Source organism: Thunnus maccoyii, chromosome 17 (assembly GCF_910596095.1).
Source record: "Thunnus maccoyii chromosome 17, fThuMac1.1, whole genome shotgun sequence".
NCBI classification, from domain to species: Eukaryota; Metazoa; Chordata; class Actinopteri; order Scombriformes; family Scombridae; genus Thunnus; species Thunnus maccoyii.
Window position 1 is genome coordinate 2,717,908 of NC_056549.1, and position 72,089 is coordinate 2,789,996.

The 72,089-nt window shown below is 37.6% G+C and overlaps 3 protein-coding genes and 2 long non-coding RNA genes across 6 annotated transcripts in view; 1 reads left to right on the forward strand and 4 right to left on the reverse strand.

Annotated features, from left to right (window-relative positions):
* The window catches only part of LOC121881972, a 4,065-nt gene extending 3,740 nt beyond the window's left edge, over positions 1–325 (reverse strand). Inside the window, exon 1 of the long non-coding RNA XR_006091977.1 lies at positions 1–325. This exon is cut by the window's left edge and continues 248 nt beyond it. This is a non-coding gene — a long non-coding RNA (uncharacterized LOC121881972).
* Positions 326–17,978: 17,653 nt separating this feature from the next.
* plg (plasminogen) lies at positions 17,979–36,655 on the forward strand. The gene is made up of 19 exons (XM_042389812.1): positions 17,979–18,064; positions 21,595–21,730; positions 22,221–22,327; positions 22,705–22,819; positions 22,912–23,051; positions 24,681–24,801; positions 24,914–25,032; positions 26,196–26,358; positions 26,819–26,943; positions 27,356–27,515; positions 27,859–28,040; positions 28,125–28,273; positions 28,426–28,519; positions 30,366–30,480; positions 31,351–31,425; positions 31,514–31,654; positions 33,727–33,833; positions 34,522–34,667; positions 35,928–36,655. Exons 1-19 carry the CDS (start codon positions 18,016–18,018, stop codon positions 36,087–36,089), a joined length of 2,406 nt encoding a protein of 801 aa, XP_042245746.1. The 5' UTR covers positions 17,979–18,015; the 3' UTR covers positions 36,090–36,655.
* Positions 30,675–39,793, reverse strand: LOC121881962. Of its 2 annotated transcripts, none has more exons than XR_006091966.1 (5): positions 39,192–39,793; positions 35,190–35,314; positions 34,425–34,560; positions 31,328–31,417; positions 30,675–30,937 (listed from the first exon to the last, which is right to left on the reverse strand). It is a non-coding gene; the product is annotated as an uncharacterized LOC121881962 (long non-coding RNA). The 2 variants fall into 2 exon arrangements; XR_006091967.1 differs by lacking the exon at positions 39,192–39,793 and adding an exon at positions 37,909–38,174.
* Positions 39,794–43,941: 4,148 nt separating this feature from the next.
* On the reverse strand, positions 43,942–54,919 carry slc22a2 (solute carrier family 22 member 2). The gene is made up of 11 exons (XM_042389813.1): positions 53,502–54,919; positions 51,801–51,904; positions 50,186–50,340; positions 49,867–50,035; positions 48,725–48,839; positions 48,043–48,143; positions 46,627–46,841; positions 46,002–46,110; positions 45,308–45,420; positions 44,471–44,570; positions 43,942–44,285 (listed from the first exon to the last, which is right to left on the reverse strand). Exons 1-11 carry the CDS (start codon positions 53,901–53,903, stop codon positions 44,192–44,194), a joined length of 1,677 nt encoding a protein of 558 aa, XP_042245747.1. The 5' UTR covers positions 53,904–54,919; the 3' UTR covers positions 43,942–44,191.
* Positions 54,920–60,202: 5,283 nt separating this feature from the next.
* igf2r (insulin-like growth factor 2 receptor) overlaps positions 60,203–72,089 on the reverse strand; it is a 53,589-nt gene continuing 41,702 nt past the window's right edge. Inside the window, exons 36-51 of the mRNA XM_042389635.1 lie at positions 70,021–70,102; positions 69,789–69,922; positions 68,549–68,698; positions 68,309–68,467; positions 67,983–68,193; positions 67,580–67,732; positions 66,109–66,343; positions 65,302–65,438; positions 64,983–65,100; positions 63,931–64,077; positions 63,651–63,835; positions 62,318–62,504; positions 62,074–62,223; positions 61,394–61,463; positions 60,907–61,191; positions 60,203–60,812 (exon numbers count right to left, since the gene is read on the reverse strand). Of these exons, the coding sequence (XP_042245569.1) occupies positions 60,654–60,812; positions 60,907–61,191; positions 61,394–61,463; positions 62,074–62,223; positions 62,318–62,504; positions 63,651–63,835; positions 63,931–64,077; positions 64,983–65,100; positions 65,302–65,438; positions 66,109–66,343; positions 67,580–67,732; positions 67,983–68,193; positions 68,309–68,467; positions 68,549–68,698; positions 69,789–69,922; positions 70,021–70,102 (2,562 nt within the window). The 3' untranslated portion in view covers positions 60,203–60,653. The remainder of the gene's footprint in view (positions 60,813–60,906; positions 61,192–61,393; positions 61,464–62,073; positions 62,224–62,317; positions 62,505–63,650; positions 63,836–63,930; positions 64,078–64,982; positions 65,101–65,301; positions 65,439–66,108; positions 66,344–67,579; positions 67,733–67,982; positions 68,194–68,308; positions 68,468–68,548; positions 68,699–69,788; positions 69,923–70,020; positions 70,103–72,089) is intronic.

Below are 72,089 nucleotides of genomic sequence, written 5' to 3' on the forward strand. Positions count from 1 at the left end.
GAGGATCAAAAAATCAGCAGCAGAACCAGAAATATGGTCTTTTTTTATTACACACATTCTTCTTGTCAAAATCTGGCTCCTACATTACTCACAACACAGCTTGACTGCTGACAGTTTGGTGGGAGGTTTGGGTGTGTTATGCTAGTAGCGGCTAATGTAGCCTGGAGCTGCTAGCCGCTACAGAGATCTTGTAACCTCACTTCATTTTAACTCCGCACATCCAGATTTTTTTTCCACATTTTCAAACTTTTTCATCGCCTTCGTCTTCAGCCTCGACCGACACAGACTGAAGTGACTCGAGGGAATTTATCGGACTTTGCGTACCTCCCCCGAGGGCCACAAAAGGCTTTATACAACTTTTTTCTTTTCAACATATGCAGTAGTACTTTGTAAGACCTGTAAATATGTGTGTAATGTGTGAAATCAGTGGAGTTACCCTTTAATCGCTCCTGTTTCCCTGAAGACAACTGAACGTGTCATAAAACATGTCACTTGGAAGTCATGCCAAGCCTTCATGTGATCAAAGTGAACATGAATGTGCCAACTATGCAATGCAACTCATTTTTCTCTGCGCTCCATGCCATCGCCTAATGCTTAATGCTGCATAAAGGCTAGAGGATCTCAACCTCTGACTGTGAAAGAACCGATAAATCCCAAAATGCTAGATGCATCTCAATTAACTCAACTGATCTTTCCTCGCTCCTCGATCCTCGTTTGACCCAGAAATCGTTGCCTGTACTGGTCTCAAACTCCCAAGTTTTGAATAAAACCAGTGTTTCCTAAGTGGGATGATAATGTCAAGGATAAAAAGGCAAGTTTATTTGTACAACACATTTCAAAGTGCTTCTCATAGAACATAAAAGGCATCAAGACAGAACATAAAAGCAACACAAGGCAGTATAAAAAGACATTTTAAAAAGTACTAAATTGAAAATCAAAAAAGCTAAAAATAGAATAAGACAGATAAAGCAGGAGAATAAAAGTTACAGTGCAGTGTAAGATATTAACCCTCAAATTTGGTTTAATAAAAGGCAGCAAACAGAAAAGTCTTCAGCTGTGATTTAAAAGAACTGAGAGTTGCAGCAGACCTACAGATTTCTGGGAGTTTGTTCAGATATGCGGAGCATAAAAACTGAACGCTGTTTCTCCATGTTTAGTGTTTACTCTGGGAACAGAAAGCAGACCTGATCCCGACCACCTGAGAGGTCTGGATGCTTCATAACGTAGCAGCAGATCACAAATGTATTTTGACCCTAAACCATTCAGTACTTTATATAGATTATACACTTTCTTAGTCTTAGTGAGGACTCGAGCAGCAGCGTCTGAATCAGCTGCAGCTGTCTGATTGATTTTTTTAGGGAGACCTGAGAACACACCGTTACAGTAGTCGAGTCTACTGAAGGACAAGTTTTTCCAGATCCTGCTGAAACATTTAAAATATTTTCAGATCACAAGCTAATCAACTGTCTTTTCTTTTGGAAGGTATAGTTTTGTAGTTTTTTTTTTTCATCTGTTCATTCATGGTGTCTACATAATCACTCTGTTGTTGTTCTGTTTATAACAAAACTAAACTAAAACATCACCCATCAGTTTTTGTGCAACAATGCATCTAACCAAACCAATACAAAATGTTAAGAAGAGAAAAATGTAAAATCTTCCTCTGAATTCTTCGATTAGTGATAGACAGCAGCAACACCGACCTCAAAATGTTTTCTCTCAAGTTCATCTCCACATAAAAGCAACCAGCAGGTCATCTCCCAGCTCAGCTGTCTGTTTATTTCTCAGAGGCAGTGAAAGCTCGGCCTCTGCTGCGCCTGAACCTCTGCCAACATTACATTGACAAGTCTTATCTGGGACGATAGATGGATCCCATCAATTGCTATAATTTTATTTTTAAGAAGACAGACGCCCTGTCTGCTGCGCCGCTCCGACTGCCAGGTTATTTTCTGAACTGAGAGAACATAACGCAGATACAGATACAAGCCAAACTGTTGAGTCCACCGCTGCTCTGAGGAATGTGTGTGTGTGTGTGTGTGTGTGTGTGGAGGAGAATCTCCAGAGTCTTCTACAATACTCAGATTAAGTATCACCTCTTTCAAACATCAACAGCGCCTCACACACTGAAACCACACACACTTGAACAGAGATCTCTCCGTGCGTCAGTCTGGACCTCCGGACTACTGGGAGGTAACACTAAACAAACACAGACTTACCTGGACAGGTAACCTGAGAGGAGAACCACCTTGAACCCCCTTCCTCCATAACCCTCCACCCCCCTACCATCACCCCACTTCCTGTCCCACAAGCATTAGCAAGCACCACTGGGCCTCAGGGTGTGTGTGTGTGTGTGTGTGTGTGTGTGTGTGTGTGTGTGTGTGTGTGTGTGTGTGTGTGTGTGTGTGAGTGCTCTTAATGGAGGACCTAACAGGTAGAGAATAGGAGGAGAAGGCAAGGAGGGGATGAAGAGTGATTGGTGAGGTGTGAAGACGAGCAAATCTGGTTGGACAGATGATCTATGGCCACAGTGAAAAAGAAAAAAAAAAGTTTAGAAAAGGGGAATTTAGAAGGATTTGGTCTCTCTTTTGTCAGGAGTATTTTTTAACTTAGATGGGGGCAGCAGTAGCCTAAAGGTTAGAGATCAGAGGATCATTGGTTCAAATCCTGCAAATCCCACAACATGCAAGGAATGTTTGAGCAAAGAATTAAAGAACTTTAATCTTTAAGGAAATCACAGCTGCTCTAGATTGTATGCTACAATTAAATAGCAAAATATGTTGTGTTCCTTTATATGCACATTAGTCCTGTTGGATCTATTCTTTGTGTGCAAAGCAGTTAAGCATTCCTCACTGTATTGGACTCAAGAAGGTTTGTGCGGCACCTCTTGGCCGTGACAAAGCAAACTGAGAGTCCGAGTAAAGTAACCTGATACCTTCAGTCTTAAAACACTGCAACAGTTGAAGTTGCAGCAGGAAGTCAGTTTAAAGTAATGTTCCGTTTTTATATCTGTTAGTTTTGGTTTATTGAACTGAAGCAGAATGTAAGATCTGAAACTCTGGACGGAGAGGACGGGAGCTTTCACCCTGACTGCTTTCTTTACTGACTGTTTTTAAAGGATAAGGCTGCTGATTTTTGATACTTTTCTTTACTGTCAACAAACCTCATATGCAGAGCCAAACCAAGAATGAACTGCTCTATTAACTAAAGTATTGTGTGTGATATATCTTATTCCTCTGTGCCATTGACCTCCGTTGTTGCCCAAAAACTATTTAAAACGTGTCACACTGCTGCTCTGGTTGACATGTTCCTTCATTATGAAGAGTTTGGTCACGTTAGTTTGTTTAGAAACGGCTCCAAAGACTAATAACAGCGATCACGTTTTCAGTCTCCGGAGAGTAGTTCTGTGTAAGGCAGACGCCACTGAGCATGTGAAATGTGGTTCCTTTGACAGTGCCTTGCTAGCTTGTTGTGCAACATATCACAACCTTCTGCGGTCAGCTTTATGGAGCAACCGAGTTTTTAGTGAAAAAGCTCAAATAAACCCACTTTACACTGACTGATCACTCAGCAATAAACAGCAGAAACACAAAGTAAGCGGCTATAACTTGAGTATGTAGTGGAGCATTCAGCAGTGAATATTGGACTTAGATTCAACAGGTGGCCTGATGATGCTAATGTTTCCCCATATCTGCTGGATGTGTAAATAAGCAATTGCATGCTAATAACTATGAAGTCCAACTGAAATTAAATTGCAACATATCTGCTCTGTAAATCACTTGTCTTGTTTTCTCCTTTAAGAAAAAATCAGAAACCAAAGGGGAGAAATTTGTGTTTATTAAGTATACATTAATAAATATATTACATATATATTTTTCATGGTGGTGTGCCCTGGTTTTACATTATTTTGATTAAATATGATTAAAAATGGATCTGCTTACATAGCTGGAGTCCTTATTTCAATACAGGAAATCAGATCTTTTAATAAAACAATAACGTGTCATTCTCGCATAAGCAGACGGTCGCACTGAGCCTGATAGCATCCGGCTACACAACACAAGAGCCACAGACTGAACAACAACCAACATTAGCTTTCCTGCTAAAGTCTCCTTCTTATCTAACTTACAAACATGAACACACGTCTTATCCTTAGCTTGTTGAATGAGCCACCAAACAAACATTCACGCGTGAAAAGTGCTCCGCTAACGTCAGTTAGCAGCTAGATAGCTACATGCCCCCCAAGCTGGCTGCATTTCTGATAAAGACCTTTTTTTTCTTCATTCAAGTAATACAAAACTATTAACTACATATTTTAAAAGCATGTTGACATTATTTTGACTGCAGAGAGGGATGATTAAATGTTAGTTTAGTTCAGTTGGACTTTACAAGGTGATTATGTGTCAGTGTTGTGTTTTGTTTCTGATGCTCTCAAGTGCCCGAAAACATCAGTTTTTGTGGATTTAAATTATGTAAAAAACAAACATTGCCAAGCTGAAGCTCCTTAGAAGTTAACATTTTTGAGAAAAAAAGATATTTGCCTGACTACAGCAAAATTAATCTCTAATGATAATGTTAAATATTGATAAACCCTAACCCTAACCCTAAGAGAGTAAGTAAGAGAAATAAGTGAAGTAAACAGCAATAAAATTAATAATATTTTCCAACGAAATGTAGAAAAGTATAAAGTAGTAGTATAAAGAAGTCTCCTAAAATGGAAATGCTCAAATAAAGATCTAGAACATTGAAAATGCACCTAAGTAAAAAGTACAAAAGGAAGCTGAAACTGTGCAGTTGATGCTTTTATCATTCAAGACAATTATTTTGCTATGTGAAGAACAAACTGACTTCATTCTGCCTCCCATCAACCCAAACCTGAAGCCTGAAGTTGCATGTTGAGCTTCAGCCTCTGAGTCCCTGCGTGTGGACTGTGGGAGAACAGGTGGGCATAGTTTCTGTCAAACAGAGAGAGATTGATGGAGTGGGTTAGAGCGCTGGCCGGGGTATTCTCTTACAGTAATGGCAGAGACAGAGACAGCTGGACTCAGTACATTGGACTCTGTGTGTGCATGTGTGCATATCTCCTGAAACAACAGATAGAAGATATGATGCCATGAGGAGACAGAATACTGTGCGTCAATTTTACATTTTTGGGCTTTTATTAAATGTCAGAAACAGTCAATGATTTATTTTGAATTTGTTCTGGTGAATTACTTCATTGTGAAATATATATATATATATTTCACTGTGCCATAAAAAAACGAGCAGGAAGTGTACACAGATATCCAGCAGTGGAATGTAACTTAAGTACTTAAGTACAATACTTTTAAGTACAATACTATTTGTTATGTATGTGTTGTCATAGATTAGATGGAAATTACTGCTCAATACTTTTGCTTTATTTGTTTGTTTGTTCTTAAAATTTGGGGATTTATCTGTATTTTCAAAAGGTAAATGAGAAAATTAGAGCCCCCAAAGCTTGTCCACAAAAAAAAAAGTTTTAAATATACAGTCTTTTGGGACTGATAGGGGTCTGTGGTAAATATGATCATTAAAAGTTTTTTTCTAAAGTCAAAAATGAATTTACAAACAGTAAACCAATCATTACAACATCATCGACATCTAGAATGAACAGATACCACATGAGACATAAAACATTTACACAGACAGTACAAAATGGTATATAAAAAAATTAAATAGATTAGATTAAGCAGAATAGAACAGAATAACCATTACATAAATAAATCATAAATAAAAAAGATTGACTAAGCAATTGTTAGAGTTTAAGATGTTCTATTGGTCAGATCGTTTTCTAGTAATACACAGAGCTCTTTGGCACAATTGGATTTCATTCATTTTAGGAAGTTAAGATAGAGTTGAGTTTCAGTATAGCAGCAGGTGAAGATGGATGGGGTCTTGACAGATTTAGCCTTATGAATAAAGAATTTGGCTAAAATTAGTAAAACATTGACCAGTAGGTCCAATTTTTTGTCTTCTAACTGACACACGGACACCAAAAAAAATGCTATTATGATCTGTAACAGGTAGTGCTGTGGTTAACTATTCCATGAACTGTTTCCAGAACTGGGTATGAGAGCATGAAACAAAGCATGCTTTGTTGTTTCACCTTTACAGAAAACACATTCATTACTCTCAAAGCCGAATCTTAATCTTAAAAATTCACTGGAAGGGTAGAAATCATCCATTACTTTGCAGTGAATTTTGTTTGTTTTGGTTGGAACTGAGTATTTGAAGAGCTTCGTTCTCAGTTTAGCTTCTGTTGGCTGGTCAAAAATATTCAAAATATTATTTCTACCAAACTGTGCAGGGTATAAATCGTTTGTTCCTTGTGAATTTATTTGAACACCTTTCATCAAGAAAAAAAGGTGTGGGGAGATGAGATGGGGACTGGGAGTACAATGATATATTTCTTGCTAGGATAAGGGATGTATTGAGTATGGTACTGATGAGAGATTTACATTCTTTGAGGTTTTTCATATAAGAAACCTGACTGAGTTTCACTGACAATTTGAGAAATAACTTTTTTTGAGACAAATTGTGTATATATGTGCTAATAGCTTATAGTCATTGTTTAACAGTGTGATAGGTCTTGGATTATGAATGACTTTGAGATTTTCACCTGGTTTTGGAATTAACACTTTGACCCCTTGCTTTATACTTGTTGGAAAATTATGCTCACCAAGAGCCTCAATCAACCCCTTATACAGAGAGTCCTTAAAGGGGACTGAACGCTAATTTTTCAACACTGTTTTCTACTTTCAGCCCGAGCCAACGTTGACGGATTTCTTTATATGGTTGTCTGCTCCATACACAGCAAACAAGTTCACTGCTCTGCTCCCCCTAACATTATGGTGTTTCTCCATTATTGGGGAGGTAGTCACGCCGAGCCATGATTCCATTACCTAGCGCAGCAAAGTAAAATAAGTAGTTTACCTGTTGGGGGTGTGCTAGTCGTCTGCAGCTCTTCATCAAACATCATCATCACTGTGGCTGTTTCTGCTTGTACTATTCCTTCCTGCATTATTTCTAACTGATCTGCCAAACAAATAGCTCCAAATATATCCATATCTTTTTATTTTTATTTTATTTTTTAGTGCTGCCATTATTTAGTTGTTCAAAAGCTTTTATTTTGAAGCAGTAAAGCAGGAAATGTTGGGTTTGCATCAGTGGTAACTTTACAGGACTCCAATACGTGCTGCCCCTCGGAAGCTTCCAGAAAGCTGGCCAATCACAACAGAGTTGCTCATCAGGAGGGGCGTCTTAAAGAGACAGGAGCTAAAACGGCCTGTTTCAGACAGAGGCTGAACTGAGGGACTGAATAAAGGGTTAGTATAAGATAAATAAGGAGTTTTTTGAACTGTGAATAAAAGCTACTCTAGTGGAGTCCAAAAATAAAAAAATTGAGTCAGAAATAGGTCTTCTTTAATTTCACATCAAAAATGTTTGTAAAAGTTTGCTGTCAGACCATCAGAGCCTTTGGATGTGTCCAAGTGTGAATGATTGAGTGCATTAACTCTTCAAGCGTTATTTCTGTATTGCAAGTATTTTTGAACACTTGATCAATTGTTGGAATCTGATCTTTAATCAGTTGAAAAACGTTTAACAGTCATGTTCAGAGTATGACGTTCTATACAAATGATTACAGAAGGGGAAGATTTCATCAGAAAATGTTTTGGGATTAGAGCATTTCTTCTTTTTCAATCAATAATGTTTGGATGGCATTTCTCTCTAAATGGCTTTTCTTTGCAAAAATAGGAAGTGTTTTGTTCTCCTTCTATCCATTTAGCCTTTGATCAGATATAAGGACCCTTAGCTTTGCGGACAAAGATGGCACCAAGCTTGTCATGTAATTCAATAATTTTCTGTTCATCCTCTGTGGGATTACTTTTATTATAGTGTGTGTTCAACTCCAACTCCTTTTCTAACCTTATATTTAAAGAATTCCCATTTGTTTACATTTGATTGAATTTCAGGGTCATTTAAAAGACTCCTCCGGCATGGCTCTCATGTTCTGGCAGTAATTTTCATCCTTCAACAGACTTGAGTTCAATTTCCAAAAAACTTTATTTCTGCTTGTATTAATTGGCTTCAGCTACACATGTATTAGACTGTGGTCTGTTGAAGGGGCAACATCCATTGATAAATCAAAGACAGATTGTGATAAATTATGTTGAAGTAACCAATAATCAATTCTAGACTTACATGTTCTGTCTGGTTCAAGTATTGTAATACCTCAGGGTTCTTGACTCTCAATATATCCTCTAAACTCAGTGTGTCCTAAAGTCCATGATGGTGTTGTTAAAGTGTCCTCCATTCATCTGGGGTCATACTATAGTGTTCCTTGTTCTGTGGGATGTTATTATAACCATAAAGATTGCAAAAATGAATCCCCTATATTCACATTTTCCAAAGTTTTCGCTTTGTCTTTGCAGTTCTTGATTTCTTTGAAGTTGAAATCCAAACTCTTTTCCAGATTGGCAATTGTAAGGGTGTTCTCATTCAGCCAGGAGTTGAAGCTTTCTACCATGGAAGTAAGATTTTTCACAGCCTCGAAAATGGCGGCTTTGGATACATCTTCCTCGACAACGAAGTCACAAGAGAGAGAATCATCATCTCGTTTTCTCCTTCTGTTGGGAACAGGGATCTTTGTTGGTGTTTGGAGGCCCAGTTTCTTGCCCAAGATGCACACTTTAGTCTCCAATACATTTGACAAGTACATAATTAATACTGATTGATCAATGCATTAGCAGCATTTTATGGTTTATGGTAGCTTCTCAAGGTGGAGCCAGTTTGAACTGCTTTGTGAGGGTCACAAGATAAATCTGAGGGATCTTGAGATGAGAGATTGGGTAGAAAAGAAGAAAAAACATAGTTCTATGACATAAATGTGGATTAATTTTTTAGAACTTTTCTTTAATCATTGTATTTTTATGAAATATTGGAGAGTTTTACCTCTTCGGGCCTAAAATTTTTTAACATTAAATGTTATTTGAAACCATGTGAAGGGAAATGTCTCTTTGGTGGAACTGCAAACAACTCGTAGACACCTGAAACATGACAAAGAGACACAAATACAAACCATAAGCCGAAATGTTTGGGAACCACTGGTTTAATTTTTAACAACGCAGTGTAATTTATACGCTCATCATTATGTTACTACATATAAAATTTCATTCTGAAACTTAGCTAGTAACCAAAACCGTCAAATAAATGTAGCGGAGTAAAAAGTACAATATTTCCCTCTGAAATATCAAGTAGCATAAAATGAAAATACTCATGTAAAGTTCAAGTATCTTAAAAATATACTTAAGTACAGTACTTGAGCAAATGTACTTACATTCCACCACTGTCTATTGCATTAAAACAAGCATGAATTTGCAATAGCTACAACCACATATGCACATGCATCCACACGTTCATGCGTTAACACACACAAAACCTCACAAACACTTGACCTCTCTGCTAAATTTCAGCCTCAAAGGGCGAAAACTGTGGCTGCCAAAGGGTGGGGAAAGTTTTGTGGACCAACCAACAGAGTGAGCTACAGAGCTCTAAAAACAGGACTTTACTTTTCTTTTTGTCTAATTAAGCCTTTTTTCTCAAATATTTGAAGCTATAAAACAGAAAACCTCTTGTTTCTCTTGTATGACAATCAACACTGACAACTTCCAAGGCAGGTAAAGAGGTTTCTATAACAAGCATTCACCCAAAGAGGGAACATTTTCATTTTCAGTCACCAGGACAAAAGGATGCCTCTCTTATCTGATAATAAGAAGGGTATGTTTGACACAATGATGCTAACCTGCTTAGCATTGTAATTGATTTTTTTTACCCAGTAGCCAAAGCAGAGAAGACATGAACCAGATGTGGGATGTGGAGGGTCAAAAGCACGGTTTCACTCTGTTTTTCACATCCATGTGCAACAGTTGTAAAATCCATGCCTACACAGAGCATAAAATACCTGTACTGTGTGTAGTTTTAGAATTGTGTGTTTAATCACACATCCTTCAAAACCACAGTGCTGTACAATGGTCCAGTCAAGGGCAAGTCACTTAAGCAATGCTTTAATCAAAGGAAAATGCATTGAATTTAATGAACAATGTTTAAAGAAAAAAAGTGTTCCATTGTGGGTTCTAATGCACCATCTTTCTGCGTCCATCTGCCAGGACCTTCTGTCCCATGAGGCTGTAATTGAAAATACACAAAGAATGAGGTTTAGAGGGAGCAATAAATAAGGTTTTTCTTGTCCATAATACAAAATGACCATGATATGATACTGGGGCTCGATCGGGTTCTTGGTCACTAGAGAAACTCAAATTGATTACTTGGTCAGGTGGTGAGATTTCATGTTCTCAGACAAGCAGATGATAATGGATTATTTTTATAATTATTATGATGATTAATCATATTTAAATTAGACTTTTCCACCATGAGAGAGAGCCCAGCACATTGCAACTTAAGTAAAAATAAAAGCAAATAAGGTTGAAAGATGATTTCCACCTCCTTGACAACACACTCAGCAGAGGCAACCGTTCTGTCCTCTCTGTCGTCCATTAATTCCTGATAACGGACACCTCGTCAGGCACTATCTCTTACTTAAACTTCGCTTAAATTTTAGGTAGTTGTAGTAGGGCAACTGCTGACTTAAGACTTGGAAGTTTTTATTTTTATTTCAGTTACACGTCAGATTTATTGTGATTTCAAAGGATATTTTGTGGCCTTGACATTTTTTTTTTATAATTTCAATTCTTTATAAAATACATAATCGATAATGGCAAGGTGTCCATTATCAGGAATTAATGGATGATGGGGAGGCCTCCGTGGAATCTATTAATTCCTGTTAATGGACACCTTGAAGGGCATTATCCCGTTTATACCCTGGTCACTTGCCAAAGAAAAAAAATTAAGACCATCCCTGATAACACCTGAGGGTTTAGCTAATACCTGGAACAAGTATTATCATCCAATAAGGTTCTTATGCAATGGAAACCTTCACTACTCCAGTAAATAGGACGAACCTTAGATACGACTTGGCAACGGGAGATATTTCTAGTCCACTCAGCTCATAGAAGCCTTTGGCTCAGCTATGAGCCAGAAAGCTAACATTATGCTAGCAAGATTCAAAGTCAATAACATTGCATATGGTTGACAGTATATTTAACAACAAGACTAGCCAGCTATCCAGCCGTGTCATTGTCCTAAAATTAATATCAAGATTTTCACGAACAGATAATGAGCCATGTGTCCTGTCAGCCGCAGCCTGAAGTAGCGAGTTGATCAGCGAATATGATGTGAGATGATCACTTTAAAGTATCAGTGAGTTCAGAGGAGCAGTGTACTTCTTGCAGCTTGTGTGTTACAGTCGCCATCCTGTGGTGTTCAGAGGATGAGGCACTGACGGTATTAATTGCCGATTTCGTTGTTTGTTTTTTTTTTGTGTTGATCTCATCTTTTTCATCTTGTCTTTTGTCATCTATTTGATTTAATTCTCCTGGTTTTAACTCCTGGTGCCATTTCTCCCTTTTCTTTTCAGTTTCTCTTTCTTCTGCTGCTTCCCAGTCATCAAAGTTGTCATAGCCTCCAAATAGGTTAAAAGAAATGTTGAAGTCACTCATTGTTGTAATTAGATGTTAGCTTGTTAACGTGTTGCAATAAATGGAGTCTTTGACTGCGTCCCTGTTGCTATGGTTATTCATATTAGCCAGTGCATTAATTAAGAACAGACAGTTTCACTGGAACTACTTAGTAGGTGTCCATTATCAGGAATTAATGGACACCCTGCAGCCAATCAGAATTGAATATTCACCCAGACCATAGTAGAATAAGCTTCTTCTTCTTTTTTTTTTTTTTTACAGTTTTTATTTCCACCTAATGTGTTGCCAACATAAATTGATTCACATGTTGTCAATAGTGTTCAGACTTTGAGCAATGCTAATGTAGTTTTCATCTTAGGTAATGAACAAGAAAAAAGAGAACAAATAATGAATAATGATGAATAAAACTAAAGTACTTCAGAGCAGTATTTATTTGTGGTCACCAGTTAATCTTGTCCATCTGCAGTCTTTGTCACTAAAACTAATAATACACTGATTGAATGTTGAGTTTATTTTGTCTGACCTGTATTTTAAAGGGATAGTCTCCAGTAATCTGTTTTTCAAGGAAACTCTGGGCAACATAAGATAAATCACAACATCCACAGAAGGTAAGAGTAAAGAAAAAGGGACAGAAACACAAAAGACATTTAAACACATTAAAACATACACCCAGCAGTAATATACTGTGCACAAGAATTAAGTAAAATTAGATTTTTTTATTGTTTGGTCACACAAAGAAGACTGACATGAAACCCTGAGTGATTTTGCTGCAGAAAGCAACCATTGTTCTCCTTTTTAAGAAGAGAGGGACGTTTCTAAATTGAGGTCTGACAGTGGGGTATTGATTGAACAGTGAACCTTGGACACTGCAGAGCCCACACCTCTTGCTCTTGGTTGTGTGAAGTATTGTTGTGGTTCCACTTTATGGAGGAGACTGACCTTCAACTTGCAGGAACGTAGAACAAAACCAATACACACAGTCTCTCAGTGAAACAATGAGATGTGTTATTATGGCTGCAAGTAAGAGCTTCACGGAAAAATGGAGGATTATTTCTCATAACATCCCTCTGTTTTTATTTAGAAAAGGGGATAAGGAGAGGTGAAATAAAAAATGCTATTAAAATTGGAGTCCTTTAAAATCAATTGAAGGATTTTACATTCAGTGAAATGATGTAGTCTGAGTTTAGAGACCCTTGAACTGAACCGATGACCCGGTTCACACCTGGTATTAACATGAATCTCGGGTGATCCGATCATAAGTGGACAGCTCTAAGTACGTCTGTTCACACCTGGCATTAGAATGCGTCTCCACATGCGTCTCGAGTGCTCTTTATGCGAATAAACATGTACATCATTTCCGTTTGTAAAGACCAAATGCACTTCCTGTGCCTAATCTGCGGGAAATTAAAAGAAGAAGAAGTTTGCAAAGACCTTGATGAACCGGCAACATCAAAACTCTTCTGCCCAAATGGAAATCAGACGGCATGTTTCATGTGTACACCATCCACAAGAATCCATTCTGCCTGTTGTTGTGGCTTCTTCTTCTTGTTTCGTACTTTAATATAACGCTGTTGTACTTCTGCTTACACAGAGGACGTCAGTTGAGTAGGCGGTCCTTCATTATGGCTCAGGACACATTTCCATATACACTGCTGAAAAAATGTGGCCATATGCAGCCCAGACCACCTCCAAATGTTGTCTGAGTGATCTCAGTGTGTCCTCAATGTGTCTTGGGTGCATTCACACCTGTACTTAGGGCTGTCCGCTTGTGATCAGCTCAACCAAGATGCATTTTAATGCCAGGTGTGAACAGGGTCTATGTTTGCAGTCCATTTCGAACAGGGTGGCCAAAGGTAGAGCCACAGATTCAAGCAACGGGGTTCACACACAAGTACTGAACATCTAAATACATCATTTTATAGCCTCATTTTTTGCTTTAGGCAACAATTTTTCAAATTAATTTAGCACTCAATTTATATATCACACTGAAGTCAGAGGGAGGAGGTCGAGGTGGATGGCAGACACGCAAGACCAAGACATTGGGGTTCGCATCATTAGTTCCATGTGTGGTTAGATTTAGGCAACAAAAGCACTTTGGTTACAGTTAGTTAAAGATCATGGTTTCACTTAAATGTTAAGCTTCAAGTCACTGAAAATTTTATCTAATAAATAAATAAAACAGATAAATTAACAACATTTTTTCATTATGTTGAGAACGTATTTGCTGTAGCAATTAAGTCGTATATGGATATAATTTATAGGTGAGAGGGCTGCATCTGCCATGTGCCTGTTTTATAAGAAATGATCGGTTCATTGTAAGTTTTATTATTTATTTAAGTTATTATTTATTATAACTTTGCAGATCCCTCAACTATACAGAGGGTTTTAGTGTCTTTCAGCTCATTGTTTTGGTCCAGCAACTTCACTGTTTTAGTTCAGTCTCAGCTCCACTTTCATCAACTTCAAATAAAAAGTTTAATATTTAGAGAAATATGTTTATTCACTTTCTTGCCAAAAGTTAGTGTCTATGCTGGTAGGAAGATTTTTGTACTTTTTGTAGATTTTTGGTATCAGTGGTATCAATCTTCTCTTTTAACTCTCAGTAAGGAAAAGGCATAATGCCTGCTGCTAGTTTCCAGCTGCAGCAGGCATTGAAGGTATCATGTGGAGTTTTCTTGTAAACAAACAGTTATGTTTCATTCACTTCACTCTTAACAAAGAGCACTGTTAGTATTCTTGAGGTTAAACAAACATGTTGAATGCTTTGTTTCTATCCATGTTAGCTAGTTACAGTCTTCTTTTCCAGCCTTTTGCTGGCACATTCTTGTCATATTACCACCATCTGTTTATTAGCAACTTCAATGACATACAAACACAAACAATCATCAAAACATTGCTCCATAGTGCTATTAGTGGTCAAAAACTCAACAGCGTACCTTTAACCTATTTAGCTTTAAAGGATCTCTGTTTAGTCTCCTTTTTCTCAGTTTTGCTGATATTCTGCAAAAATCTGTTTTCTCCAAATTGTCAACTTCTCAGAACGTACAAAATAAATAAAAAAAACAGACTTGTTTCAGCTTGAAAACAAAGTTAATTTTTGACACCATATAAACCTGCGGAGACTGATGTTTTGGCAATTTGGGGGCAGCAGAAAGAGGCTGTAAACACAACACTGACATATCATCAGCTTTTAAGTTGATATGTTGAGCAAACAGTTGCTTATTTCCAACATCCAGCAGTTACGGAACAACATTATCATTCATTTGGAGTCGTGTTTCTGTCCACCTGGTGAATGTAAGTCCAATATTCACTCTCTTTTAGCTCTGTTTTTGCTCTCTACCAACTCCTGAGGGAAATATCTGGCTCTTTAGCTGCTAAATGCTCCACTATGTTCACCAGCTAGTCTACAGCTAACTGTGTCGGCCCAAAACGACGCTATGAGACGCTGAGAGTGAACCAAAACAGTAAAGTTGCAGCCAGACAGATAAACAATGAGCTGAAACTCACTATAAAACTCCGTAAAGCTGAGAGGAGCTGCAGAGTCACTGATAATTCTCTGTAGGTTCATCACTACAAGCGAAATCTCTGACAGTAAACACTGTCATTTCATACACTGTTTTTATAAAAATATTGATTACAGATGCTTTAAAGATATCTTTAACTTCCATATTTAAAAGCTCTTCTGGTTGAAACAGGATATTGGATCATTTAAAAGGGGCAGCTGTGTAGAAAATGTAGATGTGCCACCACTGACCATACTAACAAGTTTCAAAGCTTATTTTGCAGTTTATATCATTTTACATCCCATAAAGGACAACGATGTAATGTTTTTAAACAGAACTAATTTAAGTATAAACCATGATTTTTGTTTGCATAGTAGTAACATTGATAGTTCTCTTGAATCCCTTGAACCATCTGTCTCATCAGAATTACTCAAACTGTATCATGTTGTATGATAGCCATTCATTACTTTGGCCTATTAAACATGAATCATGCACCAACACTGAACAGTTTAGTGTAATTGGGAATATCATCATCAATAGCTCCTTTATAGTTCCAATCCTTGACACTTCCTTATTGACTTATCAACAGTTGTGCTTCTGTTAACTCAGGTGAAGTTGGAGAGGTGATGAAAAGATTTTAGGTTGGTGATCAACAGCAACCTCTGCAGGCCATTGTTGGGTATTACATGGATTGGCTTTTTTTTTTTTTTCTTTTTTTTTTTTTTGAGATTTAGTTGAAAGAATCCAAGCCGAAGCACTGTAGTTTTAATTAATTGCTGCAGAAAGACAAAACATAACAGGAGATTTAACAGAGACAGACAAGACAGAAGACACATCCTGAGAGAAGTTTCACATTACAAAGACTCAGACGGAGGAGAAACGTATAACAGATGTGGAACTAAACCGGCTAAAGACCCACCTTTGTACAGTTGTGTGTCAGTCCTGTTAATTATTAGTAAAATGATAACATTGTTAGATTTTAGTCTGTTACAGTTATTTATCTACTTATTTTATGTGGTTGTAAATGTTTCTTTACCTTTTAGAATTGATATTTAAAGCTTTAATCCTATGAACCTGAACATGGTCTTCATTCAAGTCAAGTGAAGTCAGTTTTTATTTATGAAACCCATTATCACAAAACTCAAATTTGCCTCAGGGGGCTTTACAACCTGTACAGCATATAACATCATCAACCCCCTTATATTAGCAGATATAAGTGTTTATTAATGTATTTCTCAACACCCATAAATGGTCTATAAACAGATAATGAACGACAATATAGTAAAACACAGTTGTAATAATATAAAATATGTCTTCATAGGGGAAATTCTAATTGTTGATAAATACTGCTCATTAATAAACACTTAATGTCATTATATCTGCTTATAACTCCATTATAGTGTGTCATGAACCATTAATTGACTGTATATGTACAGCTTATAAATGCTAAATAGGGAAACTTATAGAAAAGTGTTTTACTTAAAAAAGTGTTAAACTTATAGTTAAGTTTTTTTTAAAAAATGATTTCTGTTTTGATTTTATCCCTGTATCTCAGTTTATAGTGTTTGTTTTGAGTAAAGCACTTTTTAAACATTGATTGTGTAAACTTTATTATTATTATTATCATTGTTATTATTATTATTATTATTATTATTATTATTATTATTATTATTATTATCATCATCATCAAAAGTCATGGAGTAGAAGTATGTAGTACAGTAGCATATAGTGGAAGTACTCAAGTAAAGTGCAAATACCTCAAACTTGTGCATAAGTACATTACTTGAGTAAATACACGTAGTTACACTCAACCATTCAGTGACACATTGTAATGTAATTTATATTAGTTAGTATTTACATTAGTAGAACTACATATTATCAGCAAAATGTACTTAAAGTAAAAGTGTTCATTATGTAGAAATAATTACTATTTAACATTTGCTTTATTATTTTTACATGAGGACCTTTGTAGCTGTTTTTTTTGATAAGTGCAATATTAATAAAACTCACAATTTCACTTACAACTGCCCTTAAAATTGGTGTTTTTTTATAATTAAAAAGACAGTGACACCATTTTCCAGCACTGAACAGTGGTTACTCAGTCCTACCACACACTGATCAGTCTAAAGTAGGTTGTTTTGTAATCATATGTTTGCAGATGAGGACATTGGTCCCTTTTAGCTGAAGATTAACTATATATATTGATCTACTTTGATCTAGATCACACAGTCTTCATCAGCAGAATGAATCAAATCTATCACACATTATGATACATTATCATCACATATACTGCACACACAAACATCATCATTAAACAAGCCTCTCATTATGCAATAATTTATCTGTGTTATAATGAAACCATCACACAGGACATACAGGAACACTGAGGATGGACATTTTCTGGTGAAGTGATGAAGACAAAGAATGTTGATAAGAAAACACAAAAGGTCACATGATATGAAAGGGGGTCAAAACTCGGGAGCAGTCTCCTAAAATCTACTGTATCTGCAGAAGTGCAACAGTGAGAAGCCTGTGGGAGCATCTCAGTATAGATAAAAAGCCTTCAAGTTTTCTTCCCGCTCTCCGACTGACAGTGTTTCATAACTGGAAGAAGGTAGGAGTTAAAAAAAAAAAGGTTAAGTAGGCAATCTTTAATAATATTCAACACATACAGTAACTGAAAGGATGGACTGCGGTGATACTGCGATGCAACACAGTGTTCCCAAATTTCCCATAAACAAGGTTTTTGACCTGTCGCTCTTTTACCGTCCTTGTTGAGCCAATGATTGACTAATGATTGAGCTGTCCTATTTTTCTTCCCGACTTGCTGAAAGGAGCCTAATAATATACCGGGAGCCACCTCTGTGCGTTAGTCGACTATGAGCTGTTAGTGTAAGGGCCTCACCATGGACCTGTACAAAGCAGCTTTCCTCCTGGGAGCCCTGATCTGCACTGGTAAGATACAAAGGCCTCTTATGATGATAAATGTGAATAATTCTGTATGTATATCATTGCCATAAAATTTTTAAAAAAGTGCGACAGACATTCTGCTTCACTGTGAGAGTATCAGGACAACCCTGTCCAAGGTGATTAAATATGTCAGTTAAATGTTATTTTTATTATTAGTTTATTACACAAAACATTTTCTTTTTGAGTCACAGACTGAAAAGCAGTTTTTAGGAAACACAGTGGAACTGGAGACTACCGACTACCAAAAATAAACTACAGTAAGAAACAACCATCATAGCAAAATGTTAACTTATTTCTCCTGAAAACATTATAAGTTTTGTAATTAATGTCATCTGAAAAAAAACAGATTATTATTATTTTAGGAAAGTTACAGGTAATTTGTATATTTTGTAACAAAAGTATATACTTTTCTTTAATACAAATTGCAGCTTTTATCCCAAGTACAATCTTTCCACAAAGCCTTCAGATAGTGCGTGATACTTTAAATTAGGCAAACAAAACATAAACATAAACTCAATTAAAGCTGTAAGCAGCGTTGGTCGGGACCTCACACTCTGGCCCGTCGGGATCAGATCATTTTGCTTTTTAAAAATGAGGGATATTTCTTACAAGTGTGGTGTACTTTTATTTTGAAAGTTTGATTGACATGTGTACTGTCAGCTATGTAGAGACAATAAGTAACTGCAGCTGGACACAGAAAAATACTCATATATTTGAATGCAGAGTGTGAGTGAACCCACACCTTTTTGAACATTTACTGCTTCCACATAGTTTTAGATACAAACTTCATTTGGACTTTAAATGAGACACGAGACTTTGACCTACAAATCTTGAATTTACATGCTTTTTTCTATCTTTTATCGTTTTTGAGAAATTAGTGTGCGTTTTAAAGTCTTTTCTTGCTCCTCCTGTGATTTTATAATGAGTGTGTATTGCGGAATGTTTCACAGAACTGAGGGAGTGACATCACCAGGAGCAGTTGGAGAGGAGGATTTTAGAGAACACTTTTTGTGAAATATCCTCATAAATCCCTTTACTTTGGCCAAAACCTACATTAAAAATAATATTTTAGTAGGGAATTTCATTGCGATTCCACTGACACAGCTTTGAAAGTGGTCAGACTTATAGTTTAGACATCAGAGACATCTCTGTTTGACACAAAGTCCATGCTCATAGATTGCCTCCCCATTGGTTTACATTGTAAGGGTGATGTGGCACTGCAACTTTCAGGGCTTATAAATCCAAACCGTTCAAGTTATTACAAAGTTTTTGACAAATTTTTTTCAGCACAGTGTCATAAGTCATGTATTAAATTCGGAAACCGATACCGTTAACACCCTCGGAGGAGATAGCGTTTGTTCGGGGTCCAAAATTGGAGCAAAGTCTTACTTTGAAAGTCTGATTGTGGACTTCCTGTTGGATTTAGGCCAGGGGTGTCAGTGTATGATTTGTGGGTCTTGATGAGACGAATAATTGAGTTTTTGTTTGATCTCTCTACGACATTCCTACAGGCTGTGGCGGCCATTTTGGTTACATAGGTGGTACTAGAGAGCACATTTTGGCACTTAATTTTTACATTTTATCAAATTTTCACCACACCTGATGTGTGTGCCAAATTTCGTGAGTTTTTGAGCATGTTTAGGGGGTCAAATTTAGGGTTTGAGTGGCGTAATAAAAAAGAAAGAAAGAAAGAAAGAAACAAACAAACAAATAAACAAACAAAAAAACAAACAAACACACGAAAAACAATAGGCTCCTCGCTCTTTTGGGCTCGGTCCCTAATAAACAGTTCAGTATTGAATAGTACTGAAACAGTATTGAAACTGCAAAGACGGAAATTGGTTCGTTTGACCAGGGTCCCCAAGGACCTCAAAGCACTAATTAAAACATAAACAGAGAACAATAATATTAAGTCATCAGGAACAAATTGATTGACAAAGTCATGAAAAATTGGAAAATAGTGTTTCTACAAACTCTCTTTTTGCATTTCTATATGTGTTTCTTCTTCTTAAGCTTAAGAAGGTTCATAAGATGGATTTTACAGTCATCTTAGCCTTAAGATGCTTTTGGGAAATGAGGCCCTGATTCGCTGTCACCACTTTTTTTAGGGTGGTTTTCAGCCCCAGCAGGCAGCTCTTTTTCAATGAAAAAGCTCAAAAAGCTCAAAGGTTCGCTACCTGACCAGCAACAAACAGCAAACACACAGTTAGCCGTAGACTAATTGGTGAACATAGTGCAGCATTTAGCAGCCAGAGCAAAGAGCCAGATATTTCCCTAAAGACTTGGTGGAGACCAAAAACAGAGCTAAAAGCAGAGAGAATATTGGACTTAAACGTGACTCAAAATGTCATGCTTGGCTCGTTCTTGCTGTCGTTTCGCTTGAGTCACCTCTCAATTTCAGGGCCTTGTATCAAATCTATCCATGAAATCTCCAACCTTTTTTATGCTTGGCTGTTGATTCATGGAAAGGGATTCTGTTTTGTGTGCCATAGCAGTCATTTTTACCAAGTTTAGACCAACAACATAACCTTCAACCTTCAACCGTCTCCTCAAACTCTACATACAGCACAGTTTTCCCTTCTTCTATCCTGTTTTTGTTCTTTATAGCTCTGACTCACCTCTCAATGGACAGCTCAGGGTTGCAATGCAAAACATTCAAGTCAAGCCAAATTGGTCAACATTTGTTTCCCAGAACACTGTTACATCACTGCTACAAATTAGGCCAAACAATATCTCACTGTTACTCATTCCCCATGTGTGCGGTGTCTCAATAATACATCTCACATTCATATAATTTTGTCATTTTAAAAAAGCATCAGTTTTTTTCAGAGTGTCAATCCAATTGTGATTTTAAATCTGAAGACTATAAATGTTTAATTTATCTCATGCAGCATTTAACGAGGAAATTGGCTTTTTAGTGACATTGTTATAAATAATTCAGCCTTTTATTTAGTTAATTCAAGCTGATTTTTCATACAGCTGTAAAGTATATATGTATACTGTAAACATGAGTATGTTAGTGTGTATGTATGAACAGTGTTTATGCCAATTTGCAGGTTTTCATTTACTTTCCTTTTCAACCCTTTATTTATTTTTAAAATATTGAATGTTCTGTCAATAATTAGATGATCTATCCAGTCCAGTACACATTTAACCTCCCACTTCTTTTCTCATATAATTTCTTTAAACATTTTTGTTAATTGGTTAGTTAATTATTTTTGACTTGATTATTTCCATTAATTACTTCAGACTTTGCTGGATCACCTTAACTTAATAATTTCCAGATTTACTGTATATGTTGAATGACTTATTTTCTTCTTTCTTCTTTACAATTCATCCTTTATTTTACATGATTTGCAACGTAATTATTTTGTTTATTTGAAAAGTTTTACCTCATACTTAAAACTTGAAACCCAGACGTGAGCTTGTATGACATTTATTCATGCTGTGAATGATAATTAATATGCTGTACTATATATTTGACAGTTAATAAATGTTTTTGTCTCTGATTCCAGTCAGCAGTACTGAGGTGGACGGCTATGCCAAAACTGAAGGAGCGTGGATCCTCTCGCTGAACAAAAGAATGTACTCTGTAAACGCTGTGGCTGAGTGTGCCACCAAATGTGACACTGAAACATCCTTCACATGCAGGTACGTTCACACTTACCAACTATCTATTATTTATTTTCATTTCCAATTAATCTCTTATTTTTTAGATTAATTGATTCATTGTTTTGTCAATATACATCAGTAAATAGTGAAAAACACAGTTTTCATTCCCCATAAATAACAATTTATATATATATATATATATATATATATATATATATATATATATATATATATATATATATGAATAGAGAAAAGTAGAAAATTATTACATTTTAGTTTGCTTGAACCAGCAAATATTTGAGTTTTTTCATTGATAAATGACTTAAACAGGTACTTGATAATATAAATGGTTGCTGATTATATTAAAGTAGCCATAGCATGCTTTTCATGATTTTCTGTAATTTAAATACTGTTATGGTGTTGTATGTTGATGTTAAACATGGTCAAAGTACCAAAACTTGAGGTAAACGTATTTGAAATGCAACCTGAAAGTCAAAATTCAGGGCATTAACCCGGTTTTTTTTCACAGGGCTTTCATGTATGTTGAAAAGGACCAGGAGTGTTGGACGGCAGCAGCAAACTCTAAATCAGAGATGGTCTTGCGCAGGAGCAGCACAGCTTTATATGAAAAACAATGCAAGTCCTTTTGTCTTTTCCAAAGACTGAAGCTTGTTTTATTGTATTTTGGTGGCCTTTCTTTTTGTCCGACAAATTTTGATACATACCAAAATGTCAACAAAAGAGCATATTAAATTATTATATGATATTCTTTACCCTTATTATACTGTGGTTAATGTTTAGCCTTTGTTGCATGTTCAGTATTATTTGGACTGTGTCACACAGATTAAACACAACTGTTGAAATGTCACTTCAGTCGAATCAGATAAATGATTCACTCAAAGATTTGTCTAGCAGATAATAATACATTTTTGCTGTGCACTATATATCTCAAAAAGCATTCCAGTTAAACAGCAAGTTGATTCTGATGAAGTTCTTGGTTTTGTCTTGTCCAGTATATCTCCTGGAGTGTGTGAATGGAATAGGAACAGATTACAGGGGAACAAAGGCCAGAACAAAATCAGGAAAGATATGTCAGAAATGGGAAGCAAAACAACCACACAGGCCCAAGTATGTATTCAGACATTGTCAATTCATTTTATATATAACATCATACCTCTTTACATCACTTCATATAATTTTTCTGCATGTGTCTGCTGTAGCATTACACCACAGAGCCATCCCCGAGCAGACCTGGAGTCCAACTTCTGCAGAAACCCTGATGGAGACAGCGGGGGACCCTGGTGTTACACCACTGACGCCAGTACCCGCTGGGAGCACTGCGACGTGCCCAGCTGCACTGGTAACATTCACATATTACACTTTCTTTAGAGGTTGAATCAGCTATAATCACTATTTTTATACAATAACAATAAATCAAATCACAGTGTGTAATGAATTGGTTGTGGCTCGTAGTGATGAACCTACAGAGAATTATCAGTGACTCTGCAGCTCCTCTCGGCTTTACGGAGTTTTATAGTGAGTTTCAGCTCATTGTTTATCTGTCCGGCTGCGACTTTACTGTTCTGGTTCACTCTCAGCGCTCTCATAGCGTCGTTTTGGGCCGCAGCAGGCAGCTGTTTTCAGAGAAAAAGCTGTAAAAAGCCGCTGTACACTACCTGCTCAGCACCAAACGGCAAACAGACACAGTTAGCTGTAGACTAGCTGGTGAACATAGTGGAGCATTTAGCAGCTAAAGAGCCAGATATTTCCCTCAGGAGTTGGTAGAGAGCAAAAACAGAGCTAAAAGAGAGTGAATATTGGACTTACATTCACCAGGTGGACAGAAACACAACTCCACATGAATGATAATGTTGCTCCGTAACTGCTGGATGTGGAAATAAGCAACTGTTTGTTAACAAGTTCAACATATCAGCTTTGAAGGTGATGATATGTCAGTGTTGTGTTCACAACTTGTTTCATTTAATGCAGCTTTAAGTGTCCAAAATGTAAAATATAGGCACTATATAGTGTCCACAAAATCTCAGGCTCTCCCTTATGTCTTTGGGTGTTTTGGGGTAGTTTTTTCTTTTCTTGCTAATAGAAAAGGAAATTACAAATCACTCTGCTGATTCAAATTGTTTAGTTCAGTTGAAAGATTTGTAGTCCCTGACTGTGCAGGATTTTGCACTTTTCTCTAAACTAAGTGACAGCATCGCTGTTCAAATGCACTTCAGTAGTACATCATATTGTAAGGTTAATAGACCAGCAACCAACTATTAGTGAGAGTTATGGCATGATGATTGTTTCTGTGGCTTCCCTGTCGTCCAATTAGCTTTAAAGAAGAAATAACGTACTGTGAATCACGGCTTAGCTGACAGCAGTGCTCTCAATCAACCGTCAGGAGTGAGTCGAAATGATGGTTCAGTATAGTTGTCAGTTCAGTTTGAAGATTTGATGTTAGAGATTCATTCACATGTGTGCTGAACAACTCTACTTCTTGGAGAGCTTGACGTTGGTAGGAAACTGCTGCTGTAGGCCTTCAAAACCCAACATAACACTGATTGAAACATTTGATAAAACCTCTCTACAGTCTGCGATATTCCAGAAATCCCATAACTAGTGGGAAACTTGTAAAACAAGAGCATAATTCAGACAATTTAATGCAATCCAGTAACTGCCCTGCAATAAATACTACACTGGGAAAGCTTATCTGTTAACCCAGATGTATTTTTCTTAAGTTTAAGTGAGCAAAGTTGTTTTGTTAGATGGTGTTTCTATTTTTTCCCTTGCACGAAACAGGAACATTGTGTTATTCTCTGCACATATGACATATATGTGAAGCATTTCTGTAAATATACAGCACACAACAACACATTCTAGCCACACATTTGCAAATATATCCATACCTACTGCGCACACGTGAAGTAAACGGACATGCAGACCAATACAACAGAGAGACAGTGTAATGTTTGCGCTTGTTGCTTTACAGAGGAGTGTATACACTGCAGTGGTGAGGACTACAGAGGAAAAATCTCCACCACTGAAAGCGGCTTCACCTGTCAGCGCTGGGACTCCCAGAAACCTCACAACCACGGCTACATCCCCTCCGTGTGAGACTACAAAACAGCACATTCATTCATAAAACAACCACAAGCAGGATTTCAGGAAGCTAAACATTGTTCTTAAAGATATATTTAAATGTTCTCTTGATTCTTTCTCTAGTCTTACAGAGAAGTATCTTGAGGAGAATTACTGCAGGAACCCCGATGGAGAAGCCCGACCATGGTGCTTCACCACCAGCCCATCCAAACGATGGGAAATCTGCTCCATACCCCGCTGCAGTAGGTCCTCCTGTTTCGATACAATGACTTTTGTTCTGATTGTTTTATTTTTGTTTGATTTGATTGACTTGTTCGGGTTGTGTATGCTGAACACTGGGGCAGAAAGTTGGTATATTTGTGTTTAACATCAAAATTATTGATAAAATACAAAAAAGAAGGGGGTAGGACGTGATAAGTATTCACTTCTTCCTACTCCTTTTTTTGAGAGTTTAATGTATATATTTGCTGTTTATTGGTTATTCTTGTTTTGTTTTCTTACATTTACTTTTTTTAACATGTTCGAATTAAAATATAATCTATATGTAATAATTTCCTTTACTTCTCCTCCATCCTGGCAGTGTAATAACTCATTCCTGCCCAAGCTTCAACCGCTGTGAGCACAACCTTTATAATTATGAGGAAATTTAACTAATCTAACAGATTTTTAGAATCATAGAAAAAGTCTACAAACAAAAGGTGTGGGTTTAATCCCTCATGTGATTATACCTGCCCTTGAGCAAGATTTGTACCATCATCAAAAAATTAATTTAGGTCTTTTCTTATAAATAGTATCATTTATTATGTGTTACATCAGTGGATTGTGCTGCAGGAAGCTGTTCGGTCTCAGTCAGAAACGTCAAACCTGTAATAAACAATCACTACGGCAGCTACAGAAGCTCATCAATTAATTGGTTATTTAATCATTTTAAATTTTTTTGTCTTTCTGCCACTTATCTGGGTCCAAGGCACGTTAACTGATTAATTAGATTACTAGAATGTATTGTTATATATGTACTGACAGAATTGTTATATCATGTACTCAATAAAAAAAACTAAATTGCATTTTATGTGATATTAAAAATGTCTTCAATTTAATTTTGTAAACACTGCAGAAACCCTGCAGTAGATCAATTACAATACATCAATACATTATAATAAACATGTAAGACTGAGGTCCAAAATGATAGTAAAAAAACCCCAAAACAAACAGTTGCCCTGTTTGCAGGTCATGTCAACCACAAATCTTACAAAAATATCCACTCTTTACAAAAATCCTTAGCAAAATACACCTATTTTTCTTCTTTCTCATTAAAATTTGTCAGTATATAAAACACTGGTGCTGCTTGACATGTTCTTATCGTCATTCCTACAACAATCTTCTGTATCTCTTCTTCTATCCTCAGCATCAGAGCCTCCCACCGTCGTTCCAGAGCTGACCTGCGCCACCGGTGGAGGCAGCGCGTACCGAGGCACGGTCTCTGTCACAGAGTCTGGCAAAACATGCCAGGTCTGGTCTGCTCAAACGCCACACAAACACAACCGCACTCCCGACAACTACCCCTGCAAGTAAGAGCTACTGTGACAGAAAAAATATTTTCGAGAATAGTGGGACTTGTTCATTTTACATATGACAGAGGGAGAGTGGGGAGGGTTTCAGACACACAGGGGGAATTGAAATTGGAACATGTAGCTGCTAGAGTTGTTGGAGACCAAACCAGAGCTAAAAGGAAAATGAATATTGGACTAAAATTCATCAAGTGGCCATAAACACGACTCCATGTCTACAGGATGTGTACATAGGCCACTGTTTGCTGACATATTAGCCGTAACAACTTTTTAAAGCAAAATATTGTCGGGGGTTGTGTGGGTGTGTCAGCTTTTTGTGGACTTCTTCTGCCCCCAAGTGGCCAAAAAAATAAACTAATGCAGCTTTAATTTACAGAAAGGCAACTTTGATGTAAATTTTGTAGTCTTTTTATATTATGATTTATTTCTTTATAATTAATGATTATCATTTATTTGTCAGAGGCCTGGATAGCAACTACTGCCGTAACCCTGACAACGAGATGATGCCCTGGTGTTACACCACTGACCCTCATACTCGATGGGAGTACTGCAGGGTGCCGAGCTGTGGGGATGCACCTGGACCAGGTACTGTGTAACACTGGTCACTGATGATGATGTCTGCTTTAAAAACAAAGTTGCACTTAAGTTGCACTTGTAAGGTACCATAAAATGATTTATATACTTGTTCAGCTGTGCTTGCTAAACTGAACATACACTTTGAAGAGAGAGAAAACTTGCAATAGAAGGGTGTGTATGAAAGATAAATACTAGCTTACGTAGTGATGAAATTGAATGAACAAATGAGAAATAGATTCCTTGCCCTCTTACAACGATGATTGTGGTGATGGTTTTAGGTTTTAGAGTAAGAGAGGAAGACACAGCAACCAGGTCTTGAGTTTGAAATAATAATTTATAGATCTCTAAATCGATCTCCTACCTCTGCGTCATATGAAAATGAATCAGTGAAACAAATCTGATTCTTTGTCTCCTGCTGCAGGTGAGGCAGTGATTCCCCCAGAGGAGGAAGACTGTTACGAGGGGGACGGAACGACTTACCGTGGAATAACATCGGAGACCATCAGTGGAAAGAAATGTCAAGCCTGGAGCGCCATGACTCCTCATAGCCATCGAAAAACTCCACAGGTTTTCCCCTCAGCGTGAGTGAGTTAGTGTTTACTTTATATTAACTACTATTACTATTATTAGTCTGAAGTTAATAACCAGTTAAGCCAAGTTTGAGACCCAACAAAAGGTTTGAAAATGTTTGGTCACAACAAGCCTACCATTACATCTGGTTACTCAATCTCCAATTCTCCACTACTTAGTCAGAGGCAAATCCTACCCCTGATGGCATTTGAAATTTTGTTTACAAAAGATGAACACACAAAAAACAGCTGAGATCTGAGTTCCTTTCCTGATTTGATTTTACAAGTTAAAAACAGAACCTTGTAGTTTATTGGTACCTGCTGTCTTCAAGTTTCAGGTCTTCTCTTTCAACAGAGACCTCAGGAGGAATCTGTGCAGGAACCCTGATGGAGACCGAGCTCCCTGGTGTTACACTATGGACCCCGGAGTCCGCTGGGAGTACTGCAACTTGGAGAAATGCCCTCCTGCTGCAGTACCCACCCAATCTACTAAACCCGAGGTCCCCTCCAGTGCCACCCAGACCCCACCAGAGAAAGGTAACTCTTCTAACTTTTAAAATCTAGTTTTGGACCTTTGATTCGTCCTTTATTCACTGTCTTGTTTCTCGGTTGCTGTGTTAGACTGTAAGGTCGGGAGTGGAGCTACATACCGCGGCCCAACCTCCATCACCATACTGGGCGTGACCTGCCAGGCCTGGAGTGCTCAGAGCCCTCACCAACACAATAGTTTCACCCCACGAACTCACCCCGACAAGGGTCTGGATGGCAATGTAAGTGTGTGTGTTCCTGTATGAACCATTTTGAGTTGTCGACTTTTGGTATGAAGACATTTCTTTCTTGATTTTATTAACAATTATAAAGTTGGCAAAGCCATAATAGTATTTTCTACTTTATCAGTTTTCTCTGTGTTTTTCATTGTCAGCAATGCAGAAACCCAGACAGCGATGTGAATGGACCGTGGTGCTACACTACTGACACGAGCAAGAAGTGGGATTACTGTCAGATCCCTGACTGTGGTATGTAAACTCTATTTGAATGTGGGACACTACACGATAAAAAGCTTACATAATATAAAGCTAACATGCTAAATGTCTTGGACAATGTCATAGGATATGGTCAACTTACAACTTACGCAGCATGCAACTTGCTCTGCTGTTTTGGTGGACCGTTTTTGTTCACACAGCCCAAAGCGGAGCTCTTTGCTGGTGTTACGGGTTCGGATAACAGCTCTTTATATTGTTACATTTTACTGTGGTGTAGTGTTTTTTCTTCAGTTTATTAGGGCGTCATCAGCTCCTTTGAAGGAATTCCTCTTTGGGCAACGCCTCCCAACAGCCCACCTGTGTTTGTGCCCCAGTCTTCCCTGTCCTCAGCTGGTTCTTCCTTTTTTCGTCACTGGTTCCAGCCACCAATCACCAGCCTACCCAACCCATCACTCAAGATGATAAAAGCCACTTCAGGCAAATGCCGGGGCAGCTGTGATTTAACCTGAGCAGTCTGTGTCTCCCTGTTGTAATGTTAACTTAGGTCTTTTGGTGTGTGAAATAATGTTAATTCAATTGAGACACTAGTTTAGTGGCTTCGGGATCTGGGCACTAGGCTTACTTTGTTTTTTTATTTTCTTACATCCTTTATTTCGGCACCACATGCAGGTAATTTGACTGTCTAGTGAACACTAGGACTTATGGGTGGCTGCTAACGCGTGTTTAAGTTTGACAGGTAAGATTAGTGTAGCCACTTCAGGTTTTATTTCATTTCTTTCAGCTGCTTCCAGCTGTAGTGAGCCAGTAGGGATCTGTTGGGTTAGGAAGCATATTTTGTTGTTTGTTTTATGATTTGGCGCCACCCGCAGCCCTTCCCCTTGGCTCCATTTTCTGTTGGTTACTCTCATTTATCTATTGAGCTGAAAGCTTGTACTTTTGTAACTTTTCTTAGTGTCAGTCCGCCAAATAAATGGCAGTGCTTGCCTGACTAAATCGGCAGTGTGTTGCTTCCCTTATTGGATGTCACCACTCCAAGGCAACATGGTGGAAAGCCTAGTCCTTGCTGTATATAGGTTATCCTTGCCTTTCTGACCCACCAGCAGACAGCTATGTTGACTAAAAAGCTTGGTTTGTGTGACTTGGTTGTTATAAGTGAAATGGTCCAATAATGATTTCAAGTATTTATGTGATCATGAGTGGCAAAGCCCCTCAGTAGTGAGAACTGTTAGAGGGAAGTGATTGAAAAATGTCACGTTACATTATAATAAAGTCTAAACCATTTAACTACATTCAAATGGTGGTTTTGTCTAAATAAAACCACAATGTTGTGAACTTTCTATTTGAACTGATGGTTTGGTTCAGCAGAGTCTTAAAAAATCCAACATGTCGATGATCGGATAGCTGGCAGATCCAACGACCACTAGGGGGCACTAGTCCATTATTGTCCTTGATTCAGCTTCCATTCAGCTCCCAGTTGACATTGTTTTAAGTTGTGCACATGGCATTAGACTCAACACAGTGAGGCTGACAATCTGCTGAGCCTGACATGTGCCAAACTGGCCGCTGTACAGAGGCTAAACTGTGTTTATTTAACATTCATTTCCTCTAGCACCACCCTCTGGGCAAACTCTACATTTTTTCCCAACTAATGCTAATCATTTTTTTGTCCATCAAACAATTTTGGTTTCTCGTTTGTCCTGAGAATTAGCTCCATAGATAGCAAGGCTGTAAACTTTTAGTGCTGTTAACCAGTTTGTCCACACCTTGTATGGGCACTTTACTTGACCAGATTCTAGAAAAGACGAAGCCAATCATCCAGTAACAGCTTCATCATTTGTTGTGGTGTTTGTGTTTCACTTCGACTGAATTTTCTTTGCAGCAGGAATGAAGTGCGGAACGCCAGTCATCAAACCAAAGCGCTGTTTTGGTCGTATTGTGGGAGGCTGCGTGTCTAAACCTCACTCGTGGCCCTGGCAAATCAGCCTTCGGACCAAGTGAGTAGAACAACTCCAAAATGATATCGCTACTTACTGAATTGTAAAATATGATTGAAAGGTTTAAGTGATATTGGGTTTTTAAAGAGCAATCCCATTTTTTATGTGCAAGCAAGTTTGATATTGATAAGAGTGTTGTGTTCAGATATTGAGAAATCAAAATTGATTTTAATCCACAAAATAAAGCCCACGTCTTACCACTGAGTATGACTCTCTTTTATTATCAGTGTCAAGATTAAAGTCAGGATTATGTACCAACATTACAGAGAATAGTGAAAAGATCACATTAAAAATGATCTGCATTTTGCTATTAAGACTAATTACAATGATTATGTTTTTCTTCAAGAATTGTACTTTTTAGTGAAGGTGAAGAACAATCAGGAGACACTAAAACTCTTTATTGAAATCCAGACTTGTAAAATTGTTGCAGCTCTCAAAGGGAGGTTGATCCACCGGTCTGTTTAATGGTGGAAACACTCTGTTTTACATTACTGCCTTTAAGTGAAGAAAACAGCATAAAAAGGTACTGTACATTGATATGTGCAATATCGAAAATATGTAAAGAAAATCACATATTTTCCAGACTAGTTTTCTGTAGTTTCGGACATAGAGAAACCTACTATTAGCATGGACACTGGCTGATATCACTTTTTTTATGTACAATACCAGTCAAAAGTTTGGACACACCTTCCTATTCACTTGAATTAGAAAAACTTTTGACTGATACTGTATGTTAATGTCCACATTGGATTAGATTGTTAGACCCCATAGAAATCAAGATGCTGCATCTGAAGGGCTTTATCATTAAATTTTGAAATAAATATCTGATATAAGAACTGAAATATACCTCTTTTTGTCTCTTTCTACCAGTACAGGGATCCATTTCTGTGGAGGAACTCTGATTAGCGCTCAGTGGGTCCTTACTGCCGCTCACTGCCTGGAGAGGTCAGAGACTATTAAAAACATCTTGAAGACCAGATCATGTCATAATACAAACAATGGATAAATATGTTTATAAATGTTTGTACTGTAGGTCCAAGCGGCCCTCAGCCTACAGGGTAGTTCTGGGTGTTCACACAGAGAGAGCTGCAGAGCCGACCAAACAGGAAAAGGCACTGGAAAAACTGGTGCTGGGACCCAACAGAGCCGACATCGCTCTGCTCAAACTGGAGAGGTGAGTACTGCACATATCATCCTGCTACCACTACTAATTCTGGGGATAAAACTGACCTTACACTAAACCCCTCCCCCAACGAGTCATTAGCTCTGTTTCCATTCACCTATTTTTATGTGCATTTTGAAGTATTGCATTAAAAAGCTTAATGGAAACGCCAAAATTTAAAAAAAAAAAACTTTCACAAAAAAGTTTTTACGCTCTCTTGAAGTGGATTTTGGAAATGTCAAAAAAGAGTTCATAGAAACGCATTTGTCAAATAAATAATGACGTAGCGAACATTGACTAATCAGCTGTTTCCACTCTTGGCATCTTCCGGCGTCTCCAGATAGCTTGAAGCATGGCCAATACTAGCTGACATGAAAGAATAACTACAGCTTGCCCAATTGAAACAAATTCCTGAAGACCTCTCTCCATTTTTCTCTCATCAAGGCAATATAACTATTTGTTTTGCTTCTGATTGGCAACCTCTACTTCTTCTACTCTGTTTACTGGCAGATTATTTAAGCCTATACCACCATCTACTAATGAAACTATGTGTTGCGTAGCCTAGTTTATTCGCTTCAAACCAGTTGATGGAAATGCTCCTAATTCGCATTTTCCTTTTTGCAACATTTCAAAAGTTTTCTTAAAATTACTTTGCAAATTTAATGGAAACTATAGTCCAATTACACTTTAGCAACGGTAAATAACTGCTAACTAGCTTTCAAGCTACTCCGCTAATTATTTTCTTTATCGATTAATCTGTCAATTATTTTCTCGATTAATGGATTAGTTGTTTGCTCAATAAAATGTCAGTAAAAGGTGAAAAATGTTGATCATTGTTTCCCAAAGCCCATTGTGACATCTTCAAATGTGTTGTTTTGTCCTGACCAACAGTCCACAACCCAAAGATAATCAGTTTACTATCATTATAGAGGACTGAGGAAACCAAAAAAATATATAATTGTATTATAAAATTCACAACTGAGAAGCTGGAATCAGAGAACTGGGAAATTTTCTTCTTCTTGCAGCTCTACTTCCAAGGCCAAAGAGAACATCATCGGCAGGCTACATATTAGTTTGTGGGGTTACAGTTTACATTAGCAAGAAAAACCCTTCACTACTAACATGTCTATATATTACTTCTTCTCTGATTTGTGGAATTTTTCACTCCGGCAACACCAGCCAAAGTTACATGATACCTTTGCATTCGCTAAACACATTGGTCATTCTTCATCCTAAAAGCCTTTACTCTTGTAATGTTAAAAATGGAAAAACATGAAGAAATATGTAAACTACACATCCAAACAGGGTTGAACAAAATAGCAGTCCTATCTTACATTTTTCCTCATCCTACTTATGATACTATGTCTAACTAGCTATATAATGCAGTACAAGAACATTGCTTTTTCTTCTACATGAATCATCTGCTGTTGCTCACATTATGCTTGGGACATGTTAGCTTAACTTTAAGTTAGCACAATATTATGAATATAGCCATGAAGTTCATATTTAAGACCTCTTTTATAGTCATTAGTCATTTAAACTAAAATTTAGCTCAATTAGCTAGCTAGCTAAAGCTGACAAAACAAAGATGTGTTTGTTGGCTAGAAATGAGAAGCAGGCTTTTGTCTACATCTGTCTGAAATGAATGACCTAATGTTCCTAAAATTTTTGAGAATTTCAAGTGGTAAATTTTGCACTGTTATCATTTTGAACTGAATATGTGCCATGTGAGAACAGAAAGCCAGATAGCCATACTATAGCAACAGTTAGGAGGGCACACAGGGCTTAGCGAACAGTCAATTCATTATTGGATGACAATTTTGATAATTAATTAGTTGAATAAGTCATTTATAATACCTAACATTTGCTGGTCACAGCTTTTTAAACTTAATTTGCATGCTTTCCACAATTTTATATAGCCTAACTGTAAATTAAATATCTTTTTATCTTTGGATTGTTGTCAATTTGAGCTCTGCTAACTTGTGATGGCCATTCATCATTATGTTTGATATTTCATCATTAGTCACAGACTAAATGATATTCCTGAAAATGCCGTTCTGATGTGTTTATGTTTTTTTTTTCAGCCCTGTACTAATAAATGACAAAGTCCTGCCAGTTTGTCTGCCAGAAAAGGACTTTATTGTTGCCAGTGGAACAGAGTGTTATGTTACTGGATGGGGTGAAACTCAAGGTACGTCACATGTATGTGTGTTTATGTGTGTGCTGAAACTTCTATATGGGCGAGGACCAATTTAAGTTCAAGACCTTGAGAGCAAGGTCGTTTTTGGATGGTCCGTATACCCCTTCAAAAGGATGTTTGGTTTTAGGGTTACAGTTAGAGTTAGGGGCAAGGGAATGAATACTTTATATCTTGAAGTCTGGGATAAAAAAATTGGATTTTTTTCCACTTGAAAACAAAATTCTGAAAAATGAGGGTAAAAACCTCTTTAGAACACTGGAATCACATCTTTTTATTGATTTGGTAGTGGACTCAGGTGCCAAATGATCACATTTGTTGCTTTTTTAATTAAAAATACCAGATATTCTGAGACTGTTTCAAAAAGTCAACAGTGACTTCGGTGGTGTAACAGAATAAGGAAGTGTACCTTTAAATTAGTTATTTAGAAGATATGTCTTATTATAATAGAATATTGATATTTGACTCGAACACACTGGATCTAATACACTGAATGTGTAGAGTAAGTTTGTAAACACATTCATATTTATTCCTGAAAATTTCAACAGGAAAATTCCCTGAAGTTTCTAAACTGTAATACAATACCTCTCAGAAGTCTCCAAATAAAGGAAATCCTGTACTGATGATGGTAATGATGAGGATGAGGAGGATGGGTGGATAACTGCAGCGAGGTGTGTTGCAGGTACGGGAGGTGAGGGCGTCCTGAAGGAAGCTGGTTTCCCTGTGATCGAGAATAAGATCTGTAATCGTCCGTCCTACCTGAACGGCAGAGTCAAAGATCACGAGATGTGTGCAGGAAACATCGAAGGAGGAACAGACAGCTGCCAGGTATGGAAAACTCAAATTATGGAAACTATATAACGTTGTGCATTGCTATCTGCCACAACGTCTTTTGTGATACTCAAAGTATTTTTCAAATCAATCTAAGTAATACATGATCAAAACCAAATTATTTGGTATTGAAAACACAAGCAAATGCACCCATAATGTCCATTACTATGTATTATCCTTTGTATCCCATTTAATAGTCACAGCATCTCTGCAAAATCTATTGAATGTAATGTTCACAGTTTATTATAATTTTGTTAAACTGGGGCCTTTTGATAATCTGAAGACAGGGTCTGTTAACTGCTTGAACAGTCATGTTTTGTTTCAATTAACTCTGCTCTAGTGATGTTGCAACATGACAGGTCGCAGCAATTACATTGATCAAAATATTATAGGAATGTATAAAACTAGAGCTGAAACTATTAATCAATTGACAGAAAGGTAATCAGGTTTTATTTATAGTTGGTTAATCGTTTAAGTAATTTGTCACGTAAAAATCCAGGGGAATATTTTTGACCTGACCTGACACAGTAGATGGAGCTGTTTTCTGCCCTTCCAGTGACTCATGAGTCACAAAAAGTGACCCGCAGTGAAATCGTCAGTGGTCTGCGGGCAATCTGGCATTCATGGGTTGGAGTCATGTTGAGCTGAGCAAGAGAAGAAAAAAAATCACTCTTAAAAGGCCAACGCACCTGCAGTACTTAATCCAAAAGGCAGTTTTCAGCAAACTGAAAAATGAAAAATAATAACGATAAGCCTGTACCCACAATCATGAGCAACTCCACATTCCTGGAATATGTATTTTATGAATAAAAGTTTGTACTTTTTGGCCCAGAAAACAGCGCCATCTACAGGTGAAAAAATATTTCCAAGTCCAGCTCTTAAAATGCAATGACTGAATTTGTTGTTTTTATTGTTTATAAACTGGTGTCTTGATCAGGAAATATAAGTGATTTGATGTCACGTCAGGTATCGTGATTGGCGTTCTGCATTATTTTATACATTTCACAGACCAGATCGATGAATAACGGAAATAATCTGCAGATTAATTAATAATGAAAATCATCAATAGTTTCAGCCCCTGTTAACACTGGAAATAAAACAGAACTTACAAAAAAACAAAAAAAATCCTTTAAAAACAGTTTTGTGCTATAAAAAAGTAATGAAATTCGGGTTACGGGCAGCAGTTGTACTGAGTACCATCTTAAAGTTGGAAAATACATTCTTCTACATGTGTGTTTGTGTTTTTTCTCCCTGCAGGGTGACAGCGGAGGTCCTCTAGTGTGTTATTCCCAGAACAGGTATATCCTGCAGGGTGTCACGTCCTGGGGTTTGGGATGTGCCAATGCCATGAAACCCGGCGTCTACGCACGAGTCTCCAAGTTTGTCGACTGGATTGAGAGAACCATCAAAGCCGATTAACGTCATCAAATAGCTTAAAATGTCATAAAAGTGGTTCATTTTTTTTTCTTTTTAAAGACATTTCCACACGTATGTACTGTTCTGCTCCAACATGACTACTTTAGTTTGTGGGTGGTATTGTTGAAGTCAGCAGGTCATTTGTTTCCTGTAGTTCTTTGGGCTACAGTTTAGTAAATGAGAGCAAAACAAGCAGAGCATACTCCTGGTTTTGGGATGTAAAGGTGTATTTTCTGTTAATTAATTAGTTGTTATTCATAGAAAATATACCAAAGGTCAATATGTTGCATCACAGTGAATAAAATATATCCACATATATGCTTTTCACAGCATTTTTCTAAAGGAGCATGTGTTGTCAAATTGATGAAGACACTTTCTTCATTTGCTTGTGAGTTGTGTTTTTACATATGTCTTCCTAATTTGCAGTTTGTTGAGCTTTCAGGGTCAAGTCTGAAACAGAGATGATTTGATCAAGAAATGTTACAGAAAAGCAGCCGTTTTCAACATACAGTATATACTGTACGTTCAAGAGAATTAAGAATCAATCTACCTCAAAGTTATTGGAGAGTTTCATCTTCTTGTTCTTTTTGAGGCTGATACTAAAATATAGATATTTGGGAGTTTACGATAACAATAGACAAGGCAAAAGTAATTTCTTTAAAACATAAGCACATAACTTTTCTTGATACAGATCCCTTAGATTTAAAAAACAATATTATACACACCGTGCGGGACATTTTGTTGAAAAACAAACTTGTCAGCCCTCTCTTTTGGAAATCACTATATAACAGTAACTATTTCCAAACTACCTCAAACCTAGTTTGGTATTTCTGTACTATGATTTCGACATATGCAGTACTGATAACCAATATATTTGCAATAAGCTAATATTGTCTGATTTATCCGTTTAGATCCACCAGGGTTTGGATTTGATTTACCATATAATCTGCACATGAATATTTCAGCCACTCGAATGTCTCAAATCAAAATGAGCGTCATATCAGATACCTACTACCATTATTACTAAGTATACATGATGCAAAATCCTCAAAACCCATAATATGATGGTAATTTCATGAATGAGAGTTGAAAACGGCTAACTAGTGAAAGTGACTGAGTAAAGTTTCATAATTTGGTTGCAGAATCACTGCTGATGGATCTACCTGATATGAACCACAATATACAAGATATTACACCTGACACTGACCAACAGTGATGTGTGTGACACATCTAAACCACTAAGATTCAGTATTTATTTCCTAGTTTGACATCTTTTGTGAGTAAGCCAACTTTTTAAACTGACTAATGTTATCAGCTCAGCTAGTAGCCTAAATTTTGTTTCAGGAAGCTGTGACATAATCAGAAAAAGTTAGATTGGTCATAAAACTTGCCTCAGAGGTTATCACTGTTTGTATCAGACTGATAAAATGTAAAACTTTTTGTCTATCTAACACAAGACTGGGCTAGTTTGGTGTCACTAGCTAAGGGGAGGCACAACTAAGCTATCATTGCTAACGGTTTAGCCGGCTACAGTGCAATGCAAAGTGCGTTATGCTCTGCTCATATCATGTTCACGTAACTTGTAACTCATAAAGACATTTACACACTTAATTCTCCTGGCTCAGCATGAGAGGATGTTTGTGTCACTGCTTCAGCTTCAACCCCTTTACCGGTAAAAAATCTTAGTATATTCACTTTTTACTCACACAGCCTGTTTGAGGTAGTGTTTGGTATAGTAACCGCATCAAATGAAGACCTGTAAGTAAATAAGACACAAGTATTTCCACGTATTTTCCTGTAAACCCTCTCTGATTGGTGTTACCTTCGTTCTGTTCACTGATGATACAACAATTACAACACTGCTGCCTTCTTAAATAACAAATCGCTCAAAGTGGAGAATTATTCGGGGCTAAAGACAAACACTTTGGGGCTACATGCCAGGCCAGGTGACGCCGATGCTGCCAGGCGCCACCCAGCTAGCAGTAGCCACATACGGGTGGGGTGTGGGACATCTGGCATACTGTCGGACTCGGGTGACGTCATCCGAGCCGATACCTGTAGTAAGAGGTGCAGCTGAGTGCTGGATAACGGAACTCGGGCCATGTTCAACATGACGTATGTGGCCAACATTTAGAAATGACTCGGGTCAATACTGCCCAGCCAGAATGTGTGTGGTGGAAAACTGCGTTTCCATGATCAGATGAATATGCCAGTGAGAGTGCAAAGATAGCATAATGCCAATAAAAGACAATTCCCAGGGAGTTAGCAAGAAGGCTAATCTGTGGTGTAGCATTTTGGTTTCCTGTGTGAAATAAGTAAAAGTCGCCAGGTCCGTTTTTAGTGTGAGAAAAGGTGAAAGATGCTCAGGCAGTAAATTCTAAGATAAGTCACACTTGTATTATCACCAACATGTCAAGTTCACTCATAAACTCAGAGATAATGACCAGACGGTTGAACATAATTAAAAAATGAGGTGGAGTCTAGAAACTAAGCTCCACAATATGAGGTTTTATGATTTTGCATCAGGTTTTTCTTTGTCCCAGGACAAAGGCCTCGGTTTGCTCTGCATCTCTTTATGCACAGTAAACCTGTTCACATTGAACTCTACCAGCTTCTAGTGTATTTTTTGAGCTTTTCTCTTATAAGTTTTGAGTTTAATACTAGGTTATGGGTGACCTGAAGATTTATTGGCCCATTTGAAGATTTTTCCACGACATGTGACCGACCTTGAACGTTGAAATGTGGTTCAAATAATGTCAGTTGTTGTAATGGTTGTAAAAAGGTTGACAAAATACTTTGTATATCATTTAAATTTTAACTGTACATTGAATCAACATACTATCTTCAACAACATACAACACACAGGTCAATGAAGAAGAATGAAATCTTGAATGTTAGCTAGTCGAATGTAAATGTACTTACCTTTCACACTATGTGGACATCACATATCAGAATTTCAAAACTTATTCTGGAGAAACTGACTTTAGTAAGCAGATAACATAACAATTATTTATGTTTATTTAACCAGCTACATGAAATATGCAAATCAATCATATGACAAATACCTCTGCATTCAGCTGCAGTGTAAAAACCTTAAATATTTACCATTTTCCTCTCGAGTCATAGGATGATTCTCTACAACCACAGAGTCCTGATACCAATGATCAGGGGTTGACCTCAGCTGACCTCAATGTTCTTGGTGTCTAAGATAACAAAATAGGTCAAATTTTGTGCTTTTGGTCAATACATTATAGCTGAGTGCACTTTAGATATTTTAAAAACTGCACAGTTCTCTTCTAATGAGGTCGACCTGAGCTAAAGTCCAAAGAGGCCTGTTGAAAATAGTAAAAGCTGCAGTGGAAGAAGCAACATGTTACTGTTTAATGGAGTTAAACAGCAGAATGGAGGAAGAATTATGCAATCATTGAATGAACCTGAACACAAGCCAAAACAAATTCTCTATGCATGATTAAAGTGTGCTACTGGGATTACACAATATCATTTATGCACAATCACTGTCAAGACACCGACTGTTATTTAAATTAGTCTACTGAACACAAAAAAGTCAAATGGTATTTGGTTTACTAAGCCTACTGTGTGAAGGATTCCAAGTCCAAGTTGGGGGAGTTTAGTCTGCAGTTAAAAACCTAGATGGTGGGTATTAACTGGCATAAGAAGTTTTTTTCTTGCAGCATGGAGAGGGCTATGAAACAGAAATTGAGATCTTTATTTTGGGAAATAAAATGGTTTATTTTACACGTCCGCAGCTAACTCAAACAAAATAACAAGAGAACAACAAACTCAAACTCTAGGATGTTTCCTAAAAAGAATAAAAGTGTTATTTAGTAAGAACTATTGGGAAAATAGGAGGCAAAGCTCTGAGACTTATTTTAGTTAGAGTTTAGTTAGTTGAGATCAAAAGTAGTTCATCATTTCTAGAGGAAGTATCTTGAAAAAACTGCTTAATTTACTGAAGACTTTTGTGTCTGGGCTGAACTGAGGTGCCTTCAATATTTTGTTATTATATAGGCTAGCAGTGGACCTAAAAGATTCACATAGATGCTACATTCAAATACAATACAATCACAACGAAATAGTCATACAATCACAGGAGATGTGCAGGTTGAGCCAAAAAGACAAAGGCAAGTATTGCTCAAAAGGAAATTTGAAGCGGGAGCAGAGGTCACTCTATAACCCAATAAACGGATGTCATCTTCCCAGGATGTTGTGATTTTGTGACTTTTTGAGTGCCGTTTTTGTCCCGTAATGTTTGCCCTACCCTGTCTAGCTCTCTCTCCTGTCCTATCTGATGATTTCCCAGCCAACAAACTAGGGCACCATTCCCTAAAAGCATGTTAAGATAGTCCTAGTCCCACTAGGTCAAATAGACGGTCTCACATTATCCCTATGTTACATCTGCTCCTGCTGTCTCCCCTGACGCTCCCTCCACTTCCATGTCTTCCTAACTGTCGCTCTCTCCCTCCTCTCCCTGTGCATGAGAGGGGACAGGTGTGCCGGAGTCAGAGCAGAGCACCACCAGCTGTACCTCATCCCGCAATCAACCCTACCTATATATTCTCAGCTCTGCCAGATCGTAGCCTCTACTTGAGTCAGTACTACGCTTCCAGCCCTTTGTTCCTAAGCTTATTTGCTAGATGTTTGTTGCATCATACACAGTCCTGAACCTTATTCCCCTCTTCCCTGCAGTTCTGTCTGCCTCATCCTGTCCACTCCATTCTCTTAACCTGGACCCACCAACAGATATCAAGAACTGGATGCCAGACAACTTTCTCCAATTTAACCCTGACAAAACAGAGGTCCTTATTATCGGCCCCTGAGAGCTTTTCTGAAAAAGTACAGCAGCGTATCGGTCCATTAGCAGTAAATGTCAAGCAAGCCTCACAAAACCTGAGAGTCCTCTTTAACCGTCACATGAACTTTGAGTGTTACATAAAGAAAGTGGTCCAGTCCTGTTTCTTCCACCTTTGAAACACTGCAAAAATCAAAGCCATATTATCCAATCAAGATCTGGAAAAAATAAGTCATGCTTTTGTGTCCACCCTGAGTCGTTCTTCTGTGTCTCGTCTCCAGTTGGTCCAAAATGCGGCAGCCAGACTGCTAACTAATACATGGTGTAGGGCACACATCTCACCAGTGTTGGCCAACCTACATTGGCTACCAATAGATTGTAGAATTGATTTTTAAAATTCTTTTAATTACCTATAAGGCACTACATGGACTTGCCCCACTCTATATCTCTGAGTTACTGTGTCCCCTGACCACAGTGAGATCACTGAGGTCTGCTGATCAATGCCTTCTGGCTGTGCCAAAATCTAGGCTTAATACCAAGAGTGACTGTACTTTTGCGGTTGTGGCCCCCCACCCTCTGGAACCGCCTTCCCCTAGTAATAAAAAATGCAGAAGCTCTTAAAAACTCACCTGTTTCGTAAGCACATTATTGCTTAATATCTGATTACTTTCTGTATTGCTTTCACTGTTTTTTATTGTTGTATCTGACTTCTGTGTAGTTATTATGCTTTTATTGTTTTTATATTGATATTATGTGTTACACTTTTTTTATATACTTTTATTCTATTTTATTTGTCTCTTGTTTTTATTTGCATTGTAAAGCACCTTGTAACTCTGGTTTTGAAAGGTGCTTTATAAAAGTTTACTTACTTACTTACTTACTTACTTACCAATCTCCAATCTTCACCGTGGGATCTCCTGTGAACCATTCCCTGGGCTTCACCAGAGGGGTTTTACTACGAAGCAAGTTCAACATACCGAGGCTTTCTTTGTGTGAGCTGGCTCAACAAACCCTAAACTCGCGATCAGAAAATAAGTGGTATCACGACGGTGGTTATGAACTTTCTTTGTTAACCCAGGCTTTCTGCTTCAGACTATGTGCACATCCCCGTAAAAGGGGGCGTTTGGCGCATCATTTGACTCTTTTTCAGCACAAAATGGACCTATGGCGTGCCGCTTACTTCAGTCAGGAGGAACAGACCATTATAACAGAGAGCAATGAATAATATAGATACTTACTATACTTATTTTACCACTCAATGCACTCTCTGTACCTCCCACATCCAGAGCTCTTAAACTTTAAACTTGATGCAACAGATTTAAACATTATACTCATTCAGGTCTGACTCAGTCCCATAATGAAGGATAAGTGGAAATCACTTTAGATTCTGACGAAATCAAAGTGAAATTAATATTATTATAGATTGAATATTACCTGTGATAAATACCAATAGATTAATCTCTTTTTTTTTTTTTTGTTCAAAGTATTTCTTCATTAGTAGTTGTTTTTGTTTTTGGTTTTTTTGGGTTTTTTTGAAATACAATTTGATATATTGTAACAAAATCCCATCCTGCAAGTAACCCTAACCTCTCGCACCATTACAAATTTACAACGTGACATATCAAATCAATGGTATGTATGATAAAAGACTAATCAATTTTCTAATCAGTGTTCTAATAGCTGCAGTACCAGCAGTGTTGAACGGACAAATCAAGCAAATCAAGTAGTTAGTGAAAGGGCAGCACTTTTTATTGCCGATTTAAGCCGAAACTTGGTGTCACACCCTGCCTGGACTTTGTGTGTTTTTTGGTCTTTTTGTGTTCTTTGGGGTTTTCTTGTTATATTTGGGTGGTGGGTTTGGACTGCCTTTTGTTGTTTAGCCTGGTGTGTTGTATACTTTAGTTTAGGTTCATGGTGGTTCTTGGACATATTGGTGTGGGTTGTATTTAGAATATTGTGTTTTCTGGGTTTTGGTTTTGTTACTGTTTCCCCCTTGTGTGTTCATGTACTCCTCCTCACCTGCCCTGTATCAGTCTCGTCAACCCTGCCCTGCTTCTTGTGTTTCCCTCAGCCAATCACTCCCAGCCTGCCCTTGTGTCTCGTCACCTGTTCCCCATTCCCTGATTAGTTTAGTCTGTATTTAAGGTCTGGTTTCGAGTTGAGTCTTTGTTGGATCATTAGTTTTGTTTCGTCTGCTAGTTCTGTTTGCCTGTTCTTGACCATCCACTATTAAAGTAGATTTTCATCAAATCTGCATTCCGGCCTCTGTGTTTGGATACACTCCTGCTTCCCCAACCTGACACCATGAACCTAAACTAAAGTATACAACACACCAGGCTAAACAACAAAAGGCAGTCCAAACCCACCACCCAAATATAACAAGAAAACCCCAAAGAACACAAAAAGACCAAAAAACACACAAAGTCCAGGCAGGGTGTGACACTTGGAACATAACCTGCTCCAGACCAGGTTAAGTTTGCGGTATAAGTTACCATGGTGATGTAGCCAAGTTAAAAGAGAGACACCTTCGTGACATTGAAAACCCTGACTTCATGCTGCTTAGTTGCCACTTGACACCCTATTCTTAAATCTCTTCACTGGTTCCCTGTTGAGTATGGGATCCAGTTTTTAAAATTCATTCTTACTTACAGAGCACTGCACATTCTAGTCCACCCTCAGCTCACTTTCTTAGGTCAAATGTGCTGAACTTGTTTGTTTCACACACCCGCATTAAGACCCTAGGTGATTGAGTGGTCTGCAGATTCTTTTAAAAAGCGTTTGGGTAACCTGTAAGCACTGGGGCATCATTTTGTTTTGTTTTTTATTGTGTGTTTTTAGTTTTGCACTTTTTAATCACTTCATCTGCTATGATTCCTTTCTTTTTTATGTTGTATTATGTCTTGTAAAGCACGAAAGTCTATTAAATACTCTGTTTTTGTATGAAAACTCCCAGAGTCAAAGTTCTGTTAAAAGAAAACTCTTTAATAATTTAATGATAAAATGATGGCACATCACTCTATAATAATAATAATAATAATACCACCACTCATATTATGCTGACTGTACCAATAGTAATACACATATTTCAGTACATTTCAATAACTCATCTAACATCACTCACAAACAAAAAAAGAGTTGATCTAAAACACAATATTTGAAGGTGATAATGGTCAAAGACAAACATAGGAAACAGCTGGGCAACACAGTCAAAAACAAGAATTTAAAGGAAGTATCTAACAAACAACGAGCAACACTGTTAAACAACAAAAATAAATACTTCTGTTACAGAAACAGATCAAACAGTTGCTGGATCTTTGTTGGTCGATACGTCGTTGTTGGGCAGCAGGTTGGTCATCTGCTGGCTCTTCAGCATAGTTTTCTCCTTCGCTCTAAACACACACAAAAAAAAACATTATGTACAGAAAGATATTTAATCATTGAGAGAAATGTGAGAAATTGTATCAAGTATATGTGTATATACAGTATAAAGAGGGATATATACATATTAATTTATGAAAAAACAACTATTCAAGGGCCTTGTGTTTTCTTTTCTTGCTCAGCGACGGATTCTCACCTTTCTGGGAACTCGATGTCGTCGATGGTGTTGGGCAGCGGCACACCTCTGGTCTCGGGAAGCAGCAACACCAAACCGCCAGCCAGGAAAGCTAGACTGCCTGCACATGATAGTACAAGATATTCTTACCATTAATAATACATAAAGAATCTCTAACAACGTCCATTTCACATCCAGATTTATTACATCACAGCAAAACTGATTTCTGACTGTTGTTGTTGTTGTTACATTAGTATGTAAAACTGTAACTGTACTCAGACAGTCTGGTTTAGAGGGGAAATCAGCAGCTCAATACTGTATATTGATTACCTTACCAATTAAAAGTTAGTATGATAAAAATAGGCTTCTTGCTTGTCGCTAGTGGTGAAAGTATTCAGATCCTTTATTTAAATAAAAGTACAAAATACAGCTGTCTAAAAATACTCCATTATACAAAATGTTAAGTAAAAGTACATAAGTATAAAAAGTACTCATCGTGCTTCTTTTAGAGTGTTATATTATTATAGGATACTACTTCAGTACGTGTAAGACCATTTTTTTGATTTTCATCAGTGTACTTTGGGTAAATTAATAGTAAAAGTACTGCATCATATTATATAAGTGTATCATGTTTATTATAATAATAATAATAATAATACACTTTATTTAACTAGCAACTTTCACACAGTGCATCACTTTTTTTTTTTTTTTTTTAAAGAAAAGAGACAAATCAAACAACAGTTAGAATATTAAAGATATATTATGCAGGATTTTTTAAGAAAAACTCATACAACTCATACAAAAGTAATCCCTCTCCATCATCACTTATGACCCACTAGAAGTGTGCATGAAACCCACCGAAGATGATGAGTGGCAGCTCCAGCCAAATGACTGCCAGCCTGTAGAGCAGGAAGGGAGCTACGATGCCTCCGACGTCACACAGAGTCGAGCACACAGACACTCCCAGGTTCCTGAATACAGAAGAACAACAGATCAGGGTCATTACTGTGTTTCAAAGCCATCATCTGATATATATATATATATATATATATATACACACACACAAACAGTGCATTTACTTTTCCTCAATGATTTGTGTCCAGCAGCTCTTTAATTGGGAAATATTTTTGGCACCCAAGAGATGCAGTTTTTGTACAGTGGCTTTTTCTTGTCAGCCGCTGTACTTTAAATTTATTGGGAAAGTTAGCATGTTAATATGCTAATGTATGCATGCCATAAAGCCTATGGTACACAGGTATTGGATGTTAACCAGTTATCTTCCTACTTTTTGCATGTAACATTTAGCATGTTAACCTTAATACCTTTTTAATATCCTTAATACATCCATGATGTTAACGTGTAAAATTGGCAAAATTGGCAAAATTGGTTGATCATTTTGAATTTCGCTTTTTAAATGTTGGAACATTTTGTGGTCATTTAACATTTATTATATATTATATATTATATTATTATATATTATTTATTATTGTTGGTGTGGCTCATTGTATATTAAATGAATATTTGTACTGATGTTAGTCAGAAAACATTTCACCTGACAAATGTTGGGTAGAGCTCAGTGTTAACAAACACCACCATCTCAAAGGCCATGGTGATACCCAGCCGACCGATGCAGGCCACCACTGTCTTAAACCAGAACATACCTGCAAGAAAAGACAAACATTTCATTATTGGATGGATGGATGGATGGTGAGCGAGCAGTCTGTCTTTGCTCTCAGAATGGAAACTTCTAATTAAAAAAACAGCTCCACCCATTATTTGTATTAGCTTGTCAAGGTGCAATATACGACATTCTGCCACTAGATGTCGCACTACAGCAGCAGCAGCATCTCACACCAAAACAAACGTGCACATGTCATTTACTTAATAAAGTTGGGGAAAATAGAATGGGTTCCTGAACTGACAACTCATGGAACTCAGATCAAACTGTCAAACTAGGCAGTGCTGATCAAATATGGATCAAGATTCTGGAGATTCATGGAGGACATGGAGCCACTAACATGCACACGTGGCCAGACCAGCTATCAAAGCAAAGAACAGAGAAGCTTGTATTACAACACACACAGAGGGAGTGTGACTTCATTCTCTGCTCAGGACACCATTACTCCACTATATCTGAATGTCGTTTATTGGACCTTTTAACCTCCCCTAAGACTCACTGTCGGGAATGAAGGCAGTGATGAAGCAAGCTGCTCCGGCTACAATGTTGGCGGTGGCGAAGGGAAGGCGTCGGCCGATGCGCTCAATGGTGAAAAGTATGAGGAAGGCAGCAGGGAACTCCAACAGGCCAGAGATGAGGAAGTCAATGTAGACGTTTCCTCCCAGAATACCCAGCCTCATAATCAAACCCTGGTAGACCACAGCACTGGTGAACCTGGTGAAGAGATGGAGGGAGAAACGACGTGAACTACCCCCGGAAGCACATGTGATGTCTTTCATTGAACATGAGATGACCACCATCTTAGAAAATAACAGATTAGATTCTTGTTGAAAAGCCAAAAGTTAAATGCATGTTTGAACAGTTTCACTGCAGCTGCTTGTCAAAGTATTAAATAAGTAGAAGATTTATGTAAAATTCCTAAATGAAGCAGCTCATTATGTTATTTTAAACCACTGGATTCCTTGATTTAAAGTCTCCTCCACTCAAAAACATGTTTTTCTTCTTGTTCCTTCAGTTGGACGTTGTTCTCTTCTCTGTGCAGAATGATGTATGTGCAGAGTTTGTTTTCACATTCATGTGCTGAAAGTGGAAAGTTTCACTGAGCTCACCTTAAATCAGATTTTAAGGGGTCGGCCTACGAGCATGATTTGTGACATCACAACTAATTTGGAGCCAATTGTGCAACTTAAACAAGAGTGATATGGAAACTTGAATCCTCCAGTACACAAACACTGAGAGTGGACTTTACAGTGAAGGAGGAGACATCTGGTGTCCAGCAGTTAAACTTTTAAAATGAAATATATTTGCAATTTGATAGATTCTGGATTTTTCAGTGAGGGAGAAGGAGATGATGTAATTTAATGTATTTTTAAGGAGATACTTGAACTTTTTTTTGTTGAAAGACTATATAAGACACAAATTATAGTATTTTTATATATCTTCAATCATGTCTGGAGGGGTTCTTTAAGGTTTGAATGTTGCTTGATGAACTTAAAAGTGAAGCTAATCTATAATAGTTACAAATAGTAGTTTAGTAGTAAAGTGAGCTACTGATGGGGATTTCATTTCCACTGTTATATTTTCAGACAAAGTATAAGTTTGAAAAACAAAAACAATCCATGTAAATGTGTAAATGTTCAATATTCTTTTTTTTAAAACTGTCAATAGTTATGGTAATTTATTTATAGAGCACATTTAAAAACAACAAATGCACAAATACCAAAGTGTTTTATAGACACTGAGAATTACCATTAAATGAAACACATACATAATTATGATGAACAAGGGGAAAATGAATTAAAGTGTAGAATAAAATAGATAAATGGATAAAATCCTTTAAAAAAAAATACAACAGCATTGCACAGACAACAAATGAATAATAGAGAAAAAAAAACATTTCAGCTACAGTACTCACCAGTTGTAGCTGAGAATAAATGTGTGTTTTCTCATTTTTGGAGTTCGGATCAGGTCCATGAAGGAGGCGGTGCACGTGTCTGCGTTATCATCTGCCAGAGTCTGCAGGTTCAGAAATACATTTAGATGAAATGTTTGTAATCAAAAAGATTGTCAACGTAAATGTATACATTTGTTAATCTTTTTAAACATATTAATTCTGTGTATTTCACAATTTCGTGTGTATTTTGATAACCGCTGTGTGATATCAAAGAACTGCCTCAACCGGCACTGTATCTTAATCATCTAACAGGATATTAACACACATGTTTGTTTACAGTAACTTCTGGGTAGAAACCCCCTTCATCACATACAATTTAATGCCACGGAGCAAAACAAAATGTCAGTTTAAGCAAGTAAAGAAATAAACAAAGAAGCTTATGTAAATACGCTTATGTAAAAGTAATTAAAAGTAAGCATAAGACCACTGTGTTTAACTGTATATCTTTAAATGTTACAATTATGGCTGACAATGACAACAGAAATAAACCAGTTTGCCAATTTCACATATCGTCGCAATTCAAATCGACCCCCGGATTTAAATTTGGGGATAACAGATGCGTAGATTTTGTCTATAACTGCCTCAGTAAACTGGACACAGTATGATCTGGTGTCTTTGTGTCTTTTCTAAAACCAGCAGCTACCTCGATGTTCTTGGACAGAGTCATCTTGTTCTCTTTGGCCATGGCCTCTGTGATCTCCACCGCTTTGGCCTGCTGGTTCTGTGACAGAAGCCATCTTGGAGATTCTGGGATAAACCTGCAAATAGAAAACTGATCTTATAGAAATGTGTTTGATTTTGTATTTTTGCCAGCAAACAACAAGGTTTTAATATGTTTTATGTACAAAATAATGGTCACAAATAGGGTGAAGACAGGTAATTTGGGATACTTTTTGGTAGATTACCAAGAAAACCACCTAAAATTCTGCAGACTACCTTAAGTGTTACTTGTTATGGATCTCTGCTATATTTCTATAAAGAAAATGTGTTACCAAGTAAAATACTTTAGAAACTTTGGGCCTTCAAACACATCAAAACCCTTACTGATGGAGGACACCAATACAATTCAAGTTAATTGAAGAACAATTGTATTTCACGTTTGTTTGTTTTTTAAATCCATTTATCAGTTCAGTATAAGCTAGCACACTCATGATTTTATGGCACCTGGTAGCTTAGCAACATGCCGATTTCACTTCAGAAAAATGTACCATTTTAGCTTAATTAATTGTCCCATTTTACCTATTGCATTCAGGTAAAATGGGACAATCATTCAAAACCCTTTCCCATAAAAAGTAAAGTATATTGTGAAACTAATTTGATTGTAAGCAAAACAGTTAATAAAATGCAACATCCTACAACTGTTTTTGGTTTTATACCTTTATTGTTTTAACTCTTATTACCAAAAAGAGAAAATCAACATGCCACACGGTTTAGGCTATCCTGCAAGTTCTGGGACTGGTGATTTTTTTTAAATCTTTGCTCCACCCATCCCAGTTATCTCAGACTAATCAAAATGATTGTTTCATGTAAAAGACATTTGTAGCAACAATGCAATGCCATGTTTGGTGATTAGCTGCTAATATTCAAAGAGCCCAACATGTAAAACCTTATTTGTCCCATTTTACCTGTTGTCCTATGTCACCTGACTTCACCTTCATATAAGGAAATTTTTGTTTTAACTGTATTTTTTCCTTTTGAAATCTTGTCAAAAAGTGAAATGTGGAGAAATTTTAAAACTTCTGTTTCTGAATAAACCATGAAATTAAAATAAGGAGTGTTTCTCACCAATAGTAGGACAGGAAGACGATGTAGGGGGCGGTGATGACGACCTGCAGCCAGCGCCAGTCAGTGATGAAGTAGGCGAGCAGAGGGAGGATGAGGATGCCGACGCTGAAGAACATCTGGTAAATGACTCCCACTGTACGTCTGTACTCCACGCCGACGAGCTCTGTGACTGAAGAAGAGGAAGTAGAAGAAGAAGAAGAAGGTGTCACATATCGAATAACGGTTGAGGTGTGAGATTTTGACTTTACAGAATTCACACTTGTGTATGATTTAAGAGACAGGGAGGGATAAAGGATTTAAGGATGAATGTTTTTCTTACTCAGCACGTATCCGGCCACCCAGCCGCCTTTCACTCCAAACCCGTAGAGCGTTCTGAACACCAGTAGAGACACGTAGTTTGGAGCGACGGCCACCAGGATCCCTGCGATCGCATTCAACAGGTTGGACATCAGGAAGCTCATTTTCCTGCCAAACCTGGAGACAGAGCAACAAACAAAGCACATGCAGGCATCTCATCAGACCTCAGTTCATTTATTAAAATATCCGTGACATGATTTAGTACATTCAAGCAGTATGCTAACATTTAATATATGGTTTCCCTCAAGGGAGGCCTGTGGCAAAGGATTTACAAAACGCCTCGGGCACTCATTTGGTGCCCGAGGCGTTTTGTTAATTTTTAACATTTTATTGTATTTTGTAAACCATATCTGTCATTATTTAGGTCTGACAATTTGATTTTTCTATCTAAATAATCAAAAATAATTTATTATTTTTACTATTATCATGCAGACTTATTAGGGTATATTATTGATTTACTTTATTTTCATGTGAATCCATCCAAGCATTATTTTTGCTCAAATCTCTTGTAGCATTTTGTTCAATTCTTGTGTGCAGTTCTTGACAACATGAGTGTTTTTCATGTTCAAAATGCCACGTCAAGGTCCCTAATAATTATTATTGTTGTAAGCACTATTGTATTCATTATTATGTATACTTATTTATTTTATTCATTATCTTCTTTATTAAATTCAAGTTCAATTAAAAAGCAAAAGGGTGTTGCAGTGTTGGGGAGCTCAACATGGTCAGGGCCTGTCCTGGTTTCTCTAACCTTTTTATTTGAACAGGAAAGCTTTGTTGAGATTAAAAATATATTTTTCAAGATCCCAGCTAAGATAGGCAACCACGATGAGTTCAGACAAACAACATAAAACAAATATCACCAAATACGAAACACTGCAGGTATAAATAATAAATAAAAATCTCCCATACAATGTAAAATGTTTCATCCTATAAAACAATTTAAGACTCCTAAAAACAACCCAATAACTGTCTATAACACACTGTAATGTAGTTGCTAGTAGATATAAGTGTTTATTAATGTCCTTCTTATGAGACCCCATAAATGAGATTGATGTATTAACAGATAATGAATGACAATATTGTAAAACACATTAAATTAATGTGAAAAGTAAATGAATAAACTCTTAAAATCTGCTTATAATTATATTAAAGTGAGTTATAATCCACCTGTTATACTGCTTATAAATGCTAAATAGGGGGACTTGTTCTTTTAGCAGCAATCTTTAATGTAAAATTTAATTTTCCTCAAATTACACCTTGGTATGATTACAATAAATTAATTAATAATCAAGTTCAACTACTGCAGTACTTACGGGGGCCCTGAGGTGCAAAACACAACGACATTTCAGAAAACACATTAACAAAACACAATATTTTCTGTAATGTTGTTGCACCTCAGGGCCTCCGTACATATCCTGTTTCTTAGTGTCTTTCAAAATGATACTACATTAAACTACATTTCCCATGAATCCTCATTAAAAACCTTGGAGGAAAAAAAAAAAACACAGAAATGTTACAGAATTTTATGTATTTGAGTGCAGGTGAACTCAGTTATGACTCAGTCACAGCTTTACCTGTCAGCCAGGTAACCGATGGCGATACTCCCGACCAGGAAGCCGATGTTGAGAGTGGCCTGGTACATGTCCACCAACCAGCTATCTGAACACACCAGGTCAAACTGGAACAGACACACAATGTCGATAATAACGTCAATTTATCGTTTACAGTTCAGAACTTACTTTATATTGACTTATCACAATTATAAGTAAAAAATGTGTTATTTCTGTTTAAAATCTCTACATAATTTAAACCTGTGTCTTTAGGAGCACCTTGTGTTTACCTTTATGAGGACTGTTGCAAAACAGCACAGACTGTATGATTTATGTAATTTAAATATATTCAAAGCATAATTCAACACTGCTGTTGGATTGATTCACTGCCATCTATAGACTGTAACTTTCAAACACATCACACTTTGAGTTATGTCCCAGCAGGAGTTTTGCTTGTGTGACAGTGGAAGTAATAACAGAACACAGTCGACTTCTTCACATTAACTGCTCCTCAGTCCAGGACTGAAGTCAACTGTGATGCTGCATTTAGTTTCCTGTAGAGATGAGAATCTGCTCTCCACTTACAACTTTTATAACAAAACTTAAAACTTATCTTTTTATGCTTTTACCCAGAAACTTTTACTATACTCTAACCTCACCTGCAGTATTAATTGTCATTTTATCATTTGTTTTTAAACCTCTTCTTTATTAGTCTCTTTTTTCAATCCTAACTGTTACAAACTGCAGGTCTGCTGCAACTCTCAGTTCTTTTAATTCAAGGCTGAAGACGTTTCTGTTTGACATTGCCTTTTATTAAATCAAATTTGGAGCTCTTGATTCATATCTCGCACTACACTGTAACTATTATTCTCCTGTTTTACTCTATTTTATCTTATTTTTATTTTCCATTTAATTCTTTTTAACTGTATTTAAATGTGTCTTTTTTTTATAATGTGTTACTTTTACATTTTCTCTCCATGCCTTTTATGTTTTATGTGAAACACTTTGATTTGCCTTGTTGTTGAAATGTGCTGAACAAATAAACTTGACTTCTGTTTTTAATTTTCCTATTCTGGCATCTGTATTTTTAGAGAATTTTTTCAATTGAGAAGCACATTGTAGTTCATTTTTTGTATGAAATGTGCTGTAAAAATTATGCTTTTATTATCATTATTGCTTCTTAACCCCAAAACCAGATCTGATCAGTGCAGCAGTCTTTCAAAAAATTGAAACCCTTACACCTCTCTCCTTCCCAATAAGCCTTTTTTACAGCAGAAATTTTGACTTGTCATTGTAGAAAAAGCACAAGCGTTACTAATAACATTAACGATAGCTCCGTTCTGTACAAGTAAGTGACAGTGAGCTAACGTGCAAAATACCAGGACCCTGACACTGAAGCAGCTAAATGGAATTCAGCCATCATTACGTTTATTTTCTACACCTGCTTTTTCTTTAAGAAGGTTAAATAAGAAAAAGTGCACATGTACACATGTAGAACATTGCAGGAGTGGCAGCATCTATGACCATCTTTGCATTTTGATTTATGCAAAACATATAAAAATGACATGTCAGTTGCTACTACCTTTAAAATCAACCTTATTGCTATATTCTGATTTACATGCATTCTTTCAAGCTGCAGAAATAAGTTTCTCAAAGCCGAAAATTGTTATTAAAGCACAAAATTAACACAAAACAGAACAACCTCACTATGAAATCTAATCTCACCTCAGTAACAAAGGACTGCCTTCCCTCGTAGTCGTACTCCCAGCCATCTTTGCAGGCAGTTGTGGGAGTTTTGCTGAGGTCCAGTTCTTGTGAATCACAGGTGAGCGATGTGGCGTTCCAGTTCACCTCGTACTGCTCACAGCTGCTTTGCTGCAGCACTCCAGAGTTGTTGACCAGAGGCACCGTCAGCCTGCGACTGTCCGCCAGGCTCCAGCCGCACCCCTGCCTCCTGTCCACCACCGCAGAGTCCCGACACCAGTGATCTGGGGTGTAACCCTGGAACACAATACCAACGTACACACCGGCCCAGGGCATGGACACCATACACAGCAGGGCGAAGATGCGCTTCTGGCAGCGGCCGAACTCCCCAGCTTCTTGTAAGATGTCGTCAAAAGTGGTCATGGTTGTGGTGGTGTTGGTGGAGTAGACTAGAAAAGATGACTCTGACCAATTTGAATCACAGTGTCTGAACACCACAGAGTGACCACTGAAATGTCTCTCCACTGGGTTTTTAACAAGACAAACAGGAGCAAAGGTCTACAGGCTGTGCAGCAGAGCATTAAAACATGTTTGCTATCACTTTTTCAGACGTCATACCACAATTGTATCACTTGAAGCTGGCAGAGAGCCTCCATGGCCTGCCCAGGGGGTTAATTAACATAAACGCACCAACATGGACACATGGGCCTGCTTGTGCACCTCTCGTCTCTGCAGCTCATGCACACACAGTCAGTAATGCTGTCAATCAGTTAACATACCCGTCTAGTTTCTGGGAATCTGTTAGACGTAAAGATCTGGCAGAAATATGAATGCTTGTCGAGTTTTAAAGGTAACATTAGTCATTTGTTCTTTGACAAAAGTAAAGACGGCAGCATAATGACTCGAATTAGTTTTTCTTTTTCACAGCTTATTCGTCTGCTGCAACATTAACAGGTTTGTGATAAAAATGCCATCACCAAAGCTCAGGTTTGCATTTCTACAACTTAATAAAAGGTCAGAAAAGTCCTCAGGAAGTTAGCGGGGGACTCTCATCGCTCCCTGGTGAAGTCCTGGTGGTCTGAGGGGTTTAAGGTGATGACTAGAACACCTTCCCAGTGAATAGATATTATATCAAAAGAAGCAGCTGGCATGAGTCAACCAGTGTCTATGTCCTCTCTGGGAAAACAATGAAAGCATCAACAAGGACTGCAGTGGAAGAGCGACTGGCCTTCATATTTCATTCTTCTTTTTCCCTTAATAAATTAGTAGGTGAATTCTCATTGTAATAGACAGAGAACGCCACCAAGATACTTCAGTTTTTATCATATTATTTGTTTGATCTAATGTGAACAATACCTGACAGAGCTGTCTGTTGGTATATTGGAGCCAAATCAAGTCTTAAGTCATTCCAGACATGTTGGTCTCTAGTCAATCAAGACAAGTCCAAATCAAGTCCCAAGATTGATTTATTTATTGAATGGGACAGTGTGCAGTTTGAAACATGAAAGATGCACTACACCAGAGTTAGCTTGAAGCTACTTTGCATCTGTAGTCCCCGACAAAAAAAACATACAACAGCACAACAACAAACAGTAAAAAGCAAAAAAAAAAACAAAACCCAAAAAACAAGACAAAAAAAACAAACAAAAAAAACCAAACAAACAAAAAAAACCACATAGTGTTTCAGCATAGTGTCATAAGTCATCTATTAAAGTTTGAAGCCGATACCATTAACGCCCTCAGAGGAGATAGCATTTGTGTGGGGGCCAAAATTGGGGCAAAGTCTTATTTTGAAAGGCTAATTGTGGACTTCCTGTTGGATTTAGGTCAGGGGTGTCAGATTTGTAGGTCTTGATGAGATGAATAATTGAGTCTTGGTTTGATCTCTCTACAACATTCCTACAGGCCATGGCGGCCATTTTAGTTACATAGGTGACGCTAGAGAGCACATTTTGGCACTTTGGTGGTTAATTTTTACATTTTATCAATTTTTTCACCAGACCTGATGTGTGTGCCAAATTTGGTGAGTTTTTGAGCATGTTTAGGGGGTCAAATTAAGGGTTTAAGTGGCGTAATAATAAAGAAAGAAACCTAAGGGCGAGGACCCTATTGCCCAAATGCAGTGCGACGAAATGGTACAATGGTACAATCTTGTATAGAGGATATTCTGGACGTTCTAATAGAACTTACTGAGCATGTGTACTCAAAGTCACATAGTGGAGGAAGGGCCAAACCATTTAACATTTTATAAACTAGGCACAAATTTGAGAATAATCTAAAATTCTCAAAGCTCAGTAAATTGTTTTTCTCCAGTACCCCACAGTGATGGAAATGCATTGGCTTTTGTCCAGATTTTTTAGAGTTTGTTTATATAAGGACTCAAGAGGTTTTATGGCTGTTTCTCCAGTCTGCCCCCAACATGTGATGCAATAAGACATCTGGGAAAGAATAATAGCTGCATAAATATTTTTGCTGTGTCCAAAGAGGGACAGTTTCTAATATGTCTAAAATTTGCTAAGTTGTACTTTATGGTTTTAACTGTTTTTTTAAACATGTTTCTTAAAGTTCAAATTTGGATCCAGTGTCACACCAAGATATTTAAAATCAGTAAATCAGTATCAGTCAATTTTTTTCAGCTTTGATTAGAATATCAGCATTAGGAGGTTGTACCATAGTTTTAGAGAAAAACATACCGTTTGTCTTGTTTAGATTCAGACATGATCAAGCCAATGTGTGATCCTTTCCAATGCAATTGTTAGCTTAGCAGCAGCTAACTCAGCTGTTATTACATGTATGTACACAACGGTGTCATCTGCATACATTCGTAGTTCTGCATCATGACACTGTTGAGGGAAATCATTAATATATAGGCTAAAAAATAGGAGACCCTTGTGGAACATCCATTGTGCACTTCATGTTACTGGACAGTGTGTCACCAACTTTAACACATTGTCTCCTATTAGATAAATATGAATAAATAAGAATAAATATGAAGCCAGTGCTCTAGATGAGGTTAAATTTAGAAAGTTTCAATATTAAAACGAGTCAGATTAAAGTCTCGAGTTAGTCAAGACAAGTCCAGGTCAAGTCTGCAAAGTCTGTCAAGTAATTATAAGACACGTTAAATTCAAATCTAAAGCCCTTTGAAACGAGTCCAAGTAAAATCTCATCTTTCAAGTCAAGTCTCAAGTGATTCCGATCAGGTGCAAGTCCACGTCAAATCCTTTCATTGCCCGGATCTGTCTTTTATGTTTTCTAGACTTAAATGTGTTTCCTTTCAGGTCTCAATTCCTCATTTATTCATTTTTTCTTCATTCAATGAATAAGATTAATGAGAAACTTCAGTAACAGAGTATCAAACCACACACACTTTTAACAGCGGATCTCTTATTTATTCAAATAATGCAATATTTTTTACATCAATATTCTTTTTAAATAGGAAAACAGGCAGAGCTGAAAAAAAAAAACATATCAAACATAACTTTACACCAACTAAAACATAATAATGACCTCCCACAGTACTGAATCATCACAGAAAGTTTCTTGTGCTTTTTTTTTTAGACGCTTTTATTCTCGCAGCTCGTTCATCTGACACTGAATCAGTATCACACAACCCAAAAACAGTTCTATAGCTATAGTTTGGATAAAAAAAAAGCACAAGAACATCAATTCATATCTTCATTAGGAAAGAGACGGTTCAGTACAGTACCATGCAGAAGAGCCACACAGACTTTGGTGCTAAATACAGCAGAAACAGACTTTATGCAAGGATGGGAAAAGGACGTCACGTAGAACGGTACCATCGGCTTCTCTGTGAGGACGAGCGCTACGACGTCTCCTCGGGAGAGGTGAGTTACAAAGTGCCAAACACAGATAGATGCCAGTTCAAAACCTCATAACAGGGTCACAAATTTGAAGAGGTTACTTTTCAGAGAACTTCACATGCTAAAAAAAAAAAAAAACGTCTGTTAAGTCTGTCACAGCAGGCTCGAGTTAATTTCTAAGTTTTTGCTGTAATTGCTCTAATTGTTCAATGGAAACCTGCCTTATCTACCATGTATTAACACATTCCTTCTGTATGCTCCCAAAGATTTTACTATGAATAAAACCTACAGACAAACATGAAACAAGTTATATGGTAGCAAGATGTGAACAAAAACTTTAACTATCAATCCACGCTAAATGCTTGAATTTTCACTCTGTTGTTGTTGTTGTTTGTGATCTCCGAGATAATTTACAAGCTACTGAACACCTACAGTGAAGGGACAGGAAGATGAAGATGTTTTTATAATTCTAAATTTCACCATTATGGCACAAACCAAAACTCCTCCATATAAAATACTGATGTTCCCGATGCAAATCCCAGTTTAAGATTTTTTTTTTTGTCTGTGGCATCATACAAAAACTTGTTTAACAAATTTTGTGTACAAAGCTTTAGAAATACCCTGAATGGTGAACCTTCTGTTGCTGATCGATTGAAGAGATTTTAGCGATGACGTGACTGTTGTAGGAACAGCGTGATGCGTTTATAGTCGGATATTTAAAAACAGGTTCTCCAAATAATAACTGTATGATATTTATCTTCTTGTATCAACACATGAACTTTGGGGTTGAATACTGATAAATCCCAGCAGTGAATCTACTGTTGTTCCCCTTCGTACCTTAGACAATCAATCAATCAATCAATTAATCAATGTGCTGAATGTCATAAATATACATGTCTGTGTAAGTGCACTATTTTTGTTATAGCTATTCAATATAAAATGACACAAACGAATCAACAGATGCTCTCCGAAAGTCGTTAATTCACCCAAAGTATTTTTGTTTGGAGTGGTTTAATGAGACCTGTAATGACTCAATCAGAGGAGCTGCAGTTTCATGGTTGGTATCATCCAACATTTTGATTAATCAATTAATTGTTTGATCTAAAAAAAAAAAACACCAGGAAATCGTGAAAAATGCTCATCGTCACATCAAGAAGACGTCTTAAAATCAAACCAAGAGTCCAAAACAACAATATTAAAGCAGCACAGCGTCACATTGACGCTGGAACAAGAAGATGTTTCCCATTTTTACTTGATAAGACTTAAACGATTAATTGATTATCAAAAAATTGGTTCCAGTTAATTTTCTTAATATGATTCAAGAAAATGTTTTTGGAGTGATTTAAGACAAAGAATAGCAGAAAAATCTTCGTATCGGAGAATCTGGTTCCATCGAATGTTTGGCATTTTTTTTTGAAAACTGAACTATTAATCAATTATCAAAACAGTTGCCAATTCATTTTCTGCATAATTTTCTGTTTCGGCTCTACAAGACCTGCTATTACTAGACTCTAACCTGGGAGAACGTCACCAAAACTTCTTTGGTGCACTAATTTAGCTGCTGTATTTGTGAGTTTTAATTTCTAGTTGTGTAAACCCAAAGAAACTTTAAATCAAATACTTTGGATGGTGCCAAAAGAAAGAACCACGGACCCAAATACTTTCTGTGTGTGTTTATACTGTGTAGACTCACTCACATCACTCTTATTTCACTCTGCAGTCAGTTTAATTTCAATTCTGAATAAAGAAATGTCCTCTGTGAAGGCTCTAGTTTCATTACTAAGCAGAAAAAGTGTTAAACGCGAGTCAGCTGCCTGCATTCCTGATCGATTTATGTCTCATGTCTTTCTTTTTGTCTCACTATGACATGCATTTGGCTAAAAAAAAAAAAGGGCTGATTTCGGCACAACAAACACTTTGCTTTACTGAGTTTAAAATCTCACTTTTAAAGCAAGGACATCCAAAAAAAAAAAAAAAATCACAGACTTCAATACCAAAACTGAGCGTATAATGTGCGAGAGTGTGCAAGCGGAAACATTTCCCCAACTTCCATAAATTAGTGCCAGCGGCGGCCGTAGAAATATGGCTTTGGCGGGAGAAGGACTTCAAAAACCAACACAACCTAAAATGTGTCGAACTAACACCTCGAGTTTCGTAACGACTTCCCAACAACCTCCGTCGTCACAGAACCTTTCATTCACACTTAAGGCCATCTCTTATTTTCACACACACACACACACACACACATACAACAGAGACACGGACAGATAATCAGCTCAGACAACCATTTAAATAATCATAAAATCAAACTCGTGAGCAAAATACACCGGTGAGGACGACAAATAAACAAACAAACAAACAAACAAAACATCCATATCGTAGAACATTATCACCTATGTACAATGTCTAATCAAAACAAGACAAAAAAAAAAAAATCAATCTGTCGCTGGACATGATTCATTCGATGAAAATGCAAAAGTAAATTCATCATCAGGAAGGCATCGCGCTTTCTTTTCAGGCGGGGGGGGGGAGAAAGAGAAAAGATCTGCTATTATAGCAACTGTAAACGACAAGAAAAGACAAATCATTCCCTTTAAGAAACAACACAAGCCGACACCTTCACCGACTACATCCAGGGAACTCCATCCCCCTCCCAAAAAAAAAAATCTGCTTCACTATCGAGCAACTTAACTGTACCCGTCTCGCCGCATTTATCTAATAAAAGTCGCAACTGGCCGATGAAAACAACACAAAAAAAAAAATCTAAATCAACCCCAAAAGTAGCCGAAGTTTTTCTCTGCAATGACACTGGTATCATTTCTAGTTTATCATCGCTACAGTAAAGTGCTAAAGTAATGGCACAGCTTCATTTGAAAACACTAGAAGAAAAGATTTTTTTTTTACCGGCATGCCTCATCGCAGCGTCAATACGTTGAGAGAAAGACTCTCGACTGGCCTGTTCGGTGTTTTATTAGATAAATGTGGCGAGACTGAAGTCGCTTCAGTGAAGCAAATTATTATTATTATTATTTCAGATTTATGAAAGAAAAATTGGGTGCAGGTCAAAAAAAAAAAAAATGGCCTGAAGAACACTTTAAATAATTAGCTACCAATAAATAAGAAACCTAACATTGACAGTCTGTAGACAGTGGACTGGATAGAGTCTGAATAGGCCGAGTAAAGGTGCAGTCCAACAAAATGAATCCCAAAAAGAAGGAAAGGTTTCTGTTTTCAATATGTTGTCGGTATGTCGTCGTCGTCGTTGTTGTTGTTGCTATTATGGAGACATTCACTGAGAGAGAGAATAGTTCAGATTGGATGGGGGGAAGCAGGGAGGGAGGGAGTGACATCACACCCTGAGGAGGTCCTCGTCACTGTCGTCCTCGTCCCGTTTCCTGTTGGCTGCTGTGTTGTTACCGTGGCTACGGCCTGAAGAGCGAGGTTTGCTGCTCTTCCTCTTCCTGTCTGACTCGTCCAGGAGGCCGACCAGGTCCTCGTCGCTCTCCTCCTGAAATAATAAAAAGGAAAGAAGAAGTGACGTTGGTGAGTTTTCTAAAAAAAAGTCACAGCATCTGGACGGCAGACGGCGAGGCGACGCTCACCTGGAGGAAGGCGCTGCGGTGAGTCGAGTTCCTGGACGGACCGGACGGTTTGACCACTCGAACCCCCGGGAAGCTCAGCACCTCGTCCTCGCTGTCGTCGTCGTCCTGCTCATCCAGCGAGAAGGAGCGCAGGCCGTCCGTATTCACCGGCTTGGTCGTGATGTGGCCGTTGCCGTGGTTACTCCTGCCCCGATGGGAGGACGAGGAGGAGGATAAGGGAGGAGCTTCGAGCTCCTCCATCAGCCACTCCATCTCGTCTTCACCTCCGTCTTCATCCATGTTGACCTGAGGATTTACATAAAGGATCATATGTGATTATAACAAATTAAACTGTGTAAAAGAAGTAAGAACTAAACTGTCTTTATGTTCTATTTCTTATTGCCAGTGAGATCTAATGAGATTGTATCTAATCACTCAACTTTTCTGCACTGTAATCTGAGTATCTGATTGGCTGAAAATGAAGGATTCATCCATTAAATCAGTCTACCTTGGAATATTTATAGGAGACTTGGTTTCCTCTCCTGCAGCAGCCGGCCACCTTCTGGATCACCAGCTCTCTGGAGGAAGATATTCAAAACAAAAGATGAAGATAAACATGCTGCAAATTCAACGCATTTCTTTAAATAGGACATATTCTGCACATTTACACGTCTATGTTTATATTCTGGGGCTCTACTGGAATATCTTTGTATGATTTCCAGTTAAAAACTGCTTATTTATCTTCTACTGGTCCTTTATGCAGCCCCTCAGTTCAGCCTCTGTCTGAAACAGGCCGTTTTAGCTCCTGTCTCTTTAAGACCCGCCTCCTGATGAGCCCACTCTGTTCTGATTGGTCGGCTTCAAGAAGCTTCCTCCAGCTCCAAAAACAAACTATAGTAGCAGGATTTAACTTCTTTTTGTTCTTTACTCAAAATGTCACACAAAAAAAAACCTTCGCAACCAACGCCTGATGTCAGCTTGTCGTCAGCAAGGTAGGAAACGAAGCGTTTATGTTTATGGATTAAGCCCTGACTTTTGACTTGCAGGCGGCATTTTAACATAACTTCAAGTTTAGGAACTTTGACCATGTTTAACGTTCCGACATCATAACAGGATATGAATAAGAAAAAGCAGAATATGTCCCCTTTAAACAGCTTGTGTGGGGTTGCAGGATGCTCTCGGCCTCACCTTCTCTCTCTCTTGTGGAGCAGAAGTCCCAGCAGACAGACAGTAAGACCCACCAACAGGAGGCTCAGCACCGCTCCCACCGCCTGGCTCCTCCTGGACAGACCCGTAGCATCGCTGCTGTTGTCATCGTACGACTCCGCGTTCACAGTTCTGCAGGAAAAGAAGAGTTGAACATATTATCTTAAAATCCACTTCTACTGCCTGGAGTAAAAACTAAATTCCAGATGTGTAGCATTGTACTCACGTGAGACCGCACACAGCGTCCGTGTGCCACACAAACAGATACTGGCATTCATCCGTCTCCAGCATGAACTCTGGGATGCCGACGCCTGCTGAAGGGTTACAGTGGAACATGATGGTCGATGACACCATTTTGGTTTTCTCCCGCCCACACTCTGACTCAGAGGGCACCATCACATCCAGGTTTCCTCCTGAAGGAAAAAAAAAAGATTGTTGACACAGTTGTTGAGATTTTAATCAGTTCTTTAAAGCATCATTTTTTAGGACAACAGTGTAATAGTCAGTGATGAACTGATGGTCAACAGTAAGAGTTAGTTTAGTCTGATAACATGCTAAAAAAGTAACATTAGCACATTAGCTAAAATGTGTTATGGTAATGCTAATAATACGTGGCTTTCACTAACATGTTATCGCTAACATTCACGTTAGCGATAACATGTTTAGCGTTAGCACTGAGTACACGTATATAGAGTTACATGTTAACACTTGCACATTAGCTAATGCATATGTGTTATGGTAATGCTAATTATTCGTGGCTTTCACTAACATAATGCTAAACATGTTACTGCTAACATTCACGTTATGTTAGCAATAACATGTTTAGCATTAGCAATGACGTACATAGAGTTACATGTTAACACTTGCACATTAGCATGCTCAGTAACACTTGAAGGTTTCCTGGAAAGAAACAGCTTTTAATTTGTAATTACAGGGAAAATTGTTGTTTGACTTAATTCAGTAGTGTTAGTACAGCTAAGCTATGCTAACATTAGAAGCAGTTGTTGTTTTCTTGAAGAATCTGCTTGAAAAAAAAGCTTTATTTAATCCCAATTAGATATTAACTCATTATTATTAGTTTTCATGTTGAATTGTATGTTTGCCTGTTTCACCTTTGTGCATATTAAACTAGCAGTTTAACTGCATTAATTAATTGTGAGTGTACCACTTAATCACTGTCTCCATTTTCCCTTTAATTAGCACTAAATTACATAATCCTTTCTAACGACCTTCCTGTGAATCTACAGTTACATATCAGTGTATTTAGAGGACATTATATGGAAGTATGGGACATATACTAATGTTAGCATTCAACATGTTGAAGAGAATTATTTGTTTTTTGAGGCATCCTGTCATGAACTCAAGTGTAGAAGTGGCTGCTGGATGAGAAGATAATTGGATTTATCTTGTTTGTGCCAAATTGTGAAATCCATCTAGCAGTTGTGGAGATATGAACCAAAGTTTTAGCTGTAATTCAACCACCTAATTTACCAGTAAAGACAGAGGAGATGGTGTTTTTTATAGTAAGAAACAGGACTCTAAACTATTCAGTAAATTACCTTTAATGTAGTACTTTGCTTTGCTGGAGGAGCCAATCCTGCGTCTGTACAGTCCGTTGAGTTTGACCTGGCAGATGTTGGCACCGAGACAGCTGGACAGCGAGCTGTTGGTGATGCCGGATAACTGGATGTGGTAGATGTAGCGGTCACCGTTGGGACGGATGTCTCCAGACGCCTGATGGTGGCTGAGAAGGGACAGATCGAGAATAAACCAGAGAAGTACTACATCGAGTGTTTAAGTTTAAACCAGGTGGACGTTTCGAGTGTGAGCTTGTGTTACCTGTAGTAGAGCGCTCCCAGACTGAGGCTGGCTCCGGTGTCTGGAACCTGAATCGTCCCGTTCACCATCTCCACCTCACGCTGCTTCACCGCACACGCTGACCGAGTCTCCCAGCCAATCACAAACTCACATGATGCCTCGTCAATACTGCTCACACAGACACACACGGAAAGATAAGACGCGCTTAACACGGCTGAAGATTGGAAAGATAGTAAAATTTAAGATTTCTGGAACCAATTTAACCAGTTTAGTGATTTTAAAAGAAAAAATAACAAAAAAAAACAACATATTTCACAGGAATTGTTTTTATTAACCTAAATATGGAGTCTTCAATATAAGAAATTTACTTTAATGTGAATTATAGAGCTGCAACAATTAGTCGATTAATCATTTAGTTGACAACTTTTAAATTAATCGCCAACTATTTTGATAATCAGGTAATCGTTTTGAGTCATTTTTTAAGAAAAATGTCCAAATTCTCTGATTCCAGCTTCTTAAATGTGAATATTTTCTGAATATCTTTATTTTGATGACGTCATCTTGGACTTTAAGACTTTAAAACATTTTTCACCATTTTATAACATTTTATGGACCAAACAACTATTTAATCAAGAAAATGATCAACAGATTAATTGAAAATGAAAAATAATCGTTAGCTGCAGCGAGACGATCTGACTGATTCATGACTGAATAACATGAAGTCCGCTGAAGAAGTGAGAAATGCTTCACAAGGCAACTTCAAATGACGCTAAAACCAGAGAAAGTTTAACCTGAAAGACAAACACTGTCTTCTGTCATTAACTGGCAGGTTTGAAATCTGGAACCGAGAGAGTCAATGAATGTTATCGTAGAGAGTTTTGTCTTTTAAAGCGTCACGTGTAGAAGTTCTGCAGAGGTCAGTTAGACACAGCGGGTTCAAATGAAGCAGAATTTAATCAGGAAAAAAAATATTATATTCAGTTTTGATTAATTTCTTTCTTCACATCCTCTCTTATATCTAGAAATGCATTTAACTAATGTATTCTTTAATTCCTCTGCGGTGTGTGTGTTACCTGATGATCGCTGGGTGTCCCACCGTGGAGCCGCAGCTCAGCTGGATCACCGTCTTCGCCTTCACGCCGTTTCCACAAACTTCCTCTCCTGCTGAATAAGTGACGGAGATCTTTCCGTCTGCAGAGGAAGGAAGAAAGTTTAAGACTTGATAATAAACAGAAGCAGAACAGAGCTGTGAGAGTCACAAGTAAAGAAAAGTCCAAAATAAAGTAACACATTGGCTCCAGGAGCAGTAAAATATCCAGTTTACTGATGATGAAATGGTAAAATAAAAGTATTAATTAAGTGCACTGAAGCGTATTTGTCATGATTGCTCACCGGTGAAGCTCATTTTCTGAGTGTGGACGCGGCCGAGCGTCTGCGTCCGTCCTGCTGCGGAGCGTCGGCACACGGTCGCTCCTTCTGGACAACTCGGTAACCCGCCGTGGATCCCCTGACACAGGTTGATGAAATATCTGAGGACATAAAAAACAGAAGAGAGAGTCAGTCTCACGAGTCTGCTGAGATATAAGACACAGGTCAGAAGGTTTTTTTTTTTACAGCTGTGTGCTAACGTTGCTGTATGACTGTGTTTGCTTGATTCTTCTTCTATGGTATCATTTTCTGCCTGTTGTTTTTGTCGGAGGGAGTTTTTCCAGATTGAGGGTCTGAGGATAAAGGATGTTGTACAGATAAAACCACCTGAGACAAATTTCTGATTAGTTTGTTATTATTATATGAATATACTGTCATTATTATTATATTAATATACTGTTATTATTATTACTACTACAGTATCTTTCCATTATGAAGCAGATATGTTAACTGTATTTACTTCAGTTTATCCTGTTTATTAGATCTGAGGAAGCTTGAAAAGATACAGACACTACTGATACAATTATTATTATTATTATAAACTGTATATCTGTGTACTACCCAACAAATTAAAATTGACAATATGTATCCATCTTCAGTTTAGCCAGTTCTGTTCAACTTTGAGTGTTTCAAAGATCTATTCAACCCTTTAATCTCTGTTCTTCCTCCACTGAAGATAAAAAACCAGCATGTGTACATAAAAATAAAATAAGACTGAATTATAAGGAGCAACAAACAAACAAACATAAAAGAAACTGCAGCCAGTCTTACGAGTCTCCGTGGTGGCTGAACCTCCACGGCTCCGTGAGGGAGGACAGGGCTCGGAGGTCGAAGGTCTGATGCTGGCTGACCAGCTTACACTGCATCTTCTTCGGAGGACAAACGGCACTGGTGCGCCACTGGAAAGTGGCCGAACAACCCGCCGTCTCCGACAGCAGCTGTGGGGAGCCGTGACCCGCCGACTGGTCGCAGGTAAACAATATGGACGACTGACGCTTGGCAGAGGCTGGAAGAGAAAGAAAAAGAAGGCGGGATGGTTTTCAGAAAAGAGAGAAAACTAAACTTCCTACAGAGGAAATTAGTATTTACTGGTGTAACTGGTGTTATTATTATTATTATTATTATTATTATTATTATTAGCAGTTATTTCAGGGACCAGCTTAGATACTTAAAATGAATATTAGAGGTTTTTGGATCAATTATGTCGTTTTTCCGACCTCTCCACATGTACCTGAATGCACCGTGAACAAATGACCTTATCTGCATTATCGCGTGACAATAACATAGTCTAAATATGACAAAAAATGAAAGAAGACATGTCGTTTACTGTGATGTTTGCCTGGCAGAGGGACGTTTAAGAGTAGAGCTGCACCGATGGTCGGAGGAATCAAATCAATTTAAAATGCAGCGACGCTCTGCTTATGAAAGGTCTTTACAGGGATTATCTTTGAGATGTTTAAGTGCATCAACGCTGTGACAAAGCTAGACTTGCAAATGTTTGTAGCCTAAAGCCAAAAAAAAAAAAAACCACACACGTGATGATCTGAAGCTTTTTCTTCTCACATTAAGTTACCACGAGTTTTTCAGTTCAACTCTCAACACATGTTGTTCTTTGGCCGTTTTTTAATCCATCAGTGCAGGTTAGTCATTTCATAAACAAAGCTGTGTCCAGAATTTGCACGTTGACATACTAGCTAGAGTGGCGGTTCTCAACCTGAGGGTCACAAACGACAGAGATGACGGAGAAGATGGAAAAAGCTTTAGCTTCTTCTGACTTTTCTCAAATCCTGGGAAATGCTGGATGGTTTTACTGACATGAAACAATATGTGAAAGGAACATAATCATTTGGTTGAAGTGCTGACAGCTGAGAGACATACAGTATATAATGTGTGATGAACTATAAGAAGGATGGGAACCAGAGAACTAGGATATCATTTTTGAAAACTGAGATCCAGAAATAATTAAACACAGATACGTTTCAAGGTTTAAACTAATGAGAAAAAGCCAAAGTTTTGGTGTCATAAATGCATACTGATGCTTTAAGACAGTGAGAGAAATGAGTCATTTTATATTAACAAGAAGGAGCCTCAGAACATCTTTACAAGTTGAAAAATATTCACTTATTTTTTGAGCTGTGATTTCTTTGTTTTGACTCTACTCTTCCTGCCTGTGTGCTCTCCAGAGCTACAGATGTAAAAACGGACATGACGTCAGTCTTTCCTGACAAAAAGCTGGAGTCACCTGGACTGCAGAGTCCCCATTTCCCGTCACCGTCATAGTTGTCAGTGGTCGCGCACCACTTCTTCCCGTCTGTCCGGTGATCTGTGGTGCAATCTGTATACGTCTTCTTCATGAAAGTGAAGGGCAACACGCACGCCTCGTCCTTATCTGTCACTGAAACACACAAAGTATTTGCAGTAAATACACCTGCAGCTTATTCACTGACAGAATCTCCTTATTTATAAGAAAAATATCTTATTTTTTGCAAACAAGAGTGAAGCTTTTAACCATTTTCTTCTTGAGGAAAAAGTTCAATATCTCACATTTTAGGAGGAAATATCAAACTGCAAAGCCTGATCCTGTTTCCTGATTGGCTGAAGCCTGTCGAGTCTGTTGTAAACCATTTAAAACACGGCAGACTTACCGGGAGGGCAGAGATCTCCGCCACCATACTGCATCAGTACGGCCTGCTCCTCATGTTTGAAGTCCATCTTCATGACCTTGCTGATGCCGAACGATGACGCCGATTTGTCTGAACCAGAACCAGAAACCCGGCAAACCGCAGCCTTCTTACAAAGCGGCTCCGCCACCGAGCCGCAGACGTTGATTTTGTAGGTGCTGGAGCCGACCGGTACCTAGCACACAAAGGGTTAACTTTTCAACTGGTGTGCACAGCAACATGAAAAACACCCGAATAATACTGGATTTAATATGTTCTCAGAGCTACGTAAACCTTGTAGTAAAACGAACCTCAACTTCACCAGAGAGGGTCGACAGGTCGAAGGTGAACTGGAGCTGACTGTCGGTGAGCTTGCAGCCGCTGGTGTGAGTGGTATCTGAACAGACAACCGGGGTCGCCCACTCAAACAGGTAGACACATTTCTGCAGCCTCAGCATTTGTGGAGAACCCTGATAAAGACGTACAGGTCAGTGTTTTGTTGGAAAAGTGAAACACTGTGAAAGAGACGTAACATAAAGAACATGACTGACCAGCTCCAGGCCTCTCTGGCAGGTAAAGATGATGGTGGAAGTGTAGTTCTGTGCAGGATCCGCCGCACACTTAGTGGAGCTGTTGTAGGTGATGGAAACCTCACCTGTCGCGCTGCTGATCTGAGGACCGCTGGTGGTCCGACCGATATCCTTTCAGAGAGAGAAAGAGGGAATTAAAGAGAGAAAAAAGGCAGAACAAACAAGAAATAAAACAGACACACGACAAGAAAGTGAAAAACATTTCAATCACACAATTCTTTTCAACTTTATCTTCCTACAGCAAGAATGAGAGGGTCTTTTAAGTAAAACTCATTCTAAACAAAAGAGTTTATTTTGAGAATCAAAAACGGCCTGGGGGGGGGGGGGGTGTTAAATGGAGGGATATCAGAAGAGTTGCAAAACAGATGCTGTTATTTCTTGATTTCAATCTGTCTTGTTGCCTCATTTAATTATGCTTAAATCTCAATTAACAAGAAAATTGCTACACAGAGGAAATGAAGCTCAGTTGAATTTATAAATAGGCCTGCAATTAACAATTATTTTCATCATTGATTAATATGTTTATTAATTTCTCGGTTAATCGGTTCGTTGTTTGGTCCATAAAATGTCAGAAAAAGGTAAAAACTGTCGATCACCGTTTCCTAAAACACAAAGTGACGTCATCACAACCAACAGTCCTCAACCCAAAGATATTTATTTTTAGAAGACTAAAGAAACCATAAAGTTATTATATTTTATTATATTATTGTATTTACGAATCTGGAATCAGAGAATTTTGGCAAAAATGATTAATAGATTAACAAAACAGTTGCCGATTAATCTAATCATTGCATTCATATCTAAATTCTTTGGCAAGAGTCATAAAATTTGACTTTAGTAAGAAATGCGTTTGGTGCACAGAATGAAACACGTCAGCAACGTTTCACAACAATGATTATTTTCCCACAAGTGATACAAAATAATACAGTAAAGATATTAACTTATATATTTTTTGTCTGTTTCAAAGTGGGCAAGTCCAGTTGTGTAACTGAGCATATATTTTAGCACTTAACCCTCGCTGCCCAACAATAATAACGGGGACTAGACCATGATGTCAAGCAAAACCAGTCATAACGTCTGCCGTCCTTTTGCTTATTTGTTGAGTCAAAAGGTGCCATCAGACATTTTTGCACGTTGTCAGTCAAATATTTTCATTATAAGACAAACTACATGAACGTGAGGTCAAAGTGAAAGGACTTACGACAGGCGGTCCGTTATCGGGGTCCATACAGACGGCGGCTCCGGGGGGGCAGATGACCCCGGGGATGGGGTTCAGAGGCTGACAGACGTTGATGTAGAAGTCTGGAGATCCATCACTTTGGTCCACCGCCTCATCTGAGAGGATAAAATATGGATTGATTGATTGTTCTGTATTGATCTGAGATTGGATATGGAGCTCTGTCACTGCAGAAGTGAAAGCTGGGCCCACTGACCTGTGGCGGTGTAGTATCCACTGACATGAATCAGAGGAGTTAGGTCTATAAGAGCAGAGCCGTTCTGGACTGAACACGTAACCTGACAGATGAAATAAAAAGGAGAAACAGAAATGTCAGTGGTGAATCTATGTGGGTCAGAACAGGAATCACTCGTAGGCTTCAGAAAACCAAACTCCAAGAAAAGGAATTCAACCATTTTTGTTATGTTGTCACTCTTTTATTGACTATACAATGGCTGTAGAATGTTTTCTTCCTCTTTTAGTTTGAGTTTGAAGAATTATTTTGGAAGAAGTGAGTCCAAACGCTTCGACTCCGTCGTGAAATTTAATGCTACATTCCTGTGTCCTTTGATTATCCTTGAGAAGTCTCCAAAAGCCGACTGTAACCCACCTGTAGACGACTGAAATTCAATTTGCTCTGTGAAATTGGCCAATTTAGGGCTAAATTGCGAAGGAATGCGTCATATTTTTCCACTTGAATATGTGGAAAATAACTTCTTAATATAAAAGTTGCAATTCTGTACAGTATCTTATAATTATTTTCTTTTGTGAAAAGCCAATAAATCCACAACAAAAGGCACTGATAACAACATCTGTATGAAGGTTTTACAAGGTTTGTGAGGCTGTTATCTTGTGATGTTTAGCAGTTAGTTGAACACATACAAACACAAACTGCCATCAAGTTTTATATAACTCGTAACTAAACAATATATTTGATTTAGTTTACTAATAAAGTCCTTTTCAGTTGTTTCTTAGTATGTCAACATGTGCAGAGCCAAACCAACAATGAACTCATCTATTGACCTTGAGAAACGGCTCCAAAGACTAATAAGTCGAGAGGTTGTCATATGAAGCTGTTGAAGAAAATCACTCAAGTCCTTGTTCAAAGTTTGCTGTGGTGGAAGTTGTTTAATAGCGTTCCGGAAATGCGGTGAGCTTACTGACCCAGAGCTGGTCTGATACAGTAGACTGACCCAGAGCAGAAGGGATGGAAACACTTTATACCATAAGATCAAACAATTGGAAACCAAAAGGTAGGGAGGTAGGGCATCTGCATACAGGATCAAGGCAGCATAATAAGGAAAAAATCAAGGAGGTGCTGCATTCAGACAGGATCAAAAAGGTCAAATCAGCAGGGTTCAAAGGCAGGAAAGACACAGTTGTTTCCCAGACATCACTTGATTATCAAGTCTCTACCCAAATGTGTATTTTCTTCTTCAATATACAGTATTTTTTAACATCTATATCTCTGTTGTTTATTTTTATGTTCTGATATGAAAGTAATTAAAGCAAACTTAGAAGTGGAACAATCCTTATCTAGAGTTATTTAAGAGAGTCGAGTTAACCGGCTGAATTAGAAGAAACTGTGGAAACTCAACAACAGTGAAAATATGAGTCTTTTAACCTCATGTCAGTGATAAGCAACAGAGGAACATAAAAGTGGACATCGTCTGCATATATATATATATATATATATATATATATAGATATATATATATATATATATATATATAGATATATATATAGATATATATATATATATAGATATATATATATATATATAGATATATATATATATATAGATAGATATATATATAGATATATATATATATATATATATATATATATATATATATATATATATATATATATATATATATATATAGATATATATAGATATATATATATAGATATATATATATATATATATATATATATATATATATATATGAGGAACAACTGGCATAAGACAGAGAAGAAGGGTAAAAGTCACCATGAGGAAGTGACACCTTACTACTTACAGGAAGTAGATATTACATTTCTCTTTAAGAAACACTCGTTTAGAGACTGACAAGTAGGAAGAAGTCAGAAAAGGTGGGTGAAATAAGGGGCCAAAAACAGGACGGGGTGCCGCATTCAGACAGGATCAAAAAGGTCAAATCAGCAGGGGTCAAAGGCAGGAAAGACACACAGTTGTTTCCCAGACATCACTTGATTATCAAGTCTCTACCCAAATGTGTATTTTCTTCTTCAATGCACAACAAACTAGCGAAGCAGTAAACAGAA

Bases quoted from the DNA above. Each gene is read 5' to 3' on its own strand.
- slc22a2 (XM_042389813.1), bottom strand. From the start codon at position 53,903: ATGACCACTTTTGACGACATCTTACAAGAAGCTGGGGAGTTCGGCCGC. The intron at 50,341-51,800 runs GTAAAGCTGTGA...CTCTGTCTCCAG, and splicing joins ATCGGTTACCTGGCTGACAG to GTTTGGCAGGAAAATGAGCT. The intron at 44,571-45,307 runs GTGGGTTTCATG...TATCATGTGCAG, and splicing joins GCTGCCACTCATCATCTTCG to GCAGTCTAGCTTTCCTGGCT.
- plg (XM_042389812.1), top strand. From the start codon at position 18,016: ATGGACCTGTACAAAGCAGCTTTCCTCCTGGGAGCCCTGATCTGCACT. The intron at 24,802-24,913 runs GTGAGACTACAA...TTCTTTCTCTAG, and splicing joins CACGGCTACATCCCCTCCGT to TCTTACAGAGAAGTATCTTG. The intron at 31,426-31,513 runs GTCAGAGACTAT...TTTGTACTGTAG, and splicing joins GCCGCTCACTGCCTGGAGAG to GTCCAAGCGGCCCTCAGCCT.